This window comes from Amphiura filiformis, unplaced genomic scaffold, assembly GCF_039555335.1.
Source record: "Amphiura filiformis unplaced genomic scaffold, Afil_fr2py scaffold_28, whole genome shotgun sequence".
Lineage (NCBI taxonomy): Eukaryota > Metazoa > Echinodermata > Ophiuroidea > Amphilepidida > Amphiuridae > Amphiura > Amphiura filiformis.
This window is the reverse complement of record NW_027305492.1, coordinates 808,085-880,173: the sequence shown is the minus strand read 5'-3', so window position 1 is coordinate 880,173 and position 72,089 is coordinate 808,085. Positions and strand designations below refer to the sequence as shown.

Genomic DNA, 72,089 nt, shown 5'->3' with positions numbered 1-72,089 from the left:
CGTTATCACTAATTTATTGAAGGTTCGCTATCTCTAAGGTTCGTTATCACTAATTCCAATAAAGGTTCGCTATACCTAAGGTTCGCTATCACTAATTTTAAATAAGGTTCGCTATCCCTAATTAATTAAGGTTCGCTATCTCTAAGGTTCGTTATCACTAATTTTGATTAGGGTTCGCTATACCTAAGGTTCGTTATCACTAATTTTAAATAAGGTCCGCTATCTCTAAGGTCCGCTATCTCTAATGTTAAAAAAGGTCCGCTATCTCTAATTTTAAAAAAGGTCCGCTATCTCTAATTTCAAATAAGGTCCACTATCTCTAATTTTAAATAAGGTCCGCTATCTCTAATTTCAAATAGCGCCCGCTATTCCTAATTTTATATAAAGCCCACTATACATCTCTAATTTTCAATACAGTTCGCTCTTTCTAATTTAAATTAGCCCACTATCTCTGACTTAAAAATTATTTTAAATAAAGCGGGAAAAGGCGCCCTCGAGTTGAATAGTTTATACGGGTGAAAATATACACATAAAGTACACGAACTCTTTTTAAAAAAAAGCCGTTTCTTAAACACACTAAAACTAAATTACAAGATAAAGTAGTCAACAGATAGAGAATTTTGTCATGCATATTTTCATGGCCTGCTACTATAAACTTGATGTGGGAGTTACCACCTGTTGATGGAAGCAGGAGGCTGCGGTCTTCGGATGGCTGGTAAAGCTGCCGATCTGAAGCCTGATGTGTTATTGATGTAACTGCTTTATGGTAGGATGTTCCAAATGACACTGACCCCAAAGTGACCCCTTTGTTGGGAAAAAATCCTTGTTTTCCTTTCCATCACATGTTGTTTGGAAGATATAAATTGCATAAAGGACCCCCTGTTCTGATTTTGATGATATCAATGATATATTTAAAGATGGAAGTAACTCGACGTATGGCCTAAAAATGCGACCCCTATTTAGCACCTAAAGTCTGTGGAAAGTTTTTTTTTTGGGTGGTATGTACCATTTAAGGAGCATTTCCATGCGTTTTCGTGTCTTTATCTATATTTAAAGGCCCATTCAGTGATTTGCTCATCCGGACGATCGTAAAAATCATCAAAATTCAGATTTTGGTACCTTTGTAATTGGCATAGATGTGCTAACATAGCCTGCTAGTGGTTCGGTCGAAAGCCGTGTATTTTAGACAAAATAAAGCATTTGCATGATTCTGGACTTTTGATACTGACAGTACAAAAAGTCCGACTCGAGATCGAAAGAAGCTCACTCTCCACGTACCAACACGCGTTGCGTATTGTTTCTACTACTTATTACATCAGTAGCTACTATTTTAAACAAAGTACACAATTTTAACTGTTTTTCATATTTGAATTGACCGTTAGTTTGCCTCGGTGACCTTTAATTGCTTATTTTGTTTTCTACTACAAAATTAAGCGTCTGTTTTAAATCAATTTAGACTCTACTTCCCCGTGTTAGAAACACTGGACTAGTAAGTTTTTCCAGTCGATTGGTGGCACACTGTACGAAAATCTCGATTTTCTCGAGTCGATCTGAGTTGAAGTAGAAAACCTTTCTAAAACTTCTGTTTTTTTGACTAATTTGTCGATGTATTCAGGGGAAAAGTGGTTTAATGAAATTCTGTAGACTTATTCTTTATTTCTAAGCAACTCTGACAAATTTCCATTTTTTTTAATGTTCCTGTGAAATCACTGAAAGGGCCTTTAAAATGCACGTGAAAAAATGAGGACATCCACAAGCGCGTGCATGGACGCCACCAGGTTTTTCGCTGTACGTGCGTTTGCCGGGAATTCCAATTTAATAACAGCTCCGATTTTGGAAGAAGCTAGAAACCTTTTAATATGAGTAAAGAAGGGTTTTAAAATATAGAAAACAATGTTTATTGGTGTTTAAATTACAAAGAGACTTTTCAATGTTATTGTTAGCTGTTTTAACTATTTTTTTTTGTAATTTAAACTCAAGTTTTGGCCTTCAATTTTGATTAAATTGCATAAAAATTAAGGTTTTTTAAATAATTCATATAGGTTTCTAGTTTGCTCTATCTATACCAATGTTTAGTGTGTTCCAAATTATTACTAATAATCAAAGTTGAATTTATATTAAAAATTTGATTTGAAATAGTCAATCATCACATTTGCTTATTGGACAAAACGGGTTAAATCCGATGCTGGATGGGTGGGATAGGCCTGTTTGTGTTTCAATCGTTGATGATGGTACTTGTAAAAGATGTTCAAACGACTTTTATTCCTAACATCTATTGACATCTTCATGAAAATTGCAAATCAGCAATGCTAATGCGTTGAATTCGCCAGCGTGTCTAAAGTATATATAAAAGAAAATAACCCAAAAATTAATGATTGTGAAGCAGTTTCCGGCAAAAATTTATCACGCCTATAGTCCCAACTTTGCATAAAATCGTGTTTTACAGATAAATTTGAAAATAAAATGCGAAACTTTGAGCAATGTTTACGATTATGTGCGCATGAACATACGAGTTCAAAACGTGGTTAGCAGTCAGATGTAGGGTCTAAATACGGGAAAATCTGTCGCTAATTTTCTTAAAAAGTAGGCCTATACCTAAAAATGTGGTGTCATTTTCAGATATGCGGAATTTTGTTCTGATTTATGATATCAACAATATTATTATAAAGTTGGAGGTAACTCGACTAATGTCCTAAAACGCGACCCCTATTTAGCACGTAGATTTAGGAAAAAAGTCTGAAATTAATTGGCAACTTCTGTAGATTAAATTCAGACTTCCGCTCTCCCATGGTTCATTTAGAATTGGGTAAATGAATCATGAAAGTACTCCGTCCTTCGGAGGGGACGTTAAGCCGTCAGTCCCGTGTGCAGAGAGCCATACCTGTATATGTATTTCGCAGCCAGTTTCGAAAAGAGTAGGGTGTTAACCCCTGACTGTTCCTAACCGTCCCGGTGTTCAAATGGACCCCAATGGAAATAAGCTTCAATAGAGGCTTTCTTGGGTTATCCAGGGTTGTCAAAACCCGAACAAATCAAATCAAATAAAAAAATTAGCATAGATTATCGTAGAGGGCAGTACACAGCCCACTGTTTTCCGACCCTGACTGAACTGCACCGTTGTCGGACTGTACAGAATCTGTACAGAGTTGGCCTGCCGAGGTACCGCTGCGCTGGTCTAGTTCGGTTTTGGACATAAGGGCCTAGTACACTTTTTGTTTTAAGAAATGATAACATATAGTGTGAAAATGGTACATAAAATGGCTTCATTTGGCACCTCATTTCTTGGTGGCGGCATTTAATTTGAGGAGGGCCTCGCCTTTGTATGGATAAAGAAGTGCCCGTTCAATAAAGTCGGACTTCTGTTTTGGACACTGGTGACCTGTAGGCTATACACTTATATTGTTTTAAGCAATAATAACAACAATAGTGTCATAATATATAGTTCCGGATATGGCTTCAATTGGACCTTTATTTTGATTATATTTTAAATACTGAGAGGGCACAACCCATCACACACCGTCGCACCTCCGTATGGATCAAGAAGTGTCATGATGCAGTCATGTCTACAGTAGAATTCATCTCGACCTTTGCAGGACTTAAACCCCATTAAAAGCTATTAAACCAAGATATTGAAGCAGCTCAACTGAATAAATCAGATATTCTCTGGTTGTGCACAAGTGTCTGTTTTCAATGTGCGACATCGCAATAAAGCTGGTATTATAGCTTCAGTTGGTTAACCGATTATAAAGGAAACGAAAGGAAACAATTGTATGTGTAGCTTTGTTCACGAAGTGAGACAAAGACCTCCTTTTCGTTAACCAGCATTCTTCAAAATGAGCAACATAATGATTGTTGACTTAACACGGTTTGGAAATAATTTCTTCATATTTTTGGTGTTATCTGTCGTTTACATATCCTTCCTAAAACACAAAAGTGCGACCCTCTCCAAACATCTAAATTAGCTAAAAATTTAGGACATGTTACAAAACTATATTTTCTAGAACCTATTTAGAATAGTTAAAATGAAGCTTGTACCGTTTTTTTGTGGCATCCTTCAGAAGTGAGCGGTCCGATACCAATATTTTCGGTCAAATCTCCATTCAATTAACACGGGGAGTTGGCTAGCTATGCCTTGCCCTCACTCATATTTTACAAAAGTGCGACTATTTCTGAACATCTAACCTAGCTGTAATTTTAGGTCATGTTAGAGAAATATATTTGCTAGAAGTTTGGAGAATAGCTAAAATATTGGCTGGTTATTTTTCACACAGTGATGTTAACTAGGCAAGTGCCCATTCTTCCAACGTACATCATTTTTAGAGGTCACGCGTCAATGGTGAGAGCACTGTGTATTGTGTATAGGAAAACGGACAGTAACTGCAGTATGTCCGAGTTGGCTTCTATTTTAGACACTCTAGGCCCTACACTTTGCGTTTTAAGCATTGGTAACCAATTCTTAGGGGCATTTACCCCTCAGACACCGTTGCTGCACATCCATTCAAAAAAGGGTGCAACTTTTAGGCCGAATTTCTCGACGGGTGGCTTAGCAATTGGCTTGTCTAGCCTCAAGGCTTAAGAGGTCGTAAGACCAGGCTTAACTGAAAACGTATTTCCCGAAGCACGGCTACCATAGCCTCGAGGCTTCGTTAGCCCGTGTGCCAGGCTTGTAGGATTAGCCCCAGGCTTCAGTAAAATTTGCATTTCTCGAAATCAGTCTTCTGTAGCCGTAGTCTACGCAAGCCTGTTAGACCAGGCTTACAGCGGCTTTTCTTGGCCCTGCCTCAGAGCAGGTCTTAGGTCGTAAGCCTTGGTCTATTTCAATTTACAAATTATTTAAATTGTAATTGAAGTTTATCTTTCATATTTTTGACGGTCTTTCAATTAACATGAGTAAACAGTCGCGTAACTAGGGGGAAGCGGGGGAGCTCTTGCCCCCCCATGAAAAGCTAAATTAGGCCTACTTCTGAGAGTTATTATTTAACCTCATATTTGGTCATTTTAACCTTAAAAACTCATTTTTTAAAGTTAAATAAATTGCATTTATCCCACTTTTGTACCATTGGCCTATATGTCACCAGCTTTAATAGCTTATTAAACTATGGCATTTGTACCATATTTTTTTCAATCCCAACTCATGTCAAAAAGAAATCTACGCCAATGTTCCGGGGACACATTCCAAGCAGATCCCACAACTCCTCAGACCCACTACCCCTTACAAACCCTAACAGCATGAACGATGCCTGCCCCTCATTTATTATGTTTGCCCCCGCTTTCCCCCACCCCACCCCCAAATGAAAATGTCTAGTTACGCCACTGTGGGTAAGTAATTGTTCGATTTAGTTGAACATTTCAGCATTTTATTTTAGTGTTCATTTGAGTTAGTTGAATTGTTTTAAGTAGCTGTTGCTATCATAAGACCTGCTCATTTTGAATGATGATTTTTTAACAACGAATATAATTTTTTTTTTAATCTTTCATCATAATCATGATCATCATCATCATCATCATCATGATCATCATCATCATCATCATCATCATCATCATCATCATCATCATCATCATCATCATCATCATCATCATCATCATCTTCATCATCATCATCATCATCATGAAGACCTATATGATACCACATGTCCCTATCCAAGCCTTAATAGTTTGATACTCGTACTTTTCATAAGTAGGCCTATTACAATATTATTTTGGAGTGCCTATATTATACCAGGTTGGACATCAATTTAATACAATAGAAGAAGGACAAAATTGGTAAAGATATAGTAAATATTTGACACGAAACAATAATGCATGCAGTATTAAAACTGAATTTACGGATAAGATGCATATAAGGCGCGTGAAAGTCGATTCCGAGTTTATCGTCCCCCGCCCGCGTCACTTTTTGGACACCAAAAACACCCGCGTCAAATTTTCAAAAATGCCAAAATAATTCATTATTTTCCATGTATCAGTGTTTTCACCAGTTTTAGCAATTGGAAACATATATTTTTGTTTGTAAAACATATAAATTTATAACTTGGAACCAAAACCAGGCTCTTTTCTAACTTTTCTAGTCCCTACCCATATAAAAACATGTTTATAAATAACATGTATGAGTGTGGCTTTAAATCAACACGCACTTTAGGTCAATAATGAAATCTGATGAAATAATGAAAATGAAAAATGAAAATGAAAAAGTCACTTCACCAACCTGGGAAAAAAAAGGGACGATAAACTCGGAATTGACTTTCATGGGCCTAATAATATTGCTATATCTTCTACTTAAATAATTATAAATATTGTACCAACAAATAACTTCATGTGAGATCTGAGAAGACTACTGATATCAGCAGTAGATAGCACGTTGGTTGCTTTCCTTTTAGGGGAATCACAGATTCCTTTCCATTAGGCTTACAGTTTTACCCTTTTGGGATGCAAAGAAAAAATCACGAGTATAAAGCATAGACGTATCATTCATACAAGTTGGACTCATAAAAGTCAAGTGGAAATAAAATAATACATAAAAGACACAAAAACAGACACAATATTCTTGCATCAAGTTGTGTACGGTATAAGCCCAAGCACAAGACCGTGGGTCCAGGCTAGTCTTTGCACCGGGAACATTGCGATAATGAGACGGCAACCTTGTTAGTACGGTAAACCGTGAGGACCACAGCTTATGTACATCTACCTCCAACAGCCTATACAATTAAGTCGCTGGTTGAAAGGGACGAGGTTGTCAAGCGTTAAGCCTGCAAAGCCACTAAGACTAGGTTGAATTTGCGTTGAAGAAATCCGGCTAAAGTTAAGACTCGGGCTTCGAGAGCGGGTAAGGCTTAGTAGCCTCAAGGCCACCTTAAGACTACGGCTTAATAAGACTCCTGTCGGGAAACTCGCCCGTAGAGACTTTGAGGTCCGTATGCACAAAAGAGTTAGACCGGGTCTAAAGTTAGACCTGGTCTAAGTGGAATTTAGTACCAGGAGAAAGGACGTTTTAACATTTTCTGAAGTTAATTTGTATTATTTTTGAATTTTTAAATCATCAGATTTTGCTAGCTACTCTAGGAAGGAAATAAGAGCAAAGCACCATTCCTGATGGAACTTAATTCCACTTAGACCAGGTCTAACTTTAGACCCGGTCTAACTCTTTTGTGCATACGGGCCTGACCTGAGTGTGTAGGCTCTACCTATTTCCCAAATTCCTGAATCCATCAAAAGTGACTAAAGTGATTATAAGTAGCCGCAGTCTGTGCCCTCACATCATGGATATCATGCCCTACCCAAAAGCAGCTTGTAGATTAGAAACTATAGGGCCCGATTGTGTTAAACTTGGTGCAAATCATCCTTGATATGAGGGGAGCATGAAAAAGTTCTGAGGTTACTTGAGGTCAACGGTCAAATGGGGATACATGCTAAAATTTGCCTGAATGGACTTCATCTTAGTGCAAAGCATCCTTGATATGAGAAGAACATGACAAGGTCAAAAGTCAAATGCTAAAATGGGCCTAAAATTGGTGCAAATAATCCTTGATATGAGGTGAACATGAAAAGTAAAGCTGAGTTTATCCGAGGTCAAAGGTCAAACTAGTTTGTAAAAATGGGCCCTTAATGGGCTTTAACTTTGTGCAAATCATCCTTGATATGAGGGGAGCATGAAAAGGTCAACCTGTGGTTACACAATGTCAAAGGTCATATGAGGTCAAATGTGAAGGGAACATGAATAAGTCAACATGACGTAAAGGTTAAATGATGTCAGAAGTCACTTACTGATATTCGTGGTTCTTCATGTATGCGTGTGATCAGAGCAGTGGCGTAGCTGGGATTTTTTCCAGGGGGGCAGGCCCGTATGGGGGGGGGGCCCAAATCCACCAAACGAAAATGGGGGTAGGTGCGAGTGGCGCGACGCACCCCCATCGAAAAGAAAGTGTACTTTCAAAGAAAAGTACACTTTCAAATATATCAGAGAAAAATAAAAAACAAAGGTAAATACGTTTAAATTTGGCAATACAGTGGCCCAAGAGAGAAAATGGTAAACCGGGTTATTACTGAGAAAAATTTGCTTATTTATTACTAATTTGGTCTTAATAGAAATGAATTTTGGCCATAATTCTTGCTAATTTCCTGGTTAAAGTGCGCGCGAAGCTCGCTAAAAATTTCCAATTTCAGACAATTTTAACCCAAAATGAAGGTAAATTTTACGTAAAGGCCAGTGCGCGCGAAGCGCGCAAGATTTAGCAATATTACCATATTTCGGTCCAAAACATGGTGTTTTGGGGAACATACCTTAGGCTATTTTAGGGGCCTGGACCCGGTACCCATCTGGTCTAATCGTAAATCCGGCCCCAAGTTTGAAATAGCTCAATGGTAAATGACTTAATCGGCCAATTTTGTGTCGATACTGAAAATTTTCGGTTGGGGCATGCAAGAATACAAGAAACATGTCGGACACAGCCTTCTTGACCACCTTTTTCGACTTTTCTTTTTGGGTTGACCATTTTATTGTTTTAGTCAATATTCTGTTCCTACAGGTGCTTTTGTGCAATTAGCATTTCAAAAGATTTATATTTCTTTGTCTTCAAGAAGTCATTACAAGTATATTGTCGAGTATATTGATAATAATCGTATATGGCTCTACATATCGTAGGCCTATGGATTCCCTCTTTCTCTTTCCCTTCTCTCCCCATCTTTTTCCTCTTTCTCCATCCTTTCTCTTTTTTCCCCGCACTAGGGGGGCGGGGGCCCAAATAGACAATCTTTGCCAGGCTTATTGACAATAATCGTATGGTATTGCATATCTCTTTTCCCCTCCTCTCCCTATCTCCCCCTCTCTTTTCCCCTTCTCTTTTTTCCTCTCTCTCTCTCTCCTTTTTCCCTTTTTTTCCTTCGCTAGGGGGCGGGGGCCCAAATAGCGCTAGGGGGCGCAGGGTCTGAGGGGGCGGGGCCCCAAATAGGCAATTTTTGCCAGGTGGGCAATTGCCCCCCCCAATTTTCCAACTTCCTCAGACACCCCCCCCCCCCCCGCTGCATAGACAATAGTGGATAAACAAGTCGCCGATTTCGTTTTTGTCACCCGGTACTTTATGTTTAACACAATTATTTTATAGGCCTACAATTATAACAGAAAAACTTGTGCCAAAATGGTCCACCAAATGACTTTAATTAGGTCTTCATTTTGGAAAGGTTTCTCACTTCTTAGGGGACACAACATATATCCCCAACACCTGAGCGCAACGCGATCGGCTATCAATTGTAGGCCTATACTGGTACGCGACGGTGAACTGATTCAAATCTCTTTCTGGGTTGTTCGGACCGGACCAGTATACATATTAGCGATCTTGCAAACTTTATCATGTTTATTAAAAATAAAATTACTGATCATAGCGAACCTTACAGTAAATTAGAAATAACGCGTCCTATTTTAAATTAGATGGGCCTTATAGCGGGCCTTATTTTTAATTAGAGATAGCAGGCTTTATTTTAAAATAGCGAATTTTATTTTCAATTACAGATATGAAGCGGGCTTTATATAAAATTAGAGATAGCGAACCCTATTTGGAATTAGAGACAACGAACCTTATTTGAAATTAGTGATAGCGAACCTTATTTAAAATTAGATATAGCGAACCTTATTTAAAATTAGAGATAGCGAACCTTATTATAAATTAGAGATAGCGAACCTTGTTTGAAATTAGAGATAGCGAACCTTATTTAAAATTAGTGATAGCGAACCTTAGAGATAGCGAACCTTAGAGATAGCGAACCTTAGAGATAGCGAACCTTAGAGATAGCGGACCTTATTTGAAATTAGAGATAGCGAACCTTAGGGATACCGGGATTGTTAAAATTAGAGATAGCGGACCTTATTTTAAATTAGTGATAGCGAACCTTAGAGATAGCGAACCTTCAATAAATTAGTGATAGCGGACCTTTTTTAAATTAGAGATAGCGGACCTTATTTAAAATTAGTGATAACGAACCTTAGGTATAGCGAACCCTAATCGAAATTAGTGATAACGAACCTTAGAGATAGCGGACCTTTTTCGTAATTAGTGATAACGAACCTTAGAGATAGCGAACCTTAGAGATAGCGAACCTTAGAGATAGCGAACCGTAACCCATCCAAGACCATCCAGTAACAGCCCGTTGCTGTTGATCAAAATAATAGCACATTTTACTATCTTGTAAAGATGGAAGTTAATAAACGTAATAAAAGTCTCAAATATCATAACACGTCCCATAGGTAAGTTTATTGTAGCCCGGTTGCTGGTTTATCAAAAACTATGACAATCGAATTCGAAAAACCTGGTTTTTCGATTGAAAAACCAGGTTTTTCAAAAAAAACTATGACAATCGAATTGAAAAACCAAGTTTATCGGCGAAAAACCAGGTTTCTCGGTCGATAAACCTGGTTTTTCAAAAACTGTGACAATCGAATTTAAAAACCTGGTTTTTTGATAGAAAAAGCAGGTTTATCAAAAAAAACTATGACAATCGAATTGAAAACTATGACAATCGAATTCGAAAAACCTGGTTTTTCGATTGAAAAACCAAGTTTGTCAAAAAACTATGACAATCGAATTTTAGGTGCTCCTCGAAAAACCTGAATTTACAAACCATAGTAAATGCGGCACACTTCATGGCGTGATCGACTTTCGTATGGCTAGTGCAATAGAGCCGGAATCCTTCTGGCCTCTAATTTGCGGCGCCTTTTTTTACCCACAATCTTTCAGGCGGCATAGGACATTTCAGTATCGTGGGGATATGCCTATTATTAATGCTCATGAAATGCATGCTATTAAAATAAATATGCATGTTTTTCTAAATGATCCTTGGGAAATTTAGATAAATGGAAAAAATAAAATATTATGGGGCTGGTACTTTCTTCGGAAGGGGGTGGGTCTCAAATATACTGGCGGGGGGGGGGGGGTAAACAAGTTTTGATTACCAAAATGTAGGGAGTCACAAGATGACCACAGATAGTGCTTATTTTATTCAAAAAGACTATAGAATTTTAGCCTGTTTAGGGGTAAGGTATATCGGTGGCAGGGGTAATAATTTTTTTGTAGCCGAAATAGGGGGTCGCAATTTTATTGACGCCGACTTTTTGTAAATTTCTGAAGAAAATACCAGCCCACCTAGGGGCCTATTGTCGACTACACAGAAATCATTTTGATGTGTCCACCAGGACTTTTTTTTGGGGTGGGGGGGGGGGAAAAAAATAAAATACGTTTGCCTGCAATTGGGTATTGGGCCCCAGAGAGCCTAATGGGGGGCTGCCACAAACATGGGTAACATTTTAGTCTCAATCAATTACCCCCCCTCCTTTTCAAAGCCAATTTTGGTATTGTGGGTGGGTTTTTTTTTCTTCAAAATATTCACTTTTTTTGGTAAATAGCCCAACTTTACATCACTGTAGCCAAAATGTTTTTCCAAATTTTTGGCGGAAAGTTGTATAAACTAAGACCTCACCTCACCTCACCTCACAGGCTGTGTCACCCACTGTCGGATGTATCCCTCCTCAAGTAGCTTCCATTTACTTCTGTTCTGTGCTTCTCTTGCCCAGGTTGTACCCAAATAGGATGTGAGATCATCACGCCATCTTCGTTTTTGTCTTCCCCTTCTTCTCTTTCCTGTTCTTGGCTGCCATTCTGTTAACCTCTTTGTCCATCTATTGTCGTCTCTACGAGCTATGTGTCCCGCCCATCTCCACTTTGCCTCTTTGATCCTTTCAATGATGTCTTTGGCATTTGTTTTGTTCCTGATTTCCACATTTTTTACTTTGTCACGTATGTTGATATTTAGCATTTTCCTCTCCATATCATGCTGTGCTACCTTGAGATTTTGTTCTAAAACCTTGGTTGTTGTCCAGGTTTCACAACCATAGGTCATTGTAGGTAATACGCACTGGTTGAAGACTCTCGTCCTCAGTGTCATTGGCAATCTTTTGTCACATAGGATTTGTTTGTGTCTGCCATACCAAAGCAACTCCAGCCAGCCTTTATTCTTAGCATGACTTCTTCTCTCGTGTTGTCTTCCATCTTTATCTTTACTGTCTGGCCTAGATACTTATAACTTTCTATATGTTCTATCTGTTCATTTTCTACTTCAATGGACTTGTTTGTCTGGTACTTTGTCATGAATTTGGTCTTCCCCTTGTGTCTTATTTAACAATTGACAATTTCACTGATGGCATTCACGGATTTGGACATTTCTCAACAACTTGCCCCTTCCCTCCAAAAACATGCACTGAAAACCACACTATATTGGGCAAAAGACGAATTCTTCTCAGTGCAAGGGGTGAATGTGAAAGATAAAATGCATCACAAAAGGAACCGATCAATATTTTGAGGCAGCAGCTCAAAAACATTGACATTTTTTGCTTTAAACTGTTTCAGCCATAAATGTGTGTTTTCTTCCATCTTCTATCACCCTTACACCAGTAACCATGAAAACAAACACATAGAAACACCTAAATTTGTATTCTTATTTATTGACACTTTATTTTTCTAACACATGATTGACTGACATAGTGCAGAAAACACACAGAATGTATACCAACATGTCTAAGTGTATGATTCAAACTAAGTTACACAAAGTTGTAAAACCTAAAACAAGTGTTACATTTTTGAATAAAAATGTTATTTAAAATTAGCACATTTTTGGGCCTACATTTTTGGGCCTACTCAGGACCCAGATCTAATTGCCCCAGGTCAAATAGCTCGACAAGATGCCCCCCTTCCACCATCTAAGTTAATTGATACGGAGATCTCGAAAGTCGCCCAAATTAGTGCATTTAGCCATTAACGAAGAAAAATTGGCAAAATTTGAAAGTTGGATTTTGGACCCTTCAAAAATTCCGGCGGAGTACCATGTCGCGAGAAAACTCCCCGGCCTCGCACCTGGGTGCAAATTTTCGGCCAAAGCGAGAATTAAAATCGAAGCCATGGACAAGGCACAGTACTTGGCTTATATCAAATTACTGAGAGATGACGTGGAAAAATAGTCATCCCAGAAAGTGAGTCGGATTTAGAAGAGGCAGAGATAGCATTAAAATCAACTCAGCGCTCAATGGACTTTCGCGTTCACTAATTATACGAGTATGTTTCTATATTGCTATATAATTAATATATTAAAAATATCCCATAGTTTTGGGATTTTATTTTTATTTTTAATATAATTCTCATCGCCTATGACATTTTCCGACTGGAGGCAGGTTCTGTCCGGGACCTATTTCATTTTTAATCACCATTCATTTCATAAAAGCCTAAAAAAAGACAATCAGACAAATAAGACATCAAATGTCCCTAAAAATACAAGCAGTGGAACAGTGCCTAATTTGCATAAATCCAAAATAGCCGCTTGTGCGGGAGGGGGGGGGGGGGGTGAATTTAAAAGAAGTTCAAATATTGTAAAAATCAATACCAATGTATTGGTCTCATCATAAGGATCATAATAAAAATGTCTTTAAAAAAGGAATGAGGTGCCCAATGTGAGCCTGGTCGTGATGTGGTGAATTCCATGGTGTTAAGATTTGGTATTAGAATGATTTTTTTTCTAGGGGAAGATGATTAAATGCAAAAGATATGTATGCCGTTTTGGATTGAATTAAATTGTATTGAAATGAATGGTATGAAGCTTCCGTGTTAATTTGTGATCATGTGGGGTGAGGGAGTTTTGTATTTATTGTAGTGAGGATAATGCATTGGATATTGAATATTGTTGAATTTCGTTATAGTATGGTCGTTGAAGAGGAAAAACAGTGGCTACCCGGAAAAAATTGGTAAAAAGCTGATTTTTGCACCAGACAAGCAGAATATATCATAGAACATCATATCCAAAATCCGAAAAAATCCTCTTTGGGGAATTCGTTTTATCAAGATGGCCGCCAAAATGGCCGCCACAACATATAATTAGCTGTATCTTAGCTTCTAAAAGCAGTATGATAATGATTTTAGTGTCTTTGAATAGGTTTAAGAGGTCAAAGAATTCAAATTTGTACAAATCTAACACACTGATGTCTTCAATCACACTGAAATCCAAGATGGCCGCCAAAATGGTCGCCACAACATATAATTAGCTGTTTCTTAGCTTCTAAAGCAGATATGATGATGATTTTAGTGTCTTTGAATAGGTTTAAGAGGTCAGAGAATTCAAATTTGTACAAATCTAACACACTAATGTCTCCAATTACACTGAAATCCAAGATGGCCGCCAAAATGGCCACCACCACATATGATTAGATATATCTCCGCTTCTGAAGCAGATATGATGATGATTTGAGTATCCTTGAATATATTTCAGAGGTCAAAGAATTCAAATTTGTACGTATCTAAAACACTGAAGTCTTCATTCACACTGGAATCCAAGATGGCCGCCAAAATGGCCGCCACCACCCCGTGTTATGTTTAGGTATATTTTGGCTTATGAAGCAGATATGATAATGATTTTAGTGTCTTTGAATAGGTTTTAGGAGTCAATTTTGTATTTATCTTCATAAGTATATGTCTTTACTGACACTGCAATCCGACATGGCCCTCAATATTGCTAAAATCAAACATGATTAGCTAAATATCTCAGCTTCTGAAGCCAATATACTGGTGATTTTAATATTTGAATAGGTTTTTAAGAGAATGTAGGTTTTAAGGGTCAGAGAATTGTTGCAATTACTTAAAACCCGGGCTTATAACACTGAATTCAAGTCGCAATAGAATCCCAAAATAGCTGCTACCACATGTGAATATATATCTCAGCTTCTGAAGCAAAAGTAGCTGTCTTCGTTTTCATCTACAGGTATAATCGCCTCAGCGTTTTGGCAATGTTCTCCTGTGTAATCTTCACAAGCTGTGACACATTTAAGTCCATTTTTGTGACAGGATCATCCGTTATAATACACAAGAATTCCTGGAGGAAAGTTTACAATTGTATTGTACAAGCTTAAGCAAGCTATGTGGTGCTGCATCTAAATTCGTAAGGACCGGTGCTAGAACTATGTCAGAGTGTTTCCAGCCTCATTGCTTTAAATTGGATTCAAGTCATTGTTTGTTAGCTTTCTCCAAAGTATGACCTGTAGAAGAACCCGCAGACTGTGGAAATACGCTGCTCTTTCAGTAGGTGAAAGCTTTTGTCGATAGCTGTGTATCAAATGATGCTTTATTTAATGATACCATCGCCATAGATTAAGTGAACCGTAGACCATTTAAAGAATCTTCTTCTCTGCCACCATATAAGACAACAAATAATCTGATGCCAGCTGTACCACTCTGTTCTAATGTCGCCTCAGGATCGCTCATCTAGGATGATATCTGCTGCAATTCTTTTATCTTCTTCAACAAACTTGTCTTTCCATGTCCAAATGTTGCAGAAGTTGAGTCGCAACCACTCCATGCATGGATAAACAGGAGGTCTTGAACTTTCCAAACCACCAACCATTTCTTCTCTGAATGGAAGTAGATAAGATCAGCCATAGTCTGGTCTCAGTGGTACATCAAAAGGACATCTGTGTCATCTGCTACTACAGGTACTTCTCTTCCTTGTCTTGCAAATAGAAGGGTATATTCCACTATCAAAGTGTCATGATCTCCAGTACTATTGTGCACGATCTGACCATTGGTTTCCAATTTCCAAGTATCGACTCAGCAGCGAGATAAACTGACTGTTGTTCTTCTCATTCGAGAGGAAGGTCTGCTGGTCATGATGAGAACCTTCATAGATTCTGTGAGCTGAATATGATAAGAACAAATGCCAGTTTATCTCGCTGCTGAGTCGATGGATGGTGCACAATAGTACCAGAGAATGCTGACACATTGATAGTGGAATGTACCCTTCAAGACTCCTTCAATGTTCAAGACAAGGAAGAGAAGTGCCACTGAGGACCAGAATATAGCTGATATCGGTGGGTTGGAAAGTTCAAGACCTTATTAACAACATTGGTGAAGTATTGACATTCCATCTCAGGTCCTGTTTATCCATGCATGGAGTGGTTGTGACTCCACTTCTGCAACATTTCGACATGGAAAGACAAGTTTGTTGCAGAAGATAAGAAGAATTGCAGCAGATATCATTCTAGATGAGCGATCCTGAGGCGACATTAGAACAGATTGGTACAAATGGCATCAGATTATTTGTTGTCTTATGCGGTGGCAGAGAAGAAGATTCTTTAAACGGTCTGCGGTTCGCTTAATTCATGGCGATGGTATCATCAAATAAAGCATCACTTGATCCACAAAAGCTTCCACCTAGTTAAAAAAGAGCAGCGTATTTTCACAGTCTGAGTGTTCTTTTGCAGGTCATACTTTGGAGAAAGCTCACAAGCAATAACTTGGATCCAAATCAATGGGGTTGGAAACTCTCTGACACCGTACTAGCACCGGTCCTTACGGACGTAGATACAGCACCATAAGGCTTGCTTAAGTTTGTATGATACAAATGTAAACTATCCTCCAGGAGTCCTTGTGGAAATAACGGATGTTCCTGTCGCAAAAGGATTTAAATGTGTCACAGCTTGTGGAGATTGCAGAGGAGAAAATTGCCAAAACGCTGAGGTGATTATACTTGCAGATGAAGTCGAAGATAGCTACTTTTGCTTCAGAAACTGAGATATAGAAAATCATGCGGTGGCACCTGTTTTGGATTCTATTGTTACTGAGCACTTACTTCCGTGTTTTAAGTAATTGCAACATTGAAATCTGCAACCCTAAAACCTACATTTTCTTAAAAGCCTATTCAAAGATGAAAATCATCATTGGTTTCAGAAGCTGAGATATACAGTTAAGCATGTTTGATTTTAGCCATATTGAGGATCATCTTGGATTACAGTGTGAGTGAAGACTTGCTCTCTAAATTCCAGGGACTTATTAAAATGACAAAACTTTGAAAAGACTTAAAATTCAAATCTAATGGATTTAAATTATACTCTAATAAAGATTTGAATTTTAAGTCTTTCAAAAGTTTTGTCATTTTAATAAGTCTCTTCGACTTATTTTTAAATCTTTGAAATTTAGAGAGTGACTAAGTACTTTTGATAAATACAAAATTGACTTCTGCGTCACCTAAAACATATTCAAAGACACTAAAATCATTATCATATCTGCTTCATAAGCCAAAATATACCTAAACATAACACGTGGTGGTGGCGGCCATTTTGGCGGCCATCTTGGATTTCAGTGTGAATGAAGACTTCAGTGTTTTAGATATGTACAAATTTGAATTCTTTGACCTCTGAAATATGTTCAAGGACACTAAAATCATCATCATATCTGCTTCAGAAGTGGAGATATATCTAATCATATGTGGTGGTGGCGGCCATTATGGCGGCCATCTTGGATTTCAGTGTAATTGAAGACATCAGTGAGTTAGATTTGTACAAATTTGAATTCTCTGACCTCTTAAACCTATTCAAAGACACTAAATTCATCATCATATCTGCTTTAGAAGCTAAGATAGAGCTAATTATATGTTGTGGCGGCCATTTTGGCGGCCATCTTGGATTTCAGTGTGATTGAAGACATCAGTGTGTTAGATTTGTACAAATTTGAATTCTCTGACCTCTTAAACCTATTCAAAGACACTAAAATCATCATCATATCTGCTTTAGAAGCTAAGATACAGCTAATTATATGTTGTGGCAGCCATTTTGGCGACCATCTTGGATAAAACAAATTCCCCAAGGAGGATTTCTTCGGATTTTGGATATGATGTTTTATGATGTCTTCTGCTTGTCTGGTGCAAAAATCAGCTTTTTACCAATTTTTTCCGGGTCAAAATGTCCAACGACCATACTATTAAGCAGGGGTGAGACTGTTATGATTGATAGTATAGACGAATAATTATTTTGCTTTTACAAAGTACTTTTCATTTCATTCATTTAAACAGATGTATTATTGCACTGACAATGTTTATAAAAAATACATTTATATTAAACAACCCAAAATTATTTTAAATATCTCCCAATCCGCAAAACGAAACCATGAAAACACATCAAGCGCCTATCCTCGCTGGTACCAACAGCCAAAGCTACACAGCGCGATCGGTTTATTTGGTGTTTTCATGAGTCCATTAATTTTGTATTTTAAACAAAGAATTACGGGTCTATACGCACAATAATAAAACCAAAACCAAGAAAAATGTGTTTTTATTTCTAAGCTGGGCATACTTTTAAGCAAAACAGTTGTGAAGTAAATCTAGCAAGACCGAAATTAGAAGCTTTGTGCAAAGTAAAGCCTAATAATGTGCCCCGCCGTAGCGGGCGCCCCAAAAAGTATAGTTTGATATATCTCCGACATAGAGTTCTTGAGTTATAGGCAAAAAGGTCAAAGGTCACATTTTGGGGCCCACATGCATCTACAATAAAGAAATACTCCAATTTTAATCCAACTGGTCTCAAATTGTTCCTTTGGCAAAAGTAAATCAAAATGTGTCAAGTTGTATTGTTTTGGATGTTTTGTTACATAGTTAACATCACAATATAGGTCAAGGTCAATAGGCCTCAATAGATTTTGATCTTTTTTGCCACGTTACTAAGGTAACAAACCATCTGAGATATGGCAAACTATTCTTTTTTCTTAAATGTTTTTGCAAGAGGAGCAATCTGAGACTATTTTTTTTAAAATTGTGTCCCCTGTGGAATCCAAGACCTGGACATCGGATATAGGTCAAGATATACTTTCTCTGAATCCTTATGACGGAAGGAATACATTGGTATGGTTTTTTTAGCAAGATTTGACCAATTTTGAAATTTCACCCCTGCAGTAGCGACCATTTTGGTTGGATTTATGTAAATTAGGCACTGTTCCACACTTTGATTTTCGGGGACCTTTGATATGTTTTTGTTTGACCTTTTGGGAGATGGGTGCATGTGAAATGGATTCTGTTCCAGTTAGTGGTGGGTGATTTCATAATTTGACTGACCTATCAGTGAACATTGCCAGTTGAGACGAACTTGAATTATGAATGACACAAAATATGAAATAAAATAAAACTAAAAAATTCACCGATTAATGAAATTGATTTCGAGTTTCTTCGGGCGTGATTTTTGGACGAATTTGAAATGTCTTTTTTACTGCTATGACCAAAGCGCGAAATAACCGAGGAAACCAAAAACTGACACGGATAATGCAAAAAGAAGCAAATTATGCGATGACAGTAAAGAAACTGCAAAGGCTTTCAAGTTCATGTTTGTGCATCACGTAATTTATTTAACGTGCAACGATTATATTAAGTGCTGGTATATATTATATTATATTATATTATAACAAAAAAAAATAGACTAACAGTCTAAAAGATTTTAATGTATTTTAATGATGTATTCTAATCTTACTTTATATCGCCAGCATTCAAGATCTGACTTTTATTTGGTGGCCATGGGTGTGATAAAATTATTTAGGTAATTATCCAAAATGTGTTTTTTAAAATCTGGTTTTTTTATGATTTTGGCACTTTAAAGTGCAAATGGGCCAATTTTGGAATTTTGACCATTATAAGGTAAATTTGGCCGAAAATCAGCTTTTTTGTGTTAAAAAGTTTTTTTCGACTTGGCTATGAAACATGAAAGTGTTTATGCACTACTACCCTATAAACAATTCAAAATGAGCTTTTAGAATATTTAAAAATGTTAAATCGATTCATATAGTGGCACGGCTAAGAACCAATAAGATTGCAGGAATTTTCTCAAGTGTTTAAAAGTTTTGCTCTTAAGTGCTTACGAGTTACTTACTGCTGTGTCAGTTTTAATAAAATTTTGAATGAATGAATGAATAAATGAATGAATGAATGAATGAATGAATGAATGAATGAATGAATGAATGAATGAATGAATGAAGAGGACACAAAATACACATAGAAACTAGGACGACAATGCATTGGTATGCGTGTCACCATTTCTAGCTGCCTGAATTAGTTTGGTAGTGACGATGACGTTATCGGACGCTATCGAATCGCAAAGCATACACACACGCGTACAAGGGCGGTTTCTCGGCACAGGCGAACGAGCATTGACGTCACTACCAAACTTTAGTTGTACTTCTAAAGATGTGGACTGTGGAGTCTATGGAAGGCTAAATGTCCAGGAATTCGAAAATTTTATTTTGAAAAACCAAAATATTCCTACGATAAACCACGATGATCAATTGAAAAAACTCGGTTTATGAGCAATTTATACTTGGATTTTCGATCGAAAAACTTGAATTATCGACGCGCAATGTCCAGTTATTAGAGAAACCAGGATTTTCAATTGAAAAACCAAGTTTATTGGTAAAAACCTTGGTGATTTTTCGATTAAAAAACAAGGTTTTGATTGATAAACCAAGTTTATCGACGAAAATCTTCAATTTTTAATCGAAAAACTTTTCGAATTATTAAACATTGAGCCCTCCATAGGAGTCACCCATCGATTTACTAAAAAATTAATTTTGGGATAAAATCAATTTGCTATTGATTCCAACATACATTTATTGAAAGTGAAGTAAAAGTGAATGAAATATATCTAAGTTGAAAATTAAATAGAAATATATTTATTCATAAGTAACCTTAACCTAATATTTTAATAATAATTAACACTGTAATTCTGGGCGCATCAGTATAGCCAATGAATTACTGGCTTTACAATCCACAGATATTCCAGTCGGCTTCGTGGTGACCAGATCCTGTTGCATCTCCAATATATTTTACATCTTTAAGACATGCGATAGTCGCACTGAGGAAAGCCTGGCCATCAACACTAAGCTGCAGCTGAAAAAATAACATAAATTCCATTAGCCCTAGTATAGCTTCGAATAAGCCTACAAGTAACTCATATCGTCTTTGGGCATGAAAACTTATGGGCAATTCGAAGCAAAAACGGACATGACCCAAAATATGAAAAATACTCAGAACTTAAAAAAATTACAAGTGTTAGTATATAGTAAATGTGGTATCAAATGAAAGAGGTTAACATGCGCTTTAATTGAAGTTGCCTTGCAGTTACGTCGGTGCATATTTACTATAAAGAATGTCTTTGAAAACCTTTTTTTTTTTTTGCCAAATTTGCTACTTTTTGAGTGAAAAAGACCCAAATTTTGGATTTCCTTTACACATCTTCATTGAGGTTTTATTTCAGGTTTTTTTGTTTTAGATTGCTCAAAGAATATTGAAATTTACATATTCTATGATGTTTTAATTTTTTTTTAAATTTTGTTAATGTATTTGTTACTTTTTCGTTTCAATCCTTTTTATAGCATCTATAGCCGAACTAGTATCTTACGTGTGATGCGATCAAGCTAAATGAATCTAATGTCAATCAAAATTAACAGTTTTTAGATTGTATTACACAAGCCATTCTCAGATCTTTATTTTGCTGAAAATTCCATCATAATTAGACTTATAGCTCCAGAGATATGGCAATTTTAGTGTTGCTTAAAACACTGGCAGAACTCTAGTCAACCGATTTCTATTGTTGTACAAGATTCACTCAGTCATTTAATGAGGCAATTTAGTACTGAAATACGCAAAATTTTGAGTTGCACCTTTTCAATGTAAAATTAATTTTCTCGGCCAAAAAAAAGGAATAATTTTAATTTTTCAGTAAATGTCATGAAAAACTATAATGCTTGATACTATATTTTTTGTCCAAATCCCAGTGTTAAACTTAGGCGTGAAATTCGGTCATTTAGTGTAAGATTTTCGATTTTGATAAGCTTCAACTTGGCATGCGAGCTTTTCTTGGATCAAACTTTTAGCTTTTCAAACTAATTTGGTTCGCTAATGAAGGATTTTTCCCAACTTTCTATCGCACATCACCGTGAGCTACATATCATTGTTTTGTCAGAATTTCGGTTTTGATTGCACCATTTTTCAATTCCGACTACCAATTTTGTCAAAATCAACTCGCGAATATACCCATGGATGGATGATTTTGCAAGCCACAATAGAAAATCGATTAGTTCTGCTGGTTATATTGTAAATGAAGTACTGCGTTGGACATTTTGGCAGTCGCAAGTGAAAAAATGTGAAATCAACACGGATATTCTAACAAAACTATAATATATAGACCAACACGATGTGCCTTACAGAGGTAGAAATGTCTTTCTTTAGCAAACTATAAGTTTGAAACGCTAAAAAATTAATTCCGAAGAAAGCTCGCAGGCGAAGTTAAGGCCTATAAAATCAAAAATCTTACACTAAAAGACACAATTTCATGCCAAATTTTAACACCAGAAAAAAAAAAAATGTATATCCAGCACTACAGTTTTAACTTACATTTCTGAAGTAAAAAAATTGCTTTATATTTGACCGAGAAAATTAATTTCATAGCAAAAAGGTATATCTCTGAATTGTACTGATTTCAACATGTATCGATCGACTTTTAGCGCGACTGTGCATAACAAAAGAAGCTGGTGACTAAAGTTCTGCCTGAACAAGCAAATACAAAGGAAGTTGAATACTATCATTGGCTATCTCAAAATCAATAATCCAGACACATCACAATATTACATGTTCATATTTCATTTCTGCGCATTTTGACACCTCATTTCATACGATAGCCCAGAAAACAATAAAACACCGGTCAATTTAATGTAGTGAGGTCCAGATTTGAAAGTTGCACTTACAACAATACAAAAACACTCAGATATCATTACACAGATTTCCTTCCATTATACTGAATACAAATCAATAGAATTTACTGCAACTTTCAAATCTTGGGTAACATTGATTTAAATGTACGCTGTAACGTCAATATTTAGACAATTACTACAAATGAGGTGTCAAAATGCGCAGAAATAAATTCTGAACGCATTTAACAGACTTGTAATACAATAGTCCGTTTTTAATGGCCATTATTTAAAGGGTGGTAACTACTTTTTTTGAGATGTTTAGATGCACACCACTTATTCGCTAGCGAAGTGGTTACATAACTCCTTGGTAACTGGATCACGCACCTTTTGGAATTGGTAGTACATGCCATCATAGACTTTGTGTTGCGATCTTTTCGATCGTTGTGCAGAACTCATAAGCGTGATCCAGTTGACATAGTGATAATCGGATTACACGTAACACTTCGTTGGCGAACAGAGGAGTTCGAATTTCCGGGATTTTTATCCAGTCAAATGATTGTTGGAAATCCAGACTTTTAAAGTGTCCAAAGGTGACGATATCCAACAGAAAAACAGTTCCAATCAATTATCCTCAATTAAAGAGGCTCATTTCGGTAAATTCCGTGATTTATCATGCATTTTATTGCATGATAAATGACTTCCAAGCTTTTTGCAGTAACATTGGCAACTGGAATTCCAGTCGTTTTTAGAAAGCAAACTTGAAAATCCAGACATTTATTTTTATTGAAAAGTTACTCCCCTATATATAAGGGGTGTGCACTTATTTTCTGGAATAGCCATTTTGTATCTGTGTATACATACCATTATCCACCGCAACATCATAAATGTTGTCACAATCTGTAAGGCCTGTTCCACCACCCCAACCTCTTCCAACGGTATAGGGTTGCGGGTCGTCACCAGTTTTGGAAACTTTATACACCTTCTGGTTACGTGTATACATGAGGCCTCCATTATAAAGGGCAATAGCCGTTGGTACTGGACCAGAATATTGCACCAAAACTTCTTCGGCACTAGTTGCAAGGTTTAGGGTAGTTATCTTCCACAATGACTTATCGTTAGAAGCGGATCCGTAATAAAGTACATTATCTGGGTAAAAGAAAACAAAATATAGTACCAGTGGCTGCGCCAGTGGGGCATGAGTCATTCCCTCAATTTTGAAAATTTGAAACTTTTTAGGCCAAAAGGGCTAAAGTTTTCGATTTCCCCCTAATTTTTGCCCCAAGTTTACCCCCCAACCCCCCCGCCTTTTCCTCCAGAAAAATACTGATGATAGTTTTTAAAAGATAATCATTTTTCAGGCTGTTTATTATACAATGTTATCATGGTTACGGGATTAATTTGTAAATCCAAGTTTACAAATGCCATCTCAATGACATGAATCTCCCACACAGAGGGTATAGATTTCAAATGGAGTCACCCATTCAGGTAACCCTATTTAAAATTTACGCACCTTGTGTGGAAGATTAAGGTACGTAATGCCCTCAATAAGTGGGGTATGCATTTCAACTGGATTAGCCCAATACAATAATGTACACGTTCACTTATGCAAAATGATCTGTTCGCAGTGCTCACAACACACAACAGCTACCTGAACCATTAAAAAAATAGGAGCATTTGCATATGGAGGAAAAAGTTTTTTGCACATCCATGGGAGGGGCAAGGAATTCCGTGAACACAGAACTAAAAGACGAAGGCAAATAAGCTTTGGCGCGCCATTCGGAAGGAATGTAAGGAACATTAATATAGAAGTATTTGCACCGTTGAATTACAAACATATGTTACTTTCTACCCGGGGCCCATTCAAATATGCAAGTGTAATCATGCGTGACAATTTTATTTTCAAACACCCCGCACCACTCTGTGAGTAAATTGACTCCTTAAGCAAGTTTTCAGTTCGCTTTCTCCAATAAGTTTTGCCTAATTTTGACACCCTAAACAAGTGTTGATCATTTTTTGCCGACACTGTACACTATCAAATCAATCAAGTCTATCCCTCCCGAGTATGACACGATGAATTCACAGTGTCATAAAATACCATCCAGGCCTTCAGATTCGTAGATTGTTACGTGAATCTGATTGGATTCTCGTTAAGTAGTTTTTCGAGAAGATGAAATACAAATATACAGAGTAATTTAAAACGGTAGAGGCAAAGTTCTGTAGTATCCACGCCGTATTTAGTGCCGAATTCGGCACCCTAAGTTGATTATCGTGTGCAAACACATGTTACACCGTGCACTGCCCGGCTAGGTTTTTCATATCTGTATACTCGAATTTAGTTCTTTCTTTCTTCTGTCAACCATAACATTTGCTCTAGCACTAACATGCTTACAGTGATTTTGACTTAACTTGGTCACAACCATCATTGCCCGTGCCCCTACATGTCACATGAAACTCGTGGGGTCATTTGGGTCAAAAACGTGATTTCAACTCAAAATGATTTTTCTCCCATTAATTACGTGGGACAGTGACGCCACTTGGACACATATATTGTAATTACCCAACGTCTGTTGGGCATACACAGATTTGGGGTCAAAGGTCAATAAGGGTCACTTCCGGTATAAAACGAAAAACCTTTAAAATGCTTCTTCTCCCACAAATTACGTGGGACACTGACGTCACTTGCACACATGCGTGGTTTTTACACAGTGTCAATGGAGTGTACCCAGATTTGGGGTCAAAGCTCATTAAGGGATCACTTTTGGTATAATGTGGTATTTTTATATGGGTCAAAGATATAAAACGAAATAACTTCAAAAATGTGTATTTGCTAAGAAAAACAAGACAGCAACGGTAAGTTCGCACATGATTTGCAGATAACCAGTTTATATGTGGTATTTTTATTGGGGTCAGAGGTCATTCAGGGGCTCACTTCCGGTGTAAAACGAAATACTTTCACAATGCTTCTGCCACAAATAATGTAGCAGAGTGATGCTACTCTTTCCCCTCTCCTTCCCCTCTCCTTCCCCTTTCCCTTCTCTTTCTCCCTCTCCCGCTTTCTCTTCTCTTTCTCGCTCTCCTTCCCCTTCTTTCTTTCTTTTCTACCCTTCTTCTCGTCCCCGTTTTCCCGCTTCTTCGTCCCCATTTTAGGTGCAAATAACATAGTAGGGTGATGCCACGTGCACAAGTGAATTGACATTAGCCAATGTCCATGGGGTGTTCTGAGATTTTGGGGTTTAAGGTCATTATGGGGTCACAACATAGCTGTGTTCGTGGTCTTAGACCACAGTTATGTCTATAATGTTTTGCCGTTGACAGCGAGAAGGTTGCCTGGCCCAGTCAAATCAAATATAAACTAGAGGTAATTTGTGCTCAGTGAGCACATCCCATTAGCCATTGCCATTAGCATATAGATAGTTAGAGTCATTAGTCGTTAATGATCATTGACATGAATCGTAACACATTTAATGAAGACACAGGCATTATTGGCGTCATTCTGCTATGATCTACTTGGGAAAAAAGAAACATGAAGGTACATTACTTTATCCCAATTGAATCCGCATTACAAAGGGGAGTATATTTTTTATGAACTGGCGAAGCATCGAAAGGACAATAATACAGATGTTACGGTTTCTATTGTCAATGAATGTCCTGAAAATATTGACAAATTAAATTTCATCATCGTCATTCATGGCACCCGAGATTAGCCCTTTTGAGATATGGCGTGCACAGAAGGAGAGGACGTACTTTGGTTTGGTTTGGGCAATCTTTTGTATGCTTCTCAGCTGACAAAAGGATTACCCAAATCAAAGTACGCCCTCTCCTTTTGTGCCCACCATATTTCAAAAAGACTAATGATCTTTTCACGGTAGATATTGTACCTGTTATAATTAAGTTTTACCGGATGTATGATACATGTAAAATTGTGTCATTAATATGTAAAGAGGCCACGACTTGGTGGCATGAGGAATACATGGAGCAATACTTTCATTTAATAAGCCAAATCGGCATTGCAATATATTGTGGGACAGTTTTTGTAGTTTTTTTACAGTTTTGGGACACTTTGCCCTCTGAGCTATCGGGAAAATTGGTTATATATTATTTTAGAATAAAAAATGTTTAAAAATATGAATATGATATAGATTAATTATTGAAAATATTGTCAATGATAACAATATTACATTAATAAATAAATGAATAATAATTAGAGCAATTTTCCCGATATGTCAGAGGTCAAAGTGTCCCCAAAGTGCTCTCAAAAACAGGAAGTTACTTTTAATCAGATCGTCATTTAAAACATACCACTTCCATATTGTACATTCTTCAACACTTGAGAACGTCCCTGCAATATTATTGGGTTTTACCCGGGTGATATGAAGCTATATGACACGATATCACACGGACCAGCGCGTGTGCATCAACGCGTACTCGCTATTTGAACCAATCGGAGGCGCAAAGCAACAACGTGACTGATCGATTTTAAGCCCTAGGTAGTTCCTTGTAAAATGTAGGATTTAATTTGATTAGAATTTGTAATATTTATGATATTTCTATTTAAATTGAAGTGTTTAATAATAAGAATAAAGGTATTGTTTTTAGCCGCTGTCGTGCATCTATCGTCTCCTATAACACGGGCGACATCATTAGTTTTGGCGAAAAACTCGCCTCGTTGTTTTACTTAAAATAATGATGTCGCCCGTGTTGCTCATCATTGTGTATATTTTTGCCTGTTTTTATTCTGTTTCAAATCTGATTTTTTTCTCTCTGCTCCACAGCATGTCTGCTTTTGGTTTGCGCTCTTTGCATTCCAGTGTCGTTAGTTTCTTATTTTGCATTCATGTCTTGGAGCAGTGAATAATGTTTCTGCCATTGAGGACTTGGGAGCGACACGCCTGTTGTCTGGTTTTTGCGGTGCTTTGTGTTTTTTGCTCTGTAATCTTCATCAAGGCGTGTCGCTCTAGAGTCTCTCTCATCTTTGTTTTTAAATTAAGTTTCTATTTTTAAACTTTTATATGTTTTATATCTGTTTTAAATTGTTTCATAATGTGTTTATATTGCTTGTATTTTCTTGCCAATTCAGTTCGTTATATTTTAGTTTATTCCGGCGCTTAGAGGCCGCATTTGCGTGTATTAATGCGCCTTTTAAAAATCTCGTTTTATTATTATTATTATTATTATTATTATTATTATTAGTAGTAGTAGTAGTAGTAGTAGTAGTAGTAGTAGTAGTAGTAGTAGTAGTAGTAGTAGTAGTAGTAGTAGTAGTAGTAGTAGTAGTAGTAGTAGTAGTAGTAGTAGTAGTAGTAGTAGTAGTAGTAGTAGTAGTAGTAGTAGTAGTAGTAGTAGTAGTAGTAGTATGAGACGACAGATACACTCGAGTGGCTAAGGCCAATACCTTTATTCTCTAACTCCTACACCCCTACACAAATATCTATATATTTACCTGAGCCTGAGGTGTCAACGACCATTCCATGCGGTGTCATGGCGGAGGTCACGAGTGTAGCCTTCGCTTCTGTGTCTAGATTATAACTCCTGATGTCGTTTGCTTCATTACCTATCCCCATTACCATGTATATGTTGCTATATGGAGAAACAATAAAAGAAAAGAAATGCATGATAATAAATGCCTGCAAAAAGTATCACCCATACGGTTTTCATTTTAATTTGTATTATATATTTACGTACATTTCTCACTGCTCTGGAGCTACTCCGGATCACCCCACAGGGCTACTCCAGATCATCCGGCAGAGCTACTCCTAAGCAGTGTACCGTAAACGCGGGTCAAAAAGCCGTGTCCTACAGTTTGTCCACTCTGAAGTACAAAGTGACAACGCTCGCATATACAGCGCGTTACCAGTGCGTAGTGCTGCGTCTCTGCTGCAGGTATGCGTACCTCAAAGTCGGCACAATGTGTGCGTCCGCGTCTGTACTCTGAAGTAGATCCGGTATAGACTAGCCTGCAGCGGAGTACCTCTGTAGGCACTTCCTAACAAAAATGTGTGACGATCTGCTGCCATTTTATTTTCTCAATTTTGCTTTAGTCATGCATCAGTGTCGAAGCATTGCTATCAATTGGAAACCACCGCGATTGATTTCTGAATAGATATTGTCACAAAATAAAATATAATATGACATGTCACTCGAACAGGTTTGGGCACTTTTGGTAATATTTTGTTCAATACAATGACACGTAGCACCCTTAAAAAAACAAATTGCTATTTATTATCGCTATTGACATAACTAACAACTTACCTGTTTTGACCAAAGTGTTTAAATGTAGATATAAAAAATAATAGGTTTTTGGAGTTTTTTTTAAATAAGTAGTCTCCCCATCGGTTTTGCACTGTTCAAAGTGTCAAATTCAGCAACTCTGGTACCGAATTCAGCAACTTTTACTTATTTATATCAAGGTTCCAGCTGTAAAATGTCCTGTTGCTCCCTCGAGTGGTACAGAATCCATTTAAATAATGTTTTACTTTGTTGCCATCGATATTGCTGGCATTTCTGTTGATTTGGCAATGAACATTACGTATGAAGTATCTACCAAAAATCGTTTCGGTAAACAAATATTAAAAAATATTAAAATAATAAAAAATAGCATTATAAGGTATTTAAAATCTAATTAATACCTCTCATAATCTCATAATTTCTTGTTTTTGCCGACTCTGTATACAATTCACCATAATGTATTATCACACAAACACTGCTTAATTATTTGTTTGCTTTAATTTGTATTTGTATAACTTAAGATGGGTTCTTTGTATGTTTTTATGTTTTTGTGTATAATTAATGTTGTGATATAAATATGTTATAAGGTGGTACATCGTTTTCAGGCCTCTTGCCCTTGTGATGTACCTGCCTTCATCAATACTTGTTAATGTGCAATAATTTAATTTACCTCTGTTGTTACATTGTATGCTTTATGAGATTGATGAAAAATAAAAGATTGATTGATTGATTGATTGATTGATTGATTGATTGATTGGATTGAGATTGTCTATTGTTTGACCAATTTATGCAAATTTGGCGTGTTTAACCTGTGACCTTAGCAGATAAATTTAAACGAGAAACTTCATAGATGGGTTCATGTATAGACGAATCTAATTTCAGGCATTTCTACACCTCAATGGCAGCTATAGCTGGGTCCCAATTGGCTCCATCCCGCCTAAAATGTGAAATGAATCGGCCTTAGCGGGGAGTTTAAACTGGTCCGCTATCCCGAATTTTAAGCTTACCTAACACTTAACCTTAACCTAAACCTAAACCTAACCTTAAAAATTCGGACTAGCGGTGGTTCGGACTGACGGTGTTTCGGACTGACGGACAGACCCCGTGCAGTTGGGTGGAGGAAAATATAAAGTTATTCTCACCTTCCAACTATTGACGCCTCTCTAACCACGGGCAATGACGAGTCAACGGTTTCTTCGCTCCCAGTGGATAAGTCTACGCTGTACAAACCACCGGCAGTGCCAAAATAGTAAAGGGTATTACCATCCAAAGCAAGTACGCCCGCGGCTGTGGATCGAAATAATTGAAAATTTAACAAAGATGTAGTTTGTTTTTATCAAAGATGTGGGTTGTTTTTTTTACAAATATGTGGTTCTCCTTTAAAAAGATGTGGTTTGTTTTTAACAAAGATGTGATTTGTTTTTAACAAAGATGTAGGCTGTTTTTAACAAAGATGGGGTTTGTTTTTAACAAAAATGTGGGTTGTTTTTACCAAAGATGTAAAGATGTGGGTTGTTTTTAACAAAGATGTGGTTTGTTTTTAACAAAGATGTGGTTTGTTTTTAACAAAGATGTGGGTTGTTTTTAACAAAGATGTGGGTTGTTTTGAACAAAGATGTGGTTTTGAACAAAGATGTGGTTTGTTTTTAACAAAGATGTGGTTTGTTTTTAACAAAGATGTGGGTTGTTTTTAACAAAGATGTGGTTTGCTTTTAATAAAGATGTGGGTTGTTTTTAACAAAGATGTGGGTTGTTTTTGACAAAGATGTGGGTTGTTTTTCACAAAGATGTGGTTTGTTTTTGACAAAGATGTGGTTTGTTTTTGACAAAGATGTGGGTTGTTTTTAACAAAGATGTGGGTTGTTTTTACCAAAGATTTGGGTAGTTTTTAACAAAGATGTGGGTTGTTTTTAACAAAGATGTGGGTTGTTTTGAACAAAGATGTGGTTTGTTTTGAACAAAGATGTGGTTTGTTTTTAACAAAGATGTGGTTTGTTTTTAACAAAGATGTGGTTTGTTTTTAACAAAGATGTGGGTTGTTTTTAACAAAGATGTGGTTTGTTTTTAACAAAGATGTGTTTTGTTTTTAACAAAGATGTGGGTTGTTTTTGACAAAGGTGTGGTTTGTTTTTAACAAAGATGTGGGTTGTTTTTAACAAAGATGTGGGTTATTTTTAACAAAGATGTGGGTTATTTTTAACAAAGATGTGGTTTGTTTTTAACAAAGATGTGGTTTGTTTTTAACAAAGATGTGAATTGTTTTTAACAAAGATGTGGTTTGTTTTTAACAAAGATGTGGGTTGTTTTAAGCAAAGATGTGGGTTGTTTTTAACAAAGATGTGGTTTGTTTTTAACAAAGATGTGTTTTGTTTTTAACAAAGATGTGGGTTGTTTTTGACAAAGATGTGGTTTGTTTTTAACAAAGATGTGGGTTGTTTTTAACAAAGGTGTGGCTTGTTTTTGACAAAGATGTGGGTTGTTTTTTTTACAAATATGTGGTTCTCCTTTAAAAAGATGTGGTTTGTTTTTAACAAAGATGTGATTTGTTTTTAACAAAGATGTAGGCTGTTTTTAACAAAGATGGGGTTTGTTTTTAACAAAAATGTGGGTTGTTTTTACCAAAGATGTAAAGATGTGGGTTGTTTTTAACAAAGATGTGGTTTGTTTTTAACAAAGATGTGAATTGTTTTTAACAAAGATGTGGTTTGTTTTTAACAAAGATGTGGGTTGTTTTAACAAAGATGTGGGTTGTTTTTAACAAAGATGTGGTTTGTTTTTAACAAAGATGTGTTTTGTTTTTAACAAAGATGTGGGTTGTTTTTGACAAAGATGTGGTTTGTTTTTAACAAAGATGTGGGTTGTTTTTAACAAAGGTGTGGTTTGTTTTTAACAAAGATGTGGGTTGTTTTTAACAAAGATGTGGGTTGTTTTGAACAAAGATGTGGGTTGTTTTGAACAAAGATGTGGGTTGTTTTGAACAAAGATGTGGTTTTGAACAAAGATGTGGGTTGTTTTTAACAAAGATGTGGTTTGTTTTTCACAAAGATGTGGTTTGTTTTTCACAAAGATGTGGTTTGCTTTTAACAAAGATGTGGTTTGTTTTTGACAAAGATGTGGTTTGTTTTTAACAAAGATGTGGTTTGTTTTTAACAAAGATGTGGGTTGTTTTTACCAAAGATGTGGGTTGTTTTTAACAAAGATGTGGTTTGTTTTTAACAAAGATGTGGGTTGTTTTTTACAAAGATGTGGGTTGTTTTTAACAAAGATGTGGTTTGTTTTTTACAAAGATGTGGGTTGTTTTTGACAAAGATGTGGTTTGTTTTTAACAAAGATGTGGTTTGTTTTTTACAAAGATGTGGGTTGTTTTTAACAAAGATGTGGTTTGTTTTTAACAAAGTTGTGGGTTATTTTTAACAAAGATGTGGTTTGCTTTTAACAAAGATGTGGTTTGTTTTTAACAAAGATGTGGTTTGTTTTTAACAAAGTTGTGGGTTGTTTTTACCAAAGATTTGGGTAGTTTTTAACAAAGATGTGGGTTGTTTTTAACAAAGATGTGGTTTGTTTTTGACAAAGATGTGGTTTGTTTTTGACAAAGATGTGGGTTGTTTTTACCAAAGATGTGGGTTGTTTTTTACAAAGATGTGGGTTGTTTTTACCAAAGATGTGGGTTGTTTTTAACAAAGATGTGGTTTGTTTTTCACAAAGATGTGAATTGTTTTTTACAAAGATGTGGGTTGTTTTTAACAAAGATGTGGTTTGCTTTTAACAAAGATGTGGTTTGTTTTTGACAAAGATGTGGGTTGTTTTGAACAAAGATGTGGGTTGTTTTGAACAAAGATGTGGTTTTGAACAAAGATGTGGTTTGTTTTTAACAAAGATGTGGGTTGTTTTTAACAAAGATGTGGGTTATTTTTAACAAAGATGTGGTTTGCTTTTAACAAAGATGTGGGTTGTTTTTAACAAAGATGTGGGTTGTTTTTAACAAAGATGTGGTTTGTTTTTGACAAAGATGTGGTTTGTTTTTGACAAAGATGTGGGTTGTTTTTAACAAAGATGTGGTTTGCTTTTAACAAAGATGTGGGTTGTTTTTAACAAAGTTGTGGGTTGTTTTTGAACAAAGATGTGGGTTGTTTTGAACAAAGATGTGGGTTGTTTTGAACAAAGATGTGGGTTGTTTTGAACAAAGATGTGGTTTTGAATAAAGATGTGGTTTGTTTTTAACAAAGTTGTGGGTTGTTTTTACCAAAGATTTGGGTAGTTTTTAACAAAGATGTGGTTTGTTTTTCACAAAGATGTGGTTTGTTTTTTACAAAGATGTGGGTTGTTTTTAACAAAGATGTGGTTTGCTTTTAACAAAGATGTGGGTTGTTTTGAACAAAGATGTGGGTTGTTTTGAACAAAGATGTGGGTTGTTTTGAACAAAGATGTGGTTTTGAACAAAGATGTGGTTTGTTTTTAACAAAGTTGTGGGTTGTTTTTACCAAAGATTTGGGTAGTTTTTAACAAAGATGTGGTTTGTTTTTGACAAAGATGTGGTTTGTTTTTGACAAAGATGTGGTTTGTTTTTGACAAAGATGTGGTTTGTTTTTAACAAAGATGTGGTTTGTTTTTCACAAAGATGTGGGTTGTTTTTAACAAAGATGTGGGTTGTTTTTACCAAAGATGTGGTTTGTTTTTAACAAAGATGTGGGTTGTTTTTACCAAAGATTTGGGTAGTTTTTAACAAAGATGTGGTTTGTTTTTCACAAAGATGTGGTTTGTTTTTGACAAAGATGTGGTTTGTTTTTAACAAAGATGTGGTTTGTTTTTTACAAAGATGTGGGTTGTTTTTGACAAAGATGTGGTTTGTTTTTAACAAAGATGTGGTTTGTTTTTTACAAAGATGTGGGTTGTTTTTAACAAAGATGTGGGTTGTTTTTAACAAAGTTGTGGGGTTGTTTTTAACAAAGATGTGGTTTGTTTTTAACAAAGATGTGGTTTGTTTTTAACAAAGTTGTGGGTTGTTTTTACCAAAGATTTGGGTAGTTTTTAACAAAGATGTGGGTTGTTTTTAACAAAGATGTGGTTTGTTTTTGACAAAGATGTGGTTTGTTTTTGACAAAGATGTGGGTTGTTTTTACCAAAGATGTGGGTTGTTTTTAATAAAGATGTGGTTTGTTTTTAACAAAGATGTGGTTTGTTTTTCACAAATTGTTTTTACAAAGATGTGGGTTGTTTTTAACAAAGATGTGGTTTGCTTTTAACAAAGATGTGGTTTGTTTTTGACAAAGATGTGGGTTGTTTTGAACAAAGATGTGGGTTGTTTTGAACAAAGATGTGGTTTTGAACAAAGATGTGGTTTGTTTTAACAAAGATGTGGGTTGTTTTTAACAAAGATGTGGGTTATTTTTAACAAAGATGTGGTTTGCTTTTAACAAAGATGTGGGTTGTTTTTAACAAAGATGTGGGTTGTTTTTAACAAAGATGTGGTTTGTTTTTGACAAAGATGTGGTTTGTTTTTGACAAAGATGTGGGTTGTTTTTAACAAAGATGTGGTTTGCTTTTAACAAAGATGTGGGTTGTTTTTAACAAAGTTGTGGGTTGTTTTTGAACAAAGATGTGGGTTGTTTTGAACAAAGATGTGGGTTGTTTTGAACAAAGATGTGGGTTGTTTTGAACAAAGATGTGGTTTTGAATAAAGATGTGGTTTGTTTTTAACAAAGTTGTGGGTTGTTTTTACCAAAGATTTGGGTAGTTTTTAACAAAGATGTGGTTTGTTTTTCACAAAGATGTGGTTTGTTTTTTACAAAGATGTGGGTTGTTTTTAACAAAGATGTGGTTTGCTTTTAACAAAGATGTGGGTTGTTTTGAACAAAGATGTGGGTTGTTTTGAACAAAGATGTGGGTTGTTTTGAACAAAGATGTGGGTTGTTTTGAACAAAGATGTGGTTTTGAACAAAGATGTGGTTTGTTTTTAACAAAGTTGTGGGTTGTTTTTACCAAAGATTTGGGTAGTTTTTAACAAAGATGTGGTTTGTTTTTGACAAAGATGTGGTTTGTTTTTGACAAAGATGTGGTTTGTTTTTGACAAAGATGTGGTTTGTTTTTAACAAAGATGTGGTTTGTTTTTCACAAAGATGTGGGTTGTTTTTAACAAAGTTGTGGGTTGTTTTTACCAAAGATGTGGTTTGTTTTTAACAAAGATGTGGGTTGTTTTTACCAAAGATTTGGGTAGTTTTTAACAAAGATGTGGTTTGTTTTTCACAAAGATGTGGTTTGTTTTTGACAAAGATGTGGTTTGTTTTTAACAAAGATGTGGTTTGTTTTTAACAAAGATGTGGGTTGTTTTTAACAAAGATGTGGGTTGGTTAGTTTTTAACAAAGATGTGGTTTGTTTTTCACAAAGATGTGGTTTGTTTTTGACAAAGATGTGGTTTGTTTTTAACAAAGATGTGGTTTGTTTTTAACAAAGATGTGGGTTGTTTTTGACAAAGATGTGGTTTGCTTTTAACGAAGATGTGGTTTGCTTTTAACAAAGATGTGGGTTGTTTTTGACAAAGATGTGGGTTGTTTTTAACAAAGATGTGGTTTGTTTTTGACAAAGATGTGGGTTGTTTTTGACAAAGATGTGGGTTGTTTTGAACAAAGATGTGGTTTTGAATAAAGATGTGGTTTGTTTTTAACAAAGTTGTGGGTTGTTTTTACCAAAGATTTGGGTAGTTTTTAACAAAGATGTGGTTTGTTTTTCACAAAGATGTGGTTTGTTTTTTACAAAGATGTGGGTTGTTTTTAACAAAGATGTGGTTTGTTTTTCACAAAGATGTGGGTTGTTTTTCACAAAGATGTGGGTTGTTTTGAACAAAGATGTGGTTTGTTTTTCACAAAGATGTGGTTTGTTTTTAATAAAGATGTGGTTTGTTTTTAACAAAGTTGTGGGTTGTTTTTACCAAAGATGTTGGTTAGTTTTTAACAAAGATGTGGTTTGTTTTTAACAAAGATGTGGGTAGTTTTTAACAAAGATGTGGTTTGTTTTTAACAAAGATGTGGTTTGTTTTTTACAAAGATGTGGGTTGTTTTTAACAAAGATGTGGTTTGTTTTTAACAAAGATGTGGTTTGTTTTTCACAAAGATGTGGGTTGTTTTTAACAAAGATGTGGTTTGTTTTTCACAAAGATGTGGTTTTTTTTCACAAAGATGTGGGTTGTTTTAACAAAGATGTGGTTTGCTTTTAACAAAGATGTGGGTTGTTTTTAACAAAGATGTGGTTTGCTTTTAACAAAGATGTGGGTTGTTTTTAACAAAGATGTGGGTTGTTTTTAACAAAGATGTGGTTTGTTTTTAACAAAGATGTGGGTTGTTTTTCACAAAGATGTGGTTTGTTTTTGACAAAGATGTGGTTTGCTTTTAACAAAGATGTGGGTTGTTTTTGACAAAGATGTGGGTTGTTTTTAACAAAGATGTGGTTTGTTTTTACCAAAGATGTGGTTTGCTTTTAACAAAGATGTGGGTTGTTTTGAACAAAGATGTGGTTTTGAATAAAGATGTGGTTTGTTTTTAACAAAGTTGTGGGTTGTTTTTACCAAAGATTTGGGTAGTTTTTAACAAAGATGTGGTTTGCTTTTGACAAAGATGTGGTTTGTTTTTAACAAAGATGTGGGTTGTTTTTAACAAAGGTGTGGTTTGTTTTTAACAAAGATGTGGGTTGTTTTTAACAAAGATGTGGGTTTGTTTTTAACAAAGATGTGGTTTGTTTTTAACAAAGATGTGGTTTGTTTTTAACAAAGATGTGAATTGTTTTTAACAAAGATGTGGTTTGTTTTTAACAAAGATGTGGGTTGTTTTTAACAAAGATGTGGGTTGTTTTTAACAAAGATGTGGTTTGTTTTTTACAAAGATGTGGGTTGTTTTTAACAAAGATGTGGGTAGTTTTTAACAAAGATGTGGTTTGTTTTTCACAAAGATGTGGGTTGTTTTTAACAAAGATGTGGTTTGTTTTTCACAAAGATGTGGTTTGTTTTTCACAAAGATGTGGGTTGTTTTTAACAAAGATGTGGTTTGCTTTTAACAAAGATGTGGGTTGTTTTTAACAAAGATGTGGTTTGCTTTTAACAAAGATGTGGGTTGTTTTAAACAAAGATGTGGGTTGTTTTTAACAAAGATGTGGTTTGTTTTTAACAAAGATGTGAATTGTTTTTCACAAAGATGTGGTTTGTTTTTGACAAAGATGTGGTTTGCTTTTAACAAAGATGTGGGTTGTTTTTGACAAAGATGTGGGTTGTTTTTAACAAAGATGTGGTTTGTTTTTACCAAAGATGTGGTTTGCTTTTAACAAAGATGTGGGTTGTTTTGAACAAAGATGTGGTTTTGAATAAAGATGTGGTTTGTTTTTAACAAAGTTGTGGGTTGTTTTTAACAAAGATTTGGGTTGTTTTTAACAAAGATGTGGTTTGCTTTTGACAAAGATGTGGTTTGTTTTTAACAAAGATGTGGGTTGTTTTTAACAAAGGTGTGGTTTGTTTTTAACAAAGATGTGGGTTGTTTTTAACAAAGATGTGGGTTATTTTTAACAAAGATGTGGGTTATTTTTAACAAAGATGTGGTTTGTTTTTAACAAAGATGTGGTTTGTTTTTAACAAAGATGTGAATTGTTTTGAACAAAGATGTGGTTTGTTTTTAACAAAGATGTGGGTTGTTTTAAACAAAGATGTGGGTTGTTTTTAACAAAGATGTGGTTTGTTTTTAACAAAGATGTGTTTTGTTTTTAACAAAGATGTGGGTTGTTTTTGACAAAGATGTGGTTTGTTTTTAACAAAGATGTGGGTTGTTTTTAACAAAGGTGTGGTTTGTTTTTGACAAAGATGTGGGTTGTTTTTTTACAAATATGTGGTTCTCCTTTAAAAAGATGTGGTTTGTTTTTAACAAAGATGTGATTTGTTTTTAACAAAGATGTAGGCTGTTTTTAACAAAGATGGGGTTTGTTTTTAACAAAAATGTGGGTTGTTTTTACCAAAGATGTAAAGATGTGGGTTGTTTTTAACAAAGATGTGGTTTGTTTTTAACAAAGATGTGAATTGTTTTTAACAAAGATGTGGTTTGTTTTTAACAAAGATGTGGGTTGTTTTAAACAAAGATGTGGGTTGTTTTTAACAAAGATGTGGTTTGTTTTTAACAAAGATGTGTTTTGTTTTTAACAAAGATGTGGGTTGTTTTTGACAAAGATGTGGTTTGTTTTTAACAAAGATGTGGGTTGTTTTTAACAAAGGTGTGGTTTGTTTTTAACAAAGGTTGTGATGTGGGTTATTTTTAACAAAGATGTGGGTTATTTTTAACAAAGATGTGGTTTGTTTTTAACAAAGATGTGGGTTGTTTTGAACAAAGATGTGGGTTGTTTTGAACAAAGATGTGGGTTGTTTTGAACAAAGATGTGGGTTGTTTTGAACAAAGATGTGGTTTTGAACAAAGATGTTTGTTTTAACAAAGATGTGGTTTGTTTTTCACAAAGATGTGGGTTGTTTTTAACAAAGATGTGGGTTGTTTTTACCAAAGATGTGGGTTGTTTTTACCAAAGATTTGGGTTGTTTTGAACAAAGATGTGGGTTATTTTTAACAAAGATGTGGGTTATTTTTAACAAAGATGTGGTTTGTTTTGAACAAAGATGTGGGTTGTTTTGAACAAAGATGTGGGTTATTTTTAACAAAGATGTGGGTTATTTTTAACAAAGATGTGGTTTGTTTTAACAAAGATGTGGGTTGTTTTGAACAAAGATGTGGGTTGTTTTGAACAAAGATGTGGGTTGTTTTGAACAAAGATGTGGGTTGTTTTGAACAAAGATGTGGTTTTGAACAAAGATGTGGGTTGTTTTTAACAAAGATGTGGTTTGTTTTTCACAAAGATGTGGTTTGTTTTTTACAAAGATGTGGGTTGTTTTTAACAAAGATGTGGTTTGTTTTTCACAAAGATGTGGTTTGCTTTTAACAAAGATGTGGTTTGTTTTTGACAAAGATGTGGTTTGTTTTTAACAAAGTTGTGGGTTGTTTTTACCAAAGATGTGGGTAGTTTTTAACAAAGATGTGTTTTTTTACAAAGATGTGGGTTGTTTTTGACAAAGATGTGGTTTGTTTTTAACAAAGATGTGAATTGTTTTTAACAAAGTTGTGGGTTATTTTTAACAAAGATGTGGTTTGCTTTTAACAAAGATGTGGTTTGTTTTTAACAAAGATGTGGTTTGTTTTTACCCAAAGATGTGGGTTGTTTTTAACAAAGATGTGGTTTGTTTTTGACAAAGATGTGGTTTGTTTTGACAAAGATGTGGGTTGTTTTTACCAAAGATGTGGGTTGTTTTTTACAAAGATGTGGGTTGTTTTTACCAAAGATGTGGGTTGTTTTTAACAAAGATGTGGTTTGTTTTTCACAAAGATGTGAATTGTTTTTTACAAAGATGTGGGTTGTTTTTAACAAAGATGTGGTTTGTTTTTGACAAAGATGTGGTTTGTTTTTGACAAAGATGTGGTTTGCTTTTAACAAAGATGTGGTTTGTTTTTGACAAAGATGTGGGTTGTTTTGAACAAAGATGTGGTTTTGAACAAAGATGTGGTTTGTTTTTAACAAAGATGTGGGTTGTTTTTAACAAAGATGTGGGTTATTTTTAACAAAGATGTGGTTTGCTTTTAACAAAGATGTGGGTTGTTTTTAACAAAGATGTGGGTTGTTTTTAACAAAGATGTGGTTTGTTTTTGACAAAGATGTGGTTTGTTTTTGACAAAGATGTATGTTGTTTTTAACAAAGATGTGGTTTGCTTTTAACAAAGATGTGGGTTGTTTTTAACAAAGTTGTGGGTTGTTTTTGAACAAAGATGTGGGTTGTTTTGAACAAAGATGTGGGTTGTTTTGAACAAAGATGTGGGTTGTTTTGAACAAAGATGTGGTTTTGAATAAAGATGTGGTTTGTTTTTAACAAAGTTGTGGGTTGTTTTTACCAAAGATTTGGGTAGTTTTTAACAAAGATGTGGTTTGTTTTTCACAAAGATGTGGTTTGTTTTTTACAAAGATGTGGGTTGTTTTTAACAAAGATTGGTTTGCTTTTAACAAAGATGTGGGTTGTTTTGAACAAAGATGTGGGTTGTTTTGAACAAAGATGTGGGTTGTTTTGAACAAATATGTGGTTTTGAACAAAGATGTGGTTTGTTTTTAACAAAGTTGTGGGTTGTTTTACCAAAGATTTGGGTAGTTTTTAACAAAGATGTGGGTTGTTATTAACAAAGATGTGGTTTGTTTTTGACAAAGATGTGGTTTGTTTTTTACGAAGATGTGGTTTGTTTTTGACAAAGATGTGGTTTGCTTTTAACAAAGATGTGGGTTGTTTTGAACAAAGATGTGGGTTGTTTTTAACAAAGATGTGGGTTGTTTTTAACAAAGATGTGGTTTGTTTTTAACAAAGATGTGGTTTGTTTTTCACAAAGATGTGGTTTGTTTTTAACAAAGATGTGGTTTGTTTTAACAAAGATGTGGTTTGTTTTTAACAAAGATGTGGTTTGTTTTTCACAAAGATGTGGTTTGTTTTTAACAAAGATGTGGGTTGTTTTTAACAAAGATGTGGTTTGTTTTTAACAAAGATGTGGTTTGTTTTTGACAAAGATGTGGTTTGTTTTTAACAAAGATGTGGTTTGTTTTTAACAAAGATGTGGGTTGTTTTTAACAAAGATGTGGTTTGTTTTTAACAAAGATGTGGTTTGTTTTTCACAAAGATGTGGTTTTTTTAACAAAGATGTGGTTTGTTTTTAACAAAGATGTGGTTTGTTTTTGACAAAGATGTGGTTTGCTTTTAACAAAGATGTGGGTTGTTTTTGACAAAGATGTGGTTTGCTTTTAACAAAGATGTGGTTTGCTTTTAACAAAGATGTGGGTTGTTTTTGACAAAGATGTGGTTTGTTTTTAACAAAGATGTGGTTTGTTTTTGACAAAGATGTGGGTTGTTTTTGACAAAGATGTGGGTTGTTTTGAACAAAGATGTGGTTTTGAATAAAGATGTGGTTTGTTTTTAACAAAGATGTGGTTTGTTTTTCACAAAGATGTGGGTTGTTTTTACCAAAGATTTGGGTAGTTTTTAACAAAGATGTGGTTTGTTTTTCACAAAGATGTGGTTTGTTTTTTACAAAGATGTGGGTTGTTTTTAACAAAGATGTGGTTTGTTTTTCACAAAGATGTGGTTTGCTTTTAACAAAGATGTGGTTTGTTTTTTACAAAGATGTGGTTTTGAATAAAGATGTGGTTTGTTTTTAACAAAGTTGTGGGTTGTTTTACCAAAGATTTGGGTAGTTTTTAACAAAGATGTGGTTTGTTTTTCACAAAGATGTGGTTAGTTTTTAACAAAGATGTGGTTTGTTTTTCACAAAGATGTGGTTTGTTTTTCACAAAGATGTGGGTTGTTTTTAACAAAGATGTGGTTTGCTTTAACAAAGATGTGGTTTGCTTTTAACAAAGATGTGGGTTGTTTTAAACAAAGATGTGGGTTGTTTTTAACAAAGATGTGGTTTGTTTTTAACAAAGATGTGAATTGTTTTTCACAAAGATGTGGTTTGTTTTTGACAAAGATGTGGTTTGTTTTTGACAAAGATGCGGGTTGTTTTTAACAAAGATGTGGTTTGCTTTTAACAAAGATGTGGGTTGTTTTGAACAAAGATGTGGGTTGTTTTGAACAAAGATGTGGGTTGTTTTGAACAAAGATGTGGTTTTGAACAAAGATGTGGTTGTTTTTAACAAAGTTGTGGGTTGTTTTTACCAAAGATTTGGGTAGTTTTTAACAAAGATGTGGTTTGTTTTTAACAAAGATGTGGTTTGTTTTTAACAAAGATGTGGGTTGTTTTTAACAAAGATGTGGTTTGTTTTTAACAAAGATGTGGGTTGTTTTTAACAAAGTTGTGGGTTGTTTTTACCAACGATGTGGGTTGTTTTTGACAAAGATGTGGGTTGTTTTTAACAAAGATGTGGTTTGCTTTTAACAAAGATGTGGGTTGTTTTTGACAAAGATGTGGGTTGTTTTTAACAAAGATGTGGTTTGTTTTTTTGACAAAGATGTGGGTTGTTTTTGACAAAGATGTGGGTTGTTTTGAACAAAGATGTGGTTTTGAATAAAGATGTGGTTTGTTTTAACAAAGTTGTGGGTTGTTTTACCAAAGATTTGGGTAGTTTTTAACAAAGATGTGGGTTGTTTTTCACAAAGATGTGGTTTGTTTTTTACAAAGATGTGGTTTGTTTTTGACAAAGATGTGGTTTGCTTTTAACAAAGATGTGGTTTGTTTTTGACAAAGATGTGGGTTGTTTTGAACAAAGATGTGGTTTTGAACAAAGATGTGGTTTGTTTTTAACAAAGATGTGGGTTGTTTTTAACAAAGATGTGGGTTATTTTTAACAAAGATGTGGTTTGCTTTTAACAAAGATGTGGGTTGTTTTTAACAAAGATGTGGGTTGTTTTTAACAAAGATGTGGTTTGTTTTTGACAAAGATGTGGTTTGTTTTTGACAAAGATGTGGGTTGTTTTTAACAAAGATGTGGTTTGCTTTTAACAAAGATGTTTGTTTTTAACAAAGATGTGGGTTGTTTTGAACAAAGATGTGGGTTGTTTTGAACAAAGATGTGGGTTGTTTTGAACAAAGATGTGGGTTGTTTTGAACAAATATGTGGTTTTGAATAAAGATGTGGTTTGTTTTTAACAAAGTTGTGGGTTGTTTTTACCAAAGATTTGGGTAGTTTTTAACAAAGATGTGGTTTGTTTTTCACAAAGATGTGGTTTGTTTTTTACAAAGATGTGGGTTGTTTTTAACAAAGATGTGGTTTGCTTTTAACAAAGATGTGGGTTGTTTTGAACAAAGATGTGGGTTGTTTTGAACAAAGATGTGGGTTGTTTTGAACAAAGATGTGGTTTTGAACAAAGATGTGGTTTGTTTTTAACAAAGTTGTGGGTTGTTTTTACCAAAGATTTGGGTAGTTTTTAACAAAGATGTGGTTTGTTTTTCACAAAGATGTGGTTTGTTTTTGACAAAGATGTGGTTTGTTTTTAACAAAGATGTGGTTTGTTTTTGACAAAGATGTGGTTTGCTTTTAACAAAGATGTGGGTTGTTTTGAACAAAGATGTGGTTTGTTTTTTACAAAGATGTGGGTTGTTTTTAACAAAGATGTGGTTTGCTTTTAACAAAGATGTGGGTTGTTTTGAACAAAGATGTGGGTTGTTTTGAACAAAGATGTGGGTTGTTTTGAACAAAGATGTGGTTTTGAACAAAGATGTGGTTTGTTTTTAACAAAGTTGTGGGTTGTTTTTACCAAAGATTTGGGTAGTTTTTAACAAAGATGTGGTTTGTTTTTCACAAAGATGTGGTTTGTTTTTGACAAAGATGTGGTTTGTTTTTAACAAAGATGTGGTTTGTTTTTGACAAAGATGTGGTTTGCTTTTAACAAAGATGTGGGTTGTTTTGAACAAAGATGTGGTTTGTTTTTAACAAAGATGTGGTTTGTTTTTCACAAAGATGTGGTTTGTTTTTAACAAAGATGTGGTTTGTTTTTAACAAAGATGTGGTTTGTTTTTAACAAAGAACAAAGATGTGGTTTGTTTTTAACAAAGATGTGGGTTGTTTTTAACAAAGATGTGGTTTGTTTTTAACAAAGATGTGGTTTGTTTTTGACAAAGATGTGGTTTGTTTTTAACAAAGATGTGGTTTGTTTTTAACAAAGATGTGGGTTGCTTTTAACAAAGATGTGGTTTGTTTTTAACAAAGATGTGGTTTGTTTTTCACAAAGATGTGGTTTTTTTAACAAAGATGTGGTTTGTTTTTAACAAAGATGTGGTTTGTTTTTGACAAAGATGTGGTTTGCTTTTAACAAAGATGTGGGTTGTTTTTGACAAAGATGTGGTTTGCTTTTAACAAAGATGTGGTTTGCTTTTAACAAAGATGTGGGTTGTTTTTGACAAAGATGTGGGTTGTTTTTAACAAAGATGTGGTTTGTTTTTGACAAAGATGTGGGTTGTTTTTGACAAAGATGTGGGTTGTTTTGAACAAAGATGTGGTTTTGAATAAAGATGTGGTTTGTTTTTAACAAAGATGTGGTTTGTTTTTCACAAAGATGTGGGTTGTTTTTACCAAAGATTTGGGTTGTTTTTAACAAAGATGTGGTTTGTTTTTCACAAAGATGTGGTTTGTTTTTACAAAGATGTGGGTTGTTTTTAACAAAGATGTGGTTTGTTTTTCACAAAGATGTGGTTTGCTTTTAACAAAGATGTGGTTTGTTTTTTACAAAGATGTGGGTTGTTTTTAACAAAGATGTGGTTTTGAATAAAGATGTGGTTTGTTTTTAACAAAGTTGTGGGTTGTTTTTACCAAAGATTTGGGTAGTTTTTAACAAAGATGTGGTTTGTTTTTCACAAAGATGTGGGTTGTTTTTAACAAAGATGTGGTTTGTTTTTCACAAAGATGTGGTTTGTTTTTCACAAAGATGTGGGTTGTTTTTAACAAAGATGTGGTTTGCTTTTAACAAAGATGTGGGTTGTTTTTAACAAAGATGTGGTTTGCTTTTAACAAAGATGTGGGTTGTTTTAAACAAAGATGTGGGTTGTTTTTAACAAAGATGTGGTTTGTTTTTAACAAAGATGTGAATTGTTTTTCACAAAGATGTGGTTTGTTTTTGACAAAGATGTGGTTTGTTTTTGACAAAGATGCGGGTTGTTTTTAACAAAGATGTGGTTTGCTTTTAACAAAGATGTGGGTTGTTTTGAACAAAGATGTGGGTTGTTTTGAACAAAGATGTGGGTTGTTTTGAACAAAGATGTGGTTTTGAACAAAGATGTGGTTTGTTTTTAACAAAGTTGTGGGTTGTTTTTACCAAAGATTTGGGTAGTTTTTAACAAAGATGTGGTTTGTTTTTGACAAAGATGTGGTTTGTTTTTAACAAAGATGTGGTTTGTTTTTAACAAAGATGTGGGTTGTTTTTAACAAAGATGTGGTTTGCTTTTAACAAAGATGTGGTTTGTTTTTAACAAAGATGTGGGTTGTTTTTAACAAAGTTGTGGGTTGTTTTTACCAACGATGTGGGTTGTTTTTGACAAAGATGTGGGTTGTTTTTAACAAAGATGTGGTTTTTTTAACAAAGATGTGGGTTGTTTTTGACAAAGATGTGGGTTGTTTTTAACAAAGATGTGGTTTGTTTTTGACAAAGATGTGGGTTGTTTTTGACAAAGATGTGGGTTGTTTTGAACAAAGATGTGGTTTTGAATAAAGATGTGGTTTGTTTTTAACAAAGTTGTGGGTTGTTTTTACCAAAGATTTGGGTAGTTTTTAACAAAGATGTGGGTTGTTTTTCACAAAGATGTGGTTTGTTTTTTACAAAGATGTGGTTTGTTTTTCACAAAGATGTGGTTTGTTTTTCACAAAGATGTGGTTTGTTTTTTACAAAGATGTGGGTTGTTTTTAACAAAGTTGTGGGTTGTTTTTACCAAAGATTTGGGTAGTTTTTAACAAAGATGTGGGTTGTTTTTCACAAAGATGTGGTTTGTTTTTAACAAAGATGTGGTTTGTTTTTTACAAAGATGTGGGTTGTTTTTAACAAAGATGTGGTTTGTTTTTCACAAAGATGTGGTTTGTTTTTTACAAAGATGTGGTTTGTTTTTGACAAAGATGTGGGTTGTTTTTAACAAAGATGTGGGTTGTTTTTAACAAAGATGTGGGTTGTTTTTACCAAAGATGTGGGTTGTTTTTAACAAAGATGTGGTTTGTTTTTAACAAAGATGTGGGTTGTTTTGAACAAAGATGTGGTTTTTACCAAAGATTTGGGTTGTTTTTAACAAAGATGTGGTTTGTTTTTCACAAAGATGTGGTTTGTTTTTTACAAAGATGTGGGTTGTTTTTAACAAAGATGTGGTTTGTTTTTGACAAAGATGTGGTTTGCTTTTAACAAAGATGTGGGTTGTTTTTACCAAAGATGTGGTTTGTTTTTAACAAAGATGTGGGTTGTTTTTAACAAAGATGTGGGTTGTTTTTAACAAAGATGTGGGTTGTTTTTAACAAAGATGTGGTTTGTTTTTAACAAAGATGTGGGTTGTTTTGAACAAAGATGTGGTTTTTACCAAAGATTTGGGTTGTTTTTAACAAAGATGTGGTTTGTTTTTCACAAAGATGTGGTTTGTTTTTTACAAAGATGTGGTTTGTTTTTCACAAAGATGTGGTTTGTTTTTTACAAAGATGTGGGTTGTTTTTTACAAAGATGTGGGTTGTTTTGAACAAAGATGTGGTTTGTTTTTTACAAAGATGTGGGTTGTTTTGAACAAAGATGTGGTTTTGAACAAAGATGTGGGTTGTTTTTAACAAAGATGTGGTTTGTTTTTCACAAAGATGTGGTTTGTTTTTTACAAAGATGTGGGTTGTTTTTAACAAAGATGTGGTTTGCTTTTAACAAAGATGTGGTTTGTTTTTCACAAAGATGTGGTTTGTTTTTTACAAAGATGTGGGTTGTTTTGAACAAAGATGTGGGTTGTTTTGAACAAAGATGTGGGTTGTTTTTTACAAAGATGTGGGTTGTTTTTCACAAAGATGTGGTTTGTTTTTTACAAAGATGTGGGTTGTTTTTAACAAAGATGTGGGTTGTTTTGAACAAAGATGTGGGTTGTTTTTAACAAAGATGTGGTTTGTTTTTTACAAAGATGTGGGTTGTTTTTAACAAAGATGTGGGTTGTTTTTAACAAAGATGTGGTTTGCTTTTAACAAAGATGTGGGTTGTTTTTTACAAAGATGTGGGTTGTTTTGAACAAAGATGTGGTTTTGAACAAAGATGTGGGTTGTTTTTCACAAAGATGTGGTTTGCTTTTAACAAAGATGTGGGTTGTTTTTAACAAAGATGTGGTTTGCTTTTAACAAAGATGTGGGTTGTTTTGAACAAAGATGTGGGTTGTTTTGAACAAAGATGTGGGTTGTTTTGAACAAAGATGTGGTTTTGAACAAAGATGTGGGTTGTTTTTGACAAAGATGTGGGTTGTTTTTAACAAAGATGTGGTTTGTTTTTGACAAAGATGTGGGTTGTTTTTGACAAAGATGTGCTTTGTTTTTAACAATGATTTGGTCTATTTTAAACAAAGATGTGGGTTAGTCTTACCGTTATTAATGGTGGTTACCGTTGATGTCGTAGACGATGAAAAATCGCACTTCATTATCTCATTATTATCTGAGTTATAAATGTAAGCATATGTCCCGGAATCATCGACTGCCATTGGACTATCGGCGGCTACTTCGCATGCTTTTCCGAATGCAAGAGTATCTGCGGGTGCCGAGTAAATTCCGGAATTGCTAGTATCTCCAGTTACTTCACAAGTGACGAACACTGTTACGATCATGGTCGAATTTAAAAGAAATACGAAAAAGACAAATACGTAAATACAAAAATAACTATTTCAAAACTGATATATACGAAAGGAACCATCATAGTTCATACTACTACATTTAGCCAACGATCAGGTTAAATTGTCTTTCAAATCAGCACGTACAACGCGTGTTGGTTTTATTCAAACGTTTTAATAACTTTAAATGTCGGATTATATAAAAGTAATGAAAACGTTTTAAAACTTTTTTAATGATAAAGCACTACAACAACATTTTTAAAATGTCAAAATGACCAGAGGCGTAGATTTCTTTTAGAGATGGGGGGGGGGGGCTCGGAAAAATCTTGAAAATGGACTGCGATGCCGATGGGTGGATTTCAAATATTAAATTAAGACTCAGGTGTTGTTCTCTACTAAGATGATATGGTGATGAAGCGATAAATTATTTCAGTTTTTTGCTGGTGTAATTTAATATGATTTGAGTTTTTGGTTTTTGGTTGGGGTAATTTATGATTTGATTTTTTTTGCTGGTTTAATTATAATTTGAGTTTATTTGCGGTCATCCATAATTTCTTTTGCATATAAGTTGTGTGAGCTTAAACATAGCGCAGGCAACAAATCCTGTCAATTGAAAAATAGAATAGGAATAATGAGGGCTACTAAATAGATGAAGGACGCAGAATGAAATAAGTTAGGAAAAGAAAGGTGTGGGAGAAAGGGGATATTATTGCTGCGTTGTAATACTTTTGAACAACACGCCCATTGTGTAATGGTGATATATCTTGTTAAAACCGAGGAAGTTTGACTCTGAAGGTGCTATATTATATAAAGTGTTTTTAAGGGTAAACGAGGTATTGTTAGACGAAGCAGGCAAAAAAATGATTTTCATTATCTAAATCACTATACAGGCTGTGTTAAAATGATTGGTAGCCGTCAATTTGAATGTTTATTGAAATGTCTAGTATATATAGTTTATGACTTTTTATGGCAATTAATCTACAACTTGAATTAGTTGGATCTCATGTCAGACTCATCCATAAACTGATGGGTACCAATCCCAGAGTACCAATCATTTTGATACAGCTTGTATTATTGAAAAATAACACTTTGATGTTCTGCAAAATTTAATTCTACAAATCATATACTTTGAAAACTTGCTTGATTTATTGTTGTGAATGAGTTATGTATGTTTTACAAAAGTATTGTTGTTTCAACCCTCTTTATAACATAACTCAAGAACCACAGCAATTTTTGTCCAAGCTCACTACCATTGGCAAGATGCTGTGAACTACCAAATCGCAACAGTTTAAAATAGTTGCTAACCTTAAAAACACTTTATATACAAGACATCGGTTAACAAAGTAAGACGTTAACCAACACGACTAAGGAGATATATGTGTTACTCACCATCGTCTGCGTACCCGCTACCCAAACATGTCAAAGCAGCGATTGCTAAGATCTGCAGAAGCCCCATAATGAAACTTGAATGAAAAGATGATGCTGCTATTCCAAACTCGCCGATGATGTATCTGAAAGAGTACCAGAGATCCAAAGTTCAGTGAAAATACCACCACAATTATTACGGCGTTAAATTTCCTAATTGACTCATTTATCCAAATGACTCAGTCAAAGTACATTGTAATCATCGACGTACACCTGTACACATTTCTCACAGCGGAAGAGTTTCTATGGCGCTTGTTCGACAGCCATATGCTACAACCACCCTTAGGTGGCCGGGGTTGGTGCTAGATCTACCCGCCAGCGCAATTTGCGCAGTTCATATGGTTACATTTATCGTTCTGAACCAATGATTCACTAAAATGCTCACATTTACCCACTCTCCCTTTTTCAGTTTTACTTGATTTATCCTCCCACATACTCCTAGTGCATATTTCTATTCACCGTTATGTATTTTTTCTGCCGTGCGAACATTAAAATTCCACCGTGTGTTTTTAGTAGATTTGAAAGTTCAAATTACATATAAATTCCTGTTGATACTATTATATTGTATTTTCTCATCTTCTCTGCCTATTCGTCGTCGCAGTGTGACTTCAAAATTCATCACAATGATCACAACATGAAATCAATTGGTTGCTAACAAGTATGCAAACCAAGCGTGAATCAGTTACTAAGGTATGACGTATGGTGCAATCGATACCATTGATACACTGTAATTAACTTATACAGTGACTTCCCTGACCAGTTTTATGTATCCTTGCCTATAAACCGTATTAGTGGCCTGACAGCGTTTTATTTTTCCTAAATGTTCAAACTAAAATGATGAATGCAGCAATTAATATTACCTATTGTTTTAATATACTCGAAGTATATGACGTATAATATACTCGTGCAAATGTATTCGTCAAGATAATCGCACTTGCCATGGAGTTATTGCATTTAGATTTCGAGCTAATTGGTTCTCGAGTTAAATGCAATAACTCCACGGCGCGTGCGATTATCTTGATTTATGCATTATACTCAGTTCATTATTCTCATCAAGCTCATCAAATCGCTGGGTTGGCTCGGGCCCATCTTATCATATATGGTGAATACGACCCTTTTGCTGGGGCCCTATGGTCAAAAGGCATAAATTAAGGCGACGCAGATTTTTCTTTTCGTGACCACGTCACCGAGACTCTTGATCCGAGAGGCCACCTGGCCTTGAGAATAGATGGTTACAATATACTTTGAGACAGTCTGTGTCATACGGACTACCCATTGGCATATAGTAAAGGACCAGCCTGTAGACCCCGTAACCAAATCATAAAACAAAGGTTTGAGAGTCATGTTGGGATCTTTAATTGATTCTGGATCAATTTAGCTTGGGCTCACCTCCGGGGCTCACCTCCTGAAACTTCCGGGCATTCCAGGGAGGGGTCAATCAAGGTCACATGGGGTCAACTAAGCAAATTAAAAAACTATACAAAGAACCGGTCACCCTCTTTTGCAACATGGCTGCCAAAAGCATCCATATTGTAATTAGGATGTCATCGGTTCCTTGTACAGTTTTTTAAGTTGCGTAGTTGTATTTCTCATGCAAGAAAACATATAATTAGACACCAAAATCACCAAAATCAGACGTTGTTAAGCATGGTCAGAATGAAAAAAGGTCGTTGACATTTGAACATTTTTCGTCATAGCGCCCTCTTGAAAGGTCTGACACATAACAAACTATACATTTTTGGAATCCTCATGACCATACGAGTAATTTGCTATATTACTTGACATAATTGGAGCATTCTGAAAATTTGACCCCATGTGACCTTGATTGATCCCATACCGGAATGCCCGGAAGTTTCAGGAGGTGAGCCCAAGCTAAATTTATTCAGAATCAATCAAAGATCCCAAAATGACTCTCAAACTTTTGTTCTATGATTTGGTCACGGATTGGTCTACAGGCTGGTCCTTTACTAATAGATCTGAATCGTGTTAGTATGAGGGTGCCATTATTATAGTAAATTGGCTCAGTTCCTTTGTGGTGAACTTATTGACTGGAATATAAATTAACAAACAAATACCGTTTTACAACAAAGCTAGCAAACGTGGCGGTCAAACCCCAGGGTCAAACAGCCGATATTGCTATATCTCTATCCGGGATTGAATCGCTTTGTTTCTTTGTATGACACACAATAATATTTTCCAAACCAATGGGCCACATGTTTATTTCTGCATTCGTGATCTGGTAAATAGTAGTTATAAATGATGAAAATCAATTTCATTGAGAAAATCATCTTACTCTAATTTTCAGCTGCCGGTGATCAGTACGTATTGCACAAAACCAATCACAAATCCAATTTTGTATTTTGCTTCAAATTAGAGTTTGAACTTATATCCATGTGAACAGTAGCGTAGAGACGGGGGGAGGGGGGTACAGGGGACACATGCCCTGGGCGCCATACTTAGGGGGCGCTGAATTGACCAATTCAGCATCGATTCTGCGCCCCCTAGTGATGAAAGTCAAATTTTTCGCTGGCTTCGCGCGCATTTTAGCACAAAATCATTTGAAAGGTCAAATTCAACTTCAATATAACCAAAATTAATGAGTGATAGGCCCTATTTGTGCAAATTTTCGCCTGCTCCGCGCGTATTTGTTTCCAGAATTGGGGAGGGGTGCCATTATGAGTCTTTAGCCCTGGGCGCCACAACCCCTAGCTACGCCACCGTATGTGAAAAGGGATTGCAAGGGTTGGTAGTAAATTTAAAGAAACAAACATAAAACACACACACACAACCCGACACATTGTTTAACAATCAAATAAACAAACTAGCAAACAAACACCTTTTCACAACACAAAGCTAGCATACGTGGCAGTCAAACAGCAGATGTTGATACATCTCTATCCGGCTTTGAATGACTTTGTTTCTTTGTATGGTACACAATCATATTTTCAAAACTAATTTTTTACCAGTAAATGGGCACTACCTCTGAACTCGTGATCTGGTAAAAAGTAATTATAAACGATGAAAATTAATTTCATAGAGAAAATTAAATAATACTGGTAACCAGTACATATATTGGTTCAAAACCAATCAGAAAAACCAATTGAATTTTGAACAAAATAGAACTTCTATTATACATCTCTATCCGGCTTTGAATGACTTTTTTTCTTTGTATGGCACACAATAATATTTTCTAAACAAATAAAAATATTATTGTTTACCAGTAAATGGGCACTACCTCTGAACTTGTGATCTGGTAAAAAGTCATTATGAAAATGTATTTAAATAATATTCTAATACCCCGCGCCGAAATTGTCCAGTGCAATGACGTAATGGTTATTTGTGCTCAATTGTTGTCAGCCTTCATTGTATTACTGGGACGTCATTGCATTCGACAATCTCGGTGCCTTGGAAATTAGAATATCGCGTGTTGAGAGACGGCTGTTTTTGTTTTGTTTTTATGGTCAATATGAGTTTGTTTTAAATAAAACGATGTGATTTGTTTAATTTTCTAACATAAGGCAAAATGTTGTGATTGCCGGAGTCATCCTTTAACAGTAATTTTAATTTCCAGTGAATTGGAGGAGTCGTTTTTGGTTCTTGCTTTTTCTTTTTCTTCCCATGCATTCTTAAGTTAATGCCAACCAGACGCTTTTAAGGGTCTTCTTGGCGGAGACTGTTTATATTTGATGTAACTATTAGTCTCAGTTTATTGGATTGGCTTGTGCGTCTTGTATGTATGATCTCATTTTTTCACAGACGAGATTACAAGATGTTACCGTGTGCCCTTAAGAATACGATACACGATTACCGACAAGTGACTCATTTCGGAACAAGGAGCATTACTTGAAAGGAGCCTACATTCATAACTATATTTACATTAAAAAGACATCAGAATATTTTATTTAACGTAATATTTTGTGACTAAACAAAATAATAACAACAATAATTTTAATTTCATCATTAAAATCTTCTTTTTTTTGAAACATTTATGTTATTCTAGATAACAAATATAATGTCAATATTGTATGACAACTCTCAGCACAGTATTCAAATATTTAGGTATCAATACCCTTAAATTAGTATTGTTCACTGAACCGTAGCATCACTTCATGGTCAGTGACAACCCACAACCTTTTGAGACTTTCTTCCACTCCAATACCGAGTAAACCCAAGTTTGGGGTATGAAACAAAAGCGGAACGCATGGCGTTTGGGTAAATGTGACACTTGGTATGATGTTGTCCAATTTTGTTCTTGATTGAGGAAATTGTATTCTCAGCGTTCCATTTACCCCACCGTTCCATTTACACTAGACTTCTTTGTAGTCCATTTTGCATACTCTGGCTATAAAGCATAAAACTCTGATTTGTATTAATTTGTGTGCAATTAATAGATTTTCACATCTGATATTTTCAGTCACCGTATACTCCCTCTGATTGTTAGCTTCCCAAGTGGACTACTTAAGGTTGGTCTTAACCCTGGAATATGGAAACTTTCGGGCTTCATAACTGCTAAATTATTAGTCTAAAGAATATAAAAGTATACATTTTTAGAATGGAAATGACTTGATGAATTCATCTGTGAGGTCCAATTTGGGCCAAAATGCTCATTTTGACCAACTTCACCAAAAATATTTGAAATTTGGGCGAAAATCAGGCTTTTTTATGATTTTTTGAAAATTTTGCATTTTTGACCATTTTGGTCAAAATTTCTCAAAGTTGGTCAAAATTCAAAAAAATATAAAAACGGTCCCTAGATATTTTTATCTAGTTTTTAAAAATTAATAAAAAAATATAAAAAACCGTTTTTGTGTGATTTTCTCCAAAAATGAGCATTTTGGCCCAAATTGGACCTCACAGATGAATTCGTCAAGTCATTTCCATTCTAAAAATGTATACTTCTATATTCTTTAGAACAATAATTTAGCAGTTATGAAGCCCGAAAGTTTCCATAATTCCAGGGTTAAGACCAACCTTAACTTTGAATTGCGGTTAACATTTTTAACACAGGTCTCTATGTAAAGCTAGGCCGATTTCTGGCCTAAATAAAATAGGTCATGAGGTAATGCATCTTTAAATGAATCTGGCTTGTGATTGGTCGCCCAGATCTCGTTATGGTTTTTAAATCATCCGGGCACGTGCCATTATCATTAACTACATCGTACACAACTATCTATGGAATTTGCGGCGCTTTTGTGTTGGCGCGAAAGTTGGTGTATGGATGTACATCTAGCGCGTCTTGTACTACCATGCTTAGTGCTTGTGATTAAATTGGATTGATAAACAAATATGATTGACAGTATGTTTTAAAGAACAACGTCCCGGGGTAAAGTTCTGCTTAAAAGCCAAAGTACATAATCGGATTTTTTTACTCGGGCTTTCGCGATCAATAAACTGGTAGATTCCAAAATCAGAATTGTTCAGTATTAAAGCGAGCCATTATGCAAGATATTTTGCATTCAATAAGATGGGTATACTTCACTTTTACTGTCACTATAAACTTTTTATGCCGACCATTTTATTACTAATTATAATACACATTTTGAGTTCCAACAGGATGCGGTCATCATTAATAATACATGTAACATATTTTTATTTATCAACATTCGTCTATGGCATAGTCTACTCGGGCTTTCGCGATCAATAAACTGGTAGATTCCAAAATCAGAATTATTCAGTATTAAATTAAGCCATTATGCAAAATATGTTGCATTCAATAAGATGGGTAACAGTCACTAATTATATACACTCTTTATGACCATTTTACTATTAATTATAATACACATCAGTATAATTTTGAGTTCCAACAGGATGCGTTCATCATGATTAATAATAGCATATTTTTAATTATCAAAATTCGACTATGGCATAGTCTACATTTACCCCAATTTACCCAAAGATTCTAGAATCTGCGATTTACCCTATGGAAGAAATCACAAAAGTAACATTTTCCTAATCTTAATAATGAGATAATTTTTCCAATGGTAAATGTATCTTCAGTTACTGATATTCAAATTCACCCAAAACAACTTACTCAGATTAACCGTTTTGAGACAATGCTGCAGGCCAATCTTAGCTGTTAACGAAATAGTGCTGTATGTATACAAAATTAGATTTATTTTGACTGGAATAGAAGTCTACGCGAGTGAAGCCACGGTAAAAAACTAAAAATACCAAACAGTTGCAATTTATTTAAAAATGTTGGTGATTTTCTCATTTTCGGAGTAGGCCTAATATGCTAAAAAACTAACAACACCACTTACTGATCCCACATGGCACTACGGGGAGGGGCATGGGGTAAATACCCCGTGTCAGAACTCTTCTGCCATTCTTCAAGTACTTTGGTTATATAATCTTATAAGGCAACCGTTATTTATTATTCTCTCTCAATAATAAAATTCGCGATATTTACATTTCCCCTTAGGTAGTTTTAAAAAACCGCAGTGATTTATAGTGCGCTACGCACAGGCACAGCGCCTAGACGTTGATCCACAAGCCTCAACACACTTTACAGGTTGTCGCTGACAACTACGGCCCCACATCATTCCATAAACCATTAAACAACAATTCATGCAGGGACTTAGCTGCTTCAAGAGCGCACACCCTAGATATTCCACAAATAACCTTGGCAACCAGGATCAGCTCCCTGAGTTTCGTACGGGTTACAACGAGACAAATTAGCAGTAAGTTCTTTGTTCAGGGGAATTTCAAGCTAACTCAATTTTTCCACGAGAGCGTACTAGGCACCGCCAGGATTCGAACCCGCAACCTCTCGCACCATAGTCGAACGCCTTAATTAACGATTGAGCTAACTTGACTGCTTAGTTAATAATTTGAATTTATGATATCAAGTTCTTTATTTTATTATAAGCATGATAAGCATAACTCCGGATTAAAGTTGTTTGTAACTTGGATTTGGAAAGTATCCATATAGTATATTATTTGTGGTTGATAGTTCGCTGAAATAAACGTACAATATTTTTGGCAGAAATTTAACGGCCTTATCCCTGATATATTCGTTTTGAAGCCTTCGTACATTACCAAATATTTGATGAATCGTGCTCCATCAAGAACCTGGAGGAATAACTATTTGTGCCCCGAAGTGTGTTTGAATTAATGTAGTACAGTGACCAAGACGCGTATCTATATTTGCAACCATAATGGGCCTTAACGATAAACCTAATCTTTACCTAACCCTAAACGCTAACGCTAACCCTAACCGTAACACCATACCCTAACCCTAACCCTAAGGGGTATTGCAGCCCATTATGGTTGCAAAAATTAAGCGATCGGGACAATGATGCGACAAAAGAAGAGGTTTCAAATAAGTTATGCAAGTGATGAAAGCTAAAAATGATCCAAACTATATACAGAAATTAATTATACCCATCAAGCGCATATATTTTTTTGAAATCTGTAGAAAATAAGTACTTACCGTAAGTACTTAGTCTAGTTGGTGTCCCTCCAGAAAATGGTTCATGGTTGTAAACTCAGAACTGTGTATATATATCATATATATATCTGAGTCTATGGTACTTTTCAACGTGATCACAGATATGGTGAGAGAAGCTGATACGATTGGCTCAGTGAATACATCGAACCAATATACAAAGTGTTCGTGATTGGGTTATTCCAGTTGAAATACACACACCCCCTATGGTAGACTCGAACTTAATTTTCCACAGAGGGGATATGAATTACAAATGGGGATATCTGAATGGTTGATTCCATTTGAAATTTACATCCCCTGTGCGGGAAATTGAGCCATGTCTTCCATATGGGTATGGATTTCAACTGGAATAGCCCATATTTGCTTAGTTTTACGGTCTGTGATTGGTTGTAATAAATATAATTGTAACAGGTGTGTTTTCAGGATTCGATGAATATTATTATTTATTAATAGTATACCAGTAAGTAATTGAAAAACGGAAATATAATTATTTTTTATCTGTCAACTTTAATAATTATTATGAAGACATGCTGATTTGGAAAGACAAAACAACAGCTTATTCCCAAACCATTGTCATGCTGATTTGGCTATATACTTTTCTAACAAAACAATAATTTTCCATTTTAGACTTGGATAGTACCAACAGCTATCATACTAATAATACACATATATTTTTCAGCTAAAACATAGATTTTTCTTTGTTTATCAAATTTTTCACCTTTTTCTGCCCTTTCGTGGTAATTTGTTTTCTATAAATTGTATATCCGTGTGTAAATTGAGTGCGCTATTTACATATATTTTATGTTTAATTTAGCCCAAATATGAGCTTTATGATAAAAATATTTGAGATATTTCTTTGCTATTTGTTAATAATTTCTTTGATGTTTTAATGTCATTATACAAGTGTCTACCCCTTTATCAGTTTTGAACTTTGCTTAAAAATGAATACCGTGAGTTCTACATGCTATCAAACAACCACGTGTTACTTTTTAAAGTTATTTTAAATAGTATTGCTTTGGCCTAAAAAATGTTTGTTACAAACAAACAAATGAAACAAACCAACCAACAAACGAAAACAAACAAACAAACAAACAACTGAAGCAAACAAAACAATACCGTTTTACAACAAAGCTAGCAAACGTGGCGGTCAAACCCCAGGGTCAAACAGCAGATATTGCTATATATATCTCTATCCGGGTTTGAATCGCTATGTTACTTTGTATGACACACAATAATATTTTCCAAACCAATGGGCCACATGTTTACTTCTGCATTCGTGATCTGGTAAAAAGTAGTTATATAAATGATGAAAATCAATTTAATTGGGAAAATCATCTTACTCTAATTTACAGCTGCCGGTGATCAGTACGCGCGTATTTGTTTCCAGAATTGGGGAAGGGTCCCATTATGTATCTTTAGCCCTGGGCGCCGCAACCCCTAGCTACGCCATTGTATGTGAAAAGGGATTGCAAGGATTGGTAATAAATTTAAAGAAACAAACATAAAACACACACACACACAACCCGACACATTGTTTAACAATCAAATAAACAAACGAACAAACAAACACCTTTTCACAACACAAAGCTAGCATACGTGGTAGTCAAACAGCAGATGTTGATACATCTCTATCCGGCTTTGAATGACTTTGTTTCTTTGTATGGTACACAATCATATTTTCAAAACTAATTTTTTACCAGTAAATGGGCACTACCTCTGAACTCGTGATCTGGTAAAAAGTAATTATAAACGATGAAAATTAATTTCATAGAGAAAATTAAATAATACTGGTAACCAGTACATATATTGGTTCAAAACCAATCAGAAAAACCAATTGAATTTTGAACAAAATAGAACTTCTATCCAAGTGAAAAAGACTAGCAAGTTTTGGTAGTAAATTTAAAGAAACAGGAGATAAAACCAATTATTTGACAAACAAACAAACAAATCCAACCATTTTACAACACAATATTGGCGGCCAAGTACCAGATGTTGCTTCGTATCTATCCGGGTTTACCAGTAAATGGGCCACATGATTATCTCTGCATTCGTGATCTTGAAAGTAACTATATACCATTTTTCACCCTGATGTGGCAGTGACGTCAGTGGGCGGAGCCTCAAATGGCTAAAGTTCGCTCAAAACGCTGGTGTTCACACACACCCCGACACACACTGTCACACATGGTTAAAAATGCCGCATAGATGCGCGTGCAAAACAGTTGCTTCAACGCTTTAACGTCACTGTCACATCAGGATGGAGTTGGAGGTGACGTTTTTGGTTCTTGCTTTTTCTTTTTCTTCCTATGCCTTCATAAGTTGAAGTGACGCTTTTTAAGGGCCTTCGTGGCTGAGACTATTTATGAATTAGCTGATGTGTTAGTCTAAGTTTATTGGCATGGTCTGTGTATCTTGTAGGTATATGATCTTAGTGTTTTTTCCACAGACTTGATTACAAGTTTTGTTACCGTGTGTCCTTAAACATGCCATCACACCTTTGGTTCAAGTTCCTGCGGGAATTAGTCGAAATTGAAAATGTCCATGTAAATCTATTCTGTCTGTCACCAAAACAACAGGTGTATTTATAAAGTCAGATCCTCTATGTTGCTACATCTCTATCCGGGTTTGTATGGCGTCGTTTCTTTTGTATGGCACACAATAAAATTTTCCAAACCAATTGTTTACCAGATAATTGTTGGCGGCCAAGTACCTTTCCTACATCAAACAGCAGATGTTGCTAAGTCTCTGTTGCTATTTCTCTATCCGGGTTTGTATGTTTTTGTTTCTTTGTATGGCACACAATGATATTTTACAAACCAATCGTTTACCAGTAAATGAGCCACATGTTCACATCTGCATTGAGTGATCTGGTATACAGGGAGTTATGATGAACCATGAAATCAGTTTCATCGAAAAAAATAAAAGTTTGTCTGTTTGCCCATATAGATTGTAAACATAGATGGTGGCTGTGAAACTCACAATGCTTCCTTTTCCTTAGTTTAACAATGACCAATTTGACAATTTATTCAAAGTACAAATCACTAATTAGTATTATTTTCTTTAACTATTGTTATTATTATCAGAGCTGCATGCTTCACATTGTATTGTAGCATTGAGGTGCAGTAGCTAGCGCTATTGTAAGAAATTCCATTAAAGTTTATAAAGCAGAGAATCAGATTTCAATTATTAGTCAAAGCCCCATCAAAGTATTCTTTTTGTATAGATTTGAAAATTCATACGTAGTGGTAATAAAATGAAAGCAAATTAAATTAAACTTCAACACTACTTGTTTATTTTCGCTTACCGGGAGCGCTTTCGAGAAACTTCCTCGTCGTCAGCCGATGTTGTTGGCTCTGATGTATTTCTTGGAAACGGCTAGAGACCAACCTGATCATGTGAGACAACCTGATCAAGCCCAGTGTAATGCAGCATAATTCGATGTAAAACACCAAAACTCGTACTCGTTCTATTCTAGCACAAATCTCAGTGACAGAAACGGGTAAATGTAATCGCTTTATCTTTTCATCGCTGGGTTGTCGTTTTAAAAACAGTTCTTGTTTCGAGAAAGTTGTGGGGATGAGGCTGAAAATCCCATGAACGATCTCATTGGAAAATATATTTTGGTGTCACTTTCATCCGTTATTATAATATCATTCAAATTCATAAATATTAACTTATTAGACTAATATTTCTTTCTTTTTCTTCCTATTCCTTCGTAACTGTAAATAATGACGGTACGTTTTGTAAGGGCCTTCTTGGCTGAGCCTGTTTATAATTGATGCATTAGTTTCAATTTATTGGCATGGCTTGTGCAACTTGTAGCCTATATAAGATCTCTGTTTTTTCCACAGATGAGATTACAAGATGTTAGCGTGTGTCTTTAAAGATGCCATCCCACTTCAAGTTCGTTTGGGAATTAATCGAAGTTGAAACGCTACGGCAAGCGGCATGACGTATCTGTCAATCATAAGCCTTGATTGTGTCCGTTTGGCTGCACTGCTCATGCGTCATGCCGCTCAACGGCAAACGGCACGAAAGTATGAAACCAGCATTAGTTAGTTCCTCTGTGGTGAACTGGCTGAGCGGAATGGTCCCCGTACAAGGGTAACAGTAAATTTGTATTAATTTCTTGTTGGAAGTTGGCTTTATGGGGTGTTCGCTGTCTTACTTCCTATTCCTCTTAACTGTAAATAATGCCTGTACGTTTTGTAAGGGCCTTCTTGGCTGAGCTTGTTTATATTTGATGTATTAGTCTCAGTTTATTGGCATCATACTGCAGTTATTGTCCATTTTCCTATACATAATACACAGTACTCTCACCATTGACGCGTGACCTCTACAAACAGTGTATGTTATAGGTATATGGGCATTGCCTAGTTAACGTCACTGTGTGACAAATAACCGGCCAATATTTAAAGTTCTCTCTGAAATTCTAGAAAATATAGTTTTGTAACATGTCCTAAATTTTGAGCTAATTTAGGTGTTTGGAAATATTCGCACTTTGGTGTTTTAGGAAGGATATGTAAACGACAGATAACACCAAAAAATATGAAGAAATTATTTCCAAACCGTGTTAAGTCTACAAGCATTATGTTTCTCATGTTCAAGAATGCTGTTAACAATATGCAGACTATTGTCTCATTTCGTAAACAAATGCCCACACACCTTGCGTTTGCTTTATAATCGTTCACCCAACTGAAACTATAATACCAGCTCATTGCAAATCGCACAGGTAAAACAGAAACATGTGTAGTGTGGATTTAACCAGAGAAGATCCGATTTAACATAGTTGAGCTGTTTGCAATGAGTGTTATCTTGGTTTAATAGCTTTTAATGGGGTTTAAGTCCTACAAAGGTCGTAGTTTCAACAGATTTACCACATTTGCCTTGCTATAACATTGAATTACGTTATCTGTTGACCTGATGACGAAAATTGTTTTTATGGGGAAGTATTAGCTTTTGTTTGATATAAAAAAAATTCTGATTGGATGAAGGGAACATTTGAGGTTTTGACAAAAACCAATCACAGAGGCCCATTTTTCAGCTAGAAGCTCCATAACTCTTACGATGCTATGCACTCAACCATGTAGTGTAATCAAAGATTGTGTGGAGACAAATTCACTGTTTGCTTGTGCATAGATGGTTTAATAAGGGAATCGTTTTTGTAAAGAAACCTTTCCATATAAGATAAGATTACAAGATGTTACCGTGTGTCCTTAAAGATATCATCCCATTTTTGGTTCAAATTCTTTCGGGAATTAGTCGAAGTTGAACATTTCCATGTAAATATGTTCTGTCACCAAAGTAACAGGTAAGTCATTTCATTTCATTTCATGTTTATTTGACAAATCGACTGACATCACAAAATGCATTAAAAAAACAAGATAAATCAAGCAAGGAAACAACATAATCAGTCACCAAACTGTCGAGATGTCAGGATGACCCATAAAGTCTGGCTAACAGTGAAAACTAAATTCCAATGGGGTCCCACAGTTCCTCTGTCGTGAACTGATGCTAAACAAACAAACAAACAAATACCGTTTTATACCGTGGTCAAACAGCAGATGTTGATACATCTCTATCCGGGTTTGTATGGCTTTATTTCCTTTGTGTGGCACAAAATAATATTTTACAAACCAATTGTTTACCAGTGAATTGGCCAACTGGCCACATGTTTACCTCTGATAGCTTCTGATCTGGTAAGAAGTTGTTATAAATAATACAAATCAATTTCATCAAGAATGAAAATGAAATTAAAATAAAATTACTGTAATTTTCAGCCGACGCGCTGGTAACCAGTATGTACACTGGTTCAAACCCTATCACAAAACCAATTTTGCATTCTATTGCAAGTCTACGCAACACATAACAAATGTACTCGAAGTCAAACCCATAATACCCTGATTGTTCCCGCGTGGAATATATACTTGCTGGTAAAACAATCTTCAATTAGAGAACTGCGGTACTCTGGAATAATCTTTCTCTGAACATTCGTTCAAACTTTATGGCCATGAGTATGTTTCCCGGGTATGTTTGAGTTCAAATTGTTATTGCTGTTTAACAATACTGTGTATATTATTTATTATATAGTATTATTATTATTATTATTATTATTATTATTATTGTTATGATTATTATTATTATTATTATTACTATTATTATTATTATTATTATTATTATTATTATAATTATTATTATTTATATAATTATTATTATTATTATTGTTGTTGTTGGTGGTGTTATTATTATTATTATTATTATTATTATTATTATTATTATTATTATTAATATTATGGTAATGATATGCTCGTAGTTCGGGCATAAACGTCATGCCAAATTAACTAAATCGACTATTTTTATTATTTTATTAAAACTTGCTGGTCATAGCTACCGCGTAACTCTAAATGGACTCCGCTGTAGCTTTTTATTGACCAAATGCTTGAATAATGAATACCAATTGAGATAAATTCTACTGAGACGATTTCTGATTTAGTATATTATTTGTGGTTGATAGTTCGCTGAGATAAACGCAAATTAACAGCCGTATCCCTGATATATTCGTCTTGAAGACATCGCACATTACCAACTATTCGACGAATGGTGTTCCAGCAAGAACCTGGAGAAATAATGCCCCGGGAATAATGCCCAGAAGTGTTTACAGTGACCAGGACTCGTATCTATTTTTGCAACCATAATGGGCCGTAACCCTAACCCCAAACATAACCCTAACCTTAGCCTTAACACTATACCTTAACCGTAAGGGTTATTATTGCAGCCCATCATGGTTGCAAAAAATGAAGCGACCGGGACAGTGACGCGACAAAAGAAGTTCCAAATAAGTTATGGAAGTGTAATGCAAGATAAAAAAAATGATCCAAATTATATACAGAAATTATTTATTTACCAATACCCATCAAGCGCTTAGATTTTTTTTTTGTTGAAATCTGTAGAAAATGAGTACTCACCGAGAAGAGTTGCTGTAGTCGAGGTACCTAGTCTAGTTGGTGTCCCTCCAGAAAATGGTTGTAAACTCAAAAATGTCCTTATCTATATACTAAGTATCTGAGTCTATATAATGGTAGTGACCACTGATACAGATGGTGAGAAAAGCAGATACGATTGGCGCAGTGAATACATCGAACCATTCAAAGTGTCCGTGATAGGGATATTCCGCTTGAAATCCATACACTCCCTATAGTAGACTCGAATGTAATCATCCACAGATGGGATGTGAATTTCAAATGGGGTTATCTGAATGGTTGAATCCATTTAAAATCTGCACCCCCTGTGTGGGAGATTAAGGTCATGTCTTCCATAGGGGTGTATGGATATCAATTGGAATAGCCCATATTTGCTTAGTTTTAAACTGTCCGTGATTGGTCGTAATAAATAGATTTTTAACATGTGTGTTGCCAGGATTCGATGAATATTATTATTTATTAATAGTAGTACCAGTAAGTTATAAATTGAAAAATTGAAAAATAATTATTGTTTGTTAACTAGAATAATTATTATGATGACATAATTATTGAATGTGAATTTCGTGAACAAAGGTACAAATACCATTGTTTCCTTTCGTTTCCTTTATAATCGGTTACCCAACTGAAGCTATAATACCAGCTTTATTGCGATGTCGCACATGTAAAACAGACACTTGTGCACAACCAGAGAAGATCTGATTTAATCAGTTGAGCTGCTTCAATGAGTGTTATCTTGGTTTAATAGCTTTTAATGGGGTTTAAGTCCTGCAAAGGTCGAGATGAATTCTACTGTAGACATGACTGCATCAAGCCTGAAAAAGTATCAGTTTCAGTGTCAGTTTATTTCACCTTTAAATAATTATTACAAAGTAAAGCAAAATCATATGGTAGGAGACCAAACAGAGCAGAGCTCGACCATTTTTGGCCACCCTTTACAATATTAAGTTAAACATTCAGGACGAAACCAAAGACGTATCAGGACATAATTATGTGCAGACAAAGACCGGACAGGACACGTGAGACAGACAATGAAATATTACACAAACAAACGAAATTATTTATAACGAGATAATAACTCAGATTTGTACTTATTTTTGAAGCTTGTCAGAGTAAGTGAATTTTTGGTATTTAAACTAATATTGTTCCACAGTATAGGCCCTTGTCGTCTAACAGTGTTACGGGCTAAATCTTTTTAAAATGATGAGCTCTATACATTTCCGATGACCTAGTATTATATGCATGGATCGTACTAGCTTTAATAAAATAATTTTTGTTTAAGTTACAGTTATTTTGATCAGCCCAAATAATATTACAATAATTAATGTGTGGCAGAACCAGACTTATATATAATGTAAACAATGTTTTTAAAGGTAGGACATGTTTGAGCCGAAATAAAATACCAGAATATTTGGACACAATATTAGTTATATATGTTGTGTGGTGGTTCCAAGTAAGGGACTCATCCAGTGTGATTCCAAGGAATTTAATAGAAAAAACCTTTGAAATTGATACATTGTCAACATAAATGGCTGAATTGTGATACCTTTGATTGCTAAATCTGTTTTTAAAAATAAGGTATTTTGTTTTATTTATGTTGAGTGATAATTTATTTGCTGTAAGCCAGTTGGAAATGTTACATAGTTCTTGATTTATTGTGTTGATAAGATAGGTGAAGTCTTTATGGGAAGCCAAGAGATTAGTGTCATCTGCGAAAATTATAAATTTGAAAAACTTTGAGGCGTAAACAATATCGTTCAAATACAGGATGAAAAGTAAAGGACCTAAAAATTGAGCCTTGAGGAACGCCGCAAGTTGAATGAATTAATGATGATTTAACGTTATTAAATGAAACATATTGTGGCCTATTCGTGAGATAGTTCCTGAACCACTCGAAGGCAACACCACGAACACCGTAATGAGTTAGTTAAGATAGAAGAATGGAAACAAAAAGGGTAGCAAAATCGCAATTGCTAATACCCGGAAATGAAATTTAAGCCTGAAATTTGATGCAAGGAATAAAATCCCTGTTTAGGGTGTGAAAACAGACGCGTTTTACCTGTTTAGGGTATCGTTTTAGCCAAGGGTTAAATCCGTGTTTAGGGTGCTTTTCAAAAGTTGATTATCGCGGATGGTGCACATGCCACAATGGGAGTGACCCCTGGGGCAGAAAATTAACGGCCTTATGATCTTATCCCTGATCGTCTTGAAGCCATCTTACATTGAATCGTGTTCCATTAAGAACCTGGACGAATTACGGGTTCATTCATATAAACTGGCTTCCAAAAGAAAGTTACAATTTTTCACAAGGTCATATCTTAATATCCTGTCCATAAAATGAACAAAAATTACACCAGGATTACTTCAATACTCTACTCTACACACTGGTCAGTAACCAAACAGTTGTCCAACTGACACAACAGAAAAATGCACTGACATGGAACAACTTCCTGGACCACATTCACAGCCCAATAATTGGCACCCAACACAATAAATCTGTGAGTAAATGGAATAATGTGGAACAAGACCTGTTTCTTAGAGAAAGTGTGTGAAAAGCAGAAGCAGCCCCGTTCCAGGCTATTCCGCTTCCTCTTTGGAAATAATCACCTGTGTAAGGATCTTGTACGCATTCTCACATATTTTTTTTGCTGGGTGCCAATTATTCGCCTGTGAATGTGGTCCAGGAAGCTGCTCCATGTCAGCGCATTTTGCTGTTGTGTCAGTTGGACAACTGCTTGGTTACTGACATCTGTTTAGAGTAGAGTATTGAAGTAATTCTGTGTGTAATTTTTGTTCATTTTGATGTACAGGATTTTAAGATATGACCTTGTGAAAAAAATAATAAGTTTCTTTTTGAGGCCAGTTTATGTGATGCGATCAAGCAAAATCAGCCGGAACTCGGAACTATTAATTTTGAGATATCGCCAAACAAAGAAAACATTTCCTTTTGTTTCCAATTGTTTTGGAAACTTTAATTGCTCATATCTTTGGAACTGGTTGTTCAATTTCAGTGGGGTTTTCTGCAAAATCCAATATTTCCGAGTTCCGACTTATTTTGCTTGATCGCGTCAAATATTTTCATGACTAAACGATATATTGCCTGAGGTACAACTTCTGGGTATGAATAGTTGTTATTCATACCCAGAAGTGTGTTGGAATTAATGTAATTTAGTACAGTAACTAGGATGCGTATCTACATGTATTTGTGCAATGGCGTGATCACTCTAGTGAAACGATTGGCTCAGTGAATTATAGCGGACCATTCAAAGTGTTCGTGATTGGGCTAGTCCAGTTGAAATCCATACACCTCCTATTGAAGAATCGAACTTAATTTTCCACACATACCGTCGTTTTATCTTTTCAGTTTCTGTTTCCGTATCCGTAATAGTTTTTGTAAGTCATTGTTATTCTGAAGTGGTAGTCTCCCAGGTATGACCAATCTTTTATTCTAGCCTTTTGTTAGTTACTGAACATTTGAAGCTCGTGAATTTCAGTTTTCGTTTTGGTAAGTTATATTGATTTTTTACATAAAACCTCGAGATGTGCGGTTGGGTGCTAATCTAGGTAAAAGAAGAGTCTAAATTTTACGGTCCTAAATTCGCGGGAAATTGTACGGCTTCAATTGACTTGTGTTTGGTGTATATGCACTTACGCCTAGACGTAAGTGCCTCGTAAAATTGTCTTGCATTGAAATATATACTAACCATATTGCCAAGTTATAAGCAAAAGTTTTTCATATTGGCGATGAAACGAGCGTCTAAAATAGTCAAATATCTCCCAATGAGGCGCGTACAAGTGGTGATTTGGTAACCATGTTTTATATTGAAATGCAATACAAAGGAATTGCAATGGAGCAAAGATAATGTATTCTATTCATTCGTACCAATGGTAAGCTAATCTGATAATTGGTTGGGTCTATATGCAAGGCTCGGGTTTATTTTAAATGTTTATATTTTTGCAGAGCTTATTTTCAGTCATGGATCATACTGATAAATTTCGCAAGGGATGGAGAGGGGAGAGGGAGGGAGGGAGGGAGGGAAATACTTGAGACTGAACAAGTGAGAGTGGGAGGGGTGCGGAAGAAAGAGAGGAGAGGGAGAGACTGAAAGACTAGAAAGAGAAGAACTCGAGAGGAGTGAGTAGGGACTGGGGAGGGAGTGGGGAGACTGATCATGGGGGGAGGGGCAGGAGGAACAAAATAGGGAGATAGACATTGATGGAAGGGCGACACTGTGGCCATGCACAAGTGCTTTGGGGTTCGACAGGCTCATAAGCGGACCTTTTGTGATTTTAGGGCTTATTTGCAACGTTTTTACAGAAAAAAGTGGATTTTGTTATTCGGATTGGCATGCATTTTGTGAAATTAATGTAGATCAATTTACCAATGTTAAAGAGAGCGGGCGCTAGGCCATTAAAAACACTGGTGTTAACATAATCTTTTCTCGCGGTTTTATTGACATAAGCAATCACCTGTATTGAAATAAGCTGATTGGTACTACATCTTCTCTATTCAGAGTTAACAATGAAGTCAGATTACAGTAACTTACTGAATCCCTTGCGTTTTCGTATCTGAACAAAAGACTTACGGAAACTGAAAAGATAAAAAGACCCATAGGGTGTGAATTTCAAATGGGGTTAGGGGGCTATCATTTTCTTCGGAAGGGGGTGGGTTTCCAAATTTAGAAAATGTCGGTGTCAATAAAATAATTGCGACCCCTCCTATTTCGACAACAAAAATGTTATGACCCCCCACCACCACCACCGATACACTCTGAGACGAAAATAGCAACGTTGGTATTTTCGTCTCAGGATACACCTTACCCCCTACATAGGCTAAAATTGTATTGAAATCAGTCTAGTTGAATAAACACAATATCTGTATGTGGTCATCTGGTAACGCCCTATATTTGGGTCATCAAAATTTTACGACCCCTTCCTATTTTTCTTTCCAAAATATTATGCCCCCCCCCCCCCGTATATTTGGGACACCCTTCCGAAGAAAATGATAGCCCCTTATCTGAATGGTTGACTCCATGCATTGAAATCTCTCCCCCATCATGCCCATGTGTGGGATATTAAGGTCAAGTTTTCCATAGGGAGTATAGATTTCAATATGGGAATAGCCCATATTTGCTTATTTTCAAAATGTCCGAGATTGGTCGTAATAAATAGAATTGTATAACAGGTGTGTTGCCAGGATTCGATGAATATTATTATTTATGAATAGTAGGTCGGACTAGGTCCCCCTACCAGTAAGTAAGTAATTGAAAAATGGAAGTATAATTATGATCTGTCAACTTAAGGCAGCTGTGTACTCTAGACATGGTTTCTTTCGCAAAATTGAGTTTTTTTGATGTGTTTGTACTTTGTTATGTTTTTTATAAATACAAGGAATGACAATCCAGATTTGTATACTCCATGAACTGCAATATTTTAAGGATTTTATTTCACTATTCCACTCGTGTCTGAAATTGAAAAGGAAAGAAAATCTTTGTTGTACCAGCAGGGTACACCCGCGCAACCCCAGACAAACGAGAACCTAGACCAGTGACTTTCTGCTTAGCAACGACTTTGACAAGGACGCATACTCGGACGCAAGCAAGCAGATATGTTCGCGTCTATGGAACATGTTGCATTTGACGCGAGCGATAATGGCGCAACAATCACGCAAACGAGCGCGTCTTTCTCTCCAGACATGAACGCTTATTTCTCCGCGTCCGACCACCCGACCAAAATCACCTTGGATACGTGGCTTCACCTACTGCCACGGTCAGGGATGGGCAGTCATAGGTCTAGGTGGTATGTCTATGCGCGCAACAACGCATCGCGTTGCGTATCGCGCAATTTGTTAACGCACAAATACGCTACGCATACGCGACGCTTATCTGCATGCGCGGCGCATCTTATGGAAACACCACGGAACCACAAAAACCTAGTGGTCAAATGGCTCCGTTTTAGCTGATAAAATGTGGGTTTTTTCAAGTTCTTTCCCCGATTTAAATATCAAGTTATGAATGGATTTCGCTCAAACTTCTCAAGGGGCCGGGGATTTACCCGATGTTTATGTAATGTAAGGTAGAAAAATAAAAACTGCCGCATTCTCCTGCGAGATTTGATGAAAGTGCAAAATGTGACCACTTTAAACTTCAACGGCCATTATTTCAATGTTCATTTTCTCGGTAAAATGACGATTTAGGTACACGATAACTTAATAAATACAACATCTATAGGTAAGCAAATATGATCATCGTAAAAAGCATGATCGGCTCAAGAAACGATTTTCTCATTTTTTTTAGATTTTGGTCTATTTCCGATTTTAGGCATCATTTTGTGCAAATAGGCGTTTGTGAATTTTAAAAAGTTCAATTTGATGCCTTATATGGTCAATATCTCAAACAATAAGGCCAATATCAAAAAAAAAAAAACCGTTTTTGGAATGGAGCCTCAAGATTGAGCTAAAAACAAAATAAAATATTTTGGAAAGAGTGTTTTTTGTTATGATGTACCTAACAAATATTGCCAAAAACTCACTTTTTGTGATTTTCTTCATAATTGTTATTTTTACCCCAAATCTGTATTTATATTAAGATTTATTGATGTCTTGCCTTCATAAAAATGTATACTTTTATATGTCTTGCGCGAATAATTACAAAGTTATTGCACTTTTACTACATGCATGTCTGAGAGTACACAGCCTCCTTAAATAATAATTATTATGATGACATGCTGATTTTGAAAGACAAAAAAACAACATTTATTTTCATTTTAGACTTTTTATAGTCTATTTTTCTTCATTTCAGCTTAATTTAGCAGTTGTCATGGTTGTGTGTAAATTCCTATTACTATTAGATACGTTGTAATAAAACACGATTTTAAATATTTGTATATTAATTTTCTCTGAGGGTTTGCAGCAAAATTTATATTTTATTTTCCTTGGTAAGGGTTTCAGTTGTGGCTAGTAGTCAGGTAATGATGATGGTGATGATGATGATGATATGATGATGATGACGACGACGACGACGACGACGACGACGACGACGACGACGACGACGACGACGACGATGATGATAATGATGACGATGATGATGATGATGATGATGATGATGATGATGATGATGATGATGATGATGATGATGATGATGATGATGATAATTAATACACAAACGACAAAGAGGAACAAACATGCCTAGCATGTAATTCTATTTTTAACATGGAAACATTTGACCTCTTATCTTCTCGCAAACTAAGATTATGCATATCTTATCTCTTCAATAAACATTGTAAAAGTTGCTTGCCGAAAATGTCACATGCTGTTCGAATTATAAAGACACAGTTTGTTGACCTTATAATGTCTGTGCACTCATAAATTGACCTCTGAGCGTATTGGGTATAAATGCGTCATCTTCTATAACAGCAGGTTAACTTTCTTGTTGAATGGAGGCCTCGAGGTCACTGAACTGTGTATTTGGAGATGATGTAGGCCTATTTGTTTGCTCATAGCACACGTGTTAAGCAAAAACATATACATGAGACGTATATGGCAAGCCAAGGGGGCCAAAAGCGTGGAACAGCTACGCGTAGCTTCTTTCTCGTTACGAGCAGCTGTTTGACCAATCAAAATAGTCAAATTTAATCACGTGGTTGGGTCGTTAGCTGCGCGTAGTATAGTTATAGGTATCCTCTTTCACAATTATTATCTTGTAATTAATTTACGGAATTAGCATAGATAACGAACGGGTAAAGGAGGCCAAATCACAGCACGTGTCAAGAGAACATGTTGCTAATGCCTGGCTAAAATGACACAAAGCATATTTATTTAGTGTTTCCAAGTTTACACCGTGTTTAATAGCAAGTAACTTTATACTCGGGCTGTATTAGCGATGCAGGGGATATGAAGGTCAAACAACAACTACTACTGATGTAAAGCGCTGTGTAAAGATATTGCAGGGAAAGCGATATCACATGCCACTGTGTAAATATGGAGAGAGTAAAATGGGTCATCAATTTTTTCGGAACGGGAGGGGGGGGGAGGTTCTTAAATTTACAAAAAGTCGGCGTCAATAAATTGCGGCCCTCACTATTTCGGCATCAAAATGTTATGACCCCCGACACCCACCACCGATACACCGTACCTCCTAGACAGGCTAAAATTGTATTGAAATCAGTCTTTTGAATACAATAAACACACTATCTGTAGTCATCTTGTGACTCCCTACATTTTGTCATTATCAATTTATGACCCCCTCCCCTTATTTTTCTTTCCAAAAAGTATGACCCTTATATTTGGGGTCCCTTCCGAAGAAAATGATAGCCCCTAAATATAGAACAATCATCATTCTGTTCAGATATTACTTTAATAGCACCTATACCATTTTTTTGCTGATACAGATATTTTCATTTACAAAAATTAACAACGTAATATTTGTGAGAGAGGATGTTTACATCAGCTCCACGTGTTTAAAACCGCGAATCTGATTGGTTAATAAGCTGCACGTAACGAGAAAGAAGCTGCGCGTAGCTAGTCCCACGTTCTGAGCCGCTTAGCTTGCCATAGACGTAAGCAGGTTACTGTGAGCATGTCTACTATTTCCATGCTGTGAGTGATACCATAGAAACGTGCTCTTTGTTTAAACATTACAAGTAACGAGTGGCAAACATTAATGTTTCATATTGCTTGCAACCTCCCCCAAAAAAAAACCCAATGTTGGAGCCAATACTAGACCAATTGTCCGTTCCTGTCTCAGTATCAAAACAACATTGACTGGTGGGTGCGGGAGGGGGTTGAGAATTTCATACTAAATTAAATCCCTCATCACTGCCATCATCGTCACCATCACGACTCTAATAATCATCTGACATCAGTTGTATTATCCATCATCATCATCATCATCATCATCATCATCATCATCATCATCATCATCATCAACAACAACAACAACAACAACAACAACAACAAAAACAACATCATCATCATCATCATCATCATCTAAACCATCATCATTATCACCATCATCATCACCATCATCATCATCATCATCGTCGTCGTCATCATCATTTACACTATAGCCACACAAATAGAAATCTTACATTAACTGCAAGTCATCGTCAGAAAAACAAAATATTTTAAACAAATTATTGTTTTATTAG

General features: G+C 35.5%; 1 protein-coding gene across 2 annotated transcripts; it reads right to left on the bottom strand.

Annotated features, from left to right (window-relative positions):
* Window positions 1-18,999: 18,999 nt before the first annotated feature.
* Window positions 19,000-63,063, bottom strand: LOC140143797 (uncharacterized). 2 transcript variants are annotated; one of them, XM_072165613.1, is made up of 7 exons: window positions 62,931-63,063; window positions 48,486-48,607; window positions 46,856-47,080; window positions 29,885-30,029; window positions 27,958-28,094; window positions 23,379-23,663; window positions 19,000-20,715 (listed from the first exon to the last, which is right to left on the bottom strand). In XM_072165613.1, exons 2-7 carry the CDS (start codon window positions 48,550-48,552, stop codon window positions 20,705-20,707), a joined length of 870 nt encoding a protein of 289 aa, XP_072021714.1. In that variant the 5' UTR covers window positions 48,553-48,607; window positions 62,931-63,063; the 3' UTR covers window positions 19,000-20,704. The 2 variants fall into 2 exon arrangements, with proteins under 2 accessions (XP_072021714.1, XP_072021715.1); XM_072165614.1 differs by lacking the exon at window positions 62,931-63,063 and adding an exon at window positions 48,981-49,101.
* Between the last annotated feature and the right edge of the window lie 9,026 nt (window positions 63,064-72,089).

Bases quoted from the DNA above. Each gene is read 5' to 3' on its own strand.
- LOC140143797 (XM_072165613.1), bottom strand. From the start codon at position 48,552: ATGGGGCTTCTGCAGATCTTAGCAATCGCTGCTTTGACATGTTTGGGT. The intron at 47,081-48,485 runs GTGAGTAACACA...TGATCGTAACAG, and splicing joins TAGCGGGTACGCAGACGATG to TGTTCGTCACTTGTGAAGTA. The intron at 30,030-46,855 runs GTAAGACTAACC...TTCGATCCACAG, and splicing joins GGTAACCACCATTAATAACG to CCGCGGGCGTACTTGCTTTG.